Source organism: Diabrotica undecimpunctata, chromosome 7, assembly GCF_040954645.1.
Source record: "Diabrotica undecimpunctata isolate CICGRU chromosome 7, icDiaUnde3, whole genome shotgun sequence".
Lineage (NCBI taxonomy): Eukaryota > Metazoa > Arthropoda > Insecta > Coleoptera > Chrysomelidae > Diabrotica > Diabrotica undecimpunctata.
In genome coordinates, this window is record NC_092809.1 from 64,386,870 (window position 1) to 64,458,958 (window position 72,089).

General features: G+C 33.7%; 1 protein-coding gene across 1 annotated transcript; it reads left to right on the top strand.

The window, feature by feature from the left end:
- The first annotated feature begins 28,641 nt into the window (after window positions 1–28,641).
- LOC140446410 (uncharacterized) lies at window positions 28,642–29,466 on the top strand. Its single transcript, XM_072538957.1, has one exon. The coding sequence runs from the start codon at window positions 28,642–28,644 to the stop codon at window positions 29,464–29,466; it is 825 nt and encodes a 274-aa protein (XP_072395058.1).
- The last annotated feature ends 42,623 nt before the right edge of the window (window positions 29,467–72,089 follow it).

Sequence of the window (72,089 nt, forward strand, 5' to 3'; positions counted from 1 at the left end):
TCTACAAAATAATTTATTATAATTTATTGATACCGTAAAGATGTTCCCTCACAAAAAATTATGAAGCATTTCGTAAAAGTTTGTTAAATTTATTATTGTGGGGATAAACGGAATTTTCGATCTTTAGAACTTTAAATATAAAGTTCATCTTACATTTCAGAACATATATAGCTTTACAAAATCTGAGTATATATTCGTAAACTTTTCCAACTATAATGAATTATGAATTGACTTATTAATATCTCTCATACTGGCTCGTTAAGTTGCTCATTGAAAACAGACACGGTTATACAAAATACATTTAGAGTTTAAATTGTGGAATGAGCTTTAGTTTCATCTGAGTTCAGCCAACCAACAAATCTAACAAACTACTAGTATATACTGGTCATTTAGACAGGGTTCATAAACGATAGGGATTACGGCCTGTTTGAATGAAGAGGGTGCGACAGGCGGTATTAGAATTGTTATTTAAGTCAGCTCAGGAATTTTAAACAAGGCCTGCTAATGGAGTCATATGCATATCAAGCGGATTGTCTTAAACGCGTAATGTATTAAAAAATCAATCTCTTTTTTTCATTTGTAAAAATAATTTGTGGAACATAATCTGATACGGTAATGTACGGTAGACCAGAGACTGTCGATATAGCACATATTTTGGATTTTTTATTTTCGTGTTTTGTTAAATTGTCCTTTTCTAACAAAACGACATTTGGGGGGTATATAAGCAAAACCAGCAATCTCCGTATTTTCCCCAAATTGAGTTATTGTTGTCATATATATCTTTGTGTTCTTCTCTACAACTCCACAAAATATTGTGTATCAAAACCCTTAATATCTTGTGCATATTTAACATCAAAAATAGGGTTAGTAGCAAAAACAGCAATCTCCATCAGTCCGCGAATGGCAACACCGGCATTCTTCGTTTTGACCGATCACAGTGTATTACATGCTTCAGCCTTTCACGAAATTGCAACGGATTTGAGTGTTATTCAGATTTTGTTGAATAATTAGTATGTATTTATTAAATTTATCGCTTAAGAGTTAAATAGTTTTGGGTTTGTTATCTTGTGTGGCTGTGATACACAGCTATACATGGACTCAGGAAACACGAAACATAAAATCAATAATCGATTATATTGTAACAAAACAAAAACCCGACTAAGAGTACAAAATGTAAGAGTTCAGAGAAGCACAACATGCGGTAGCGATCACTATTTATTACGTTCAAAAATACACTTCCCAATCTGAAGACAACAGAGAGAAACACGCATAACATAAACACAACAGAAAAGATACAAGAACGAAGATACAACATCAGAAGCCTAGATGAAGAAAGTACCCAAGACTTATTTAAAAATGGATTGGATAAGAAGCTACGAATTCCCGCCCCCAAGAATATCGAACAGCTATATAAACATATAAAAAACTGTTTACACGAAGCAGCATTTGAAGCAGTGGGATACTACATAAAACCCAAGGTAAACAAACCATACTGGTGGGATAATGAAATAGAAGAAGAAATAAAATGTAAAAGACAACTGACTATACCAACAATATTTAAGTTCTTAATCATTACAAGAGAAAATAAAATATAAGGAGAAACAAGCAGAAGTACGAAGGAAAATCTCTAAGAAGAAGAACGAGTCTTGGGAAAGAAACTACCAACGAATAAATACTTATCTAGGAGGAAACAGAAGCACAGAAAATTGGAAAGTGATAAAAAAATTGACAAAAGAAAAGAATAAAGAAGTAATACAGAGCATAAAACCTGAAGACTGGGAAGGGTCTTTTAAAGGACTTTTGGTAGAGAATAGAGTCGAATTTTAGGAACATAGAAATCAAAACCAAGATAGAATTTCAATAGTTGGCTCGCCAATAAGATTAACAACAGAGGAAATTAAAAATGTATGTAAACAGCTGAAGAGTAACAAAGCACCCTGACCAGGAGATATACTCGGAGAATTGTTTAAGTACGGAACGAACAAATTGTCCGAATGTCTTCGACAACTTTTTCAAGAATGCATAAACACAAGCGAAATCCCTACGGAATGGAAGATATCATACCTAAGCACTATACATAAAAAGGGTGATAAAATAATTGTGAAAATTGCCGAGAAATAGCTGTAACTGGATCTATGAGTCGAATATATGGAAAGGTGTTAAAGAACCGAATCGAGAGAGAATACTTAGATTATGCAGATTATGATATAAGCAGAAGAACAAGCAGAATTTCGTACAGGTCGATCCACTATTGACCGCATTTTCTCCTTAACCCAGATAATAGAAAAAAAGATGGCAAGGAATCGAGAGATTCATATGTTGTTCATCGACCTAGGGAAAGCCTACGACAGCGTTTCACTGAAGAAGCTGTGGCAATCAATGGAAAGCACGAATATTAATATAGAATTATTAAAAGCCATCAAAGTGCTATACAACCAACCAATAACAAAGATAAAAGCAGGGACACAAATAAAAACAGGATTTATAACATCAAAAGGAGTAAGCAAGGATGTTGCTTGTCTCCCACTTTATTTAAAATATACCTCGAAAGTGCTTTAAAAAGATGGAAACAAAAATGCACGACAATGGGGATACCGCTCACCAATACTATGGTATATACGCTTAACTTTGCAGACGATCAAGTAATAATGGCTCAAGATTATGACGATTTAAACTATATGGCACGAAAATTAATTGAAGAGTATGATATATGGGGTCTAGAAATAAATAAAAAGAAAACCGATACCTGTGCATTGGAGCAGAACAAAAAGATCTTATATTAGACGATAACACTACGATAAAGCACTGCTGTGACTACAAATACCTAGGTATCACTATTTCACAAGATGGAAGATTAGACAAAGCCATAAGAGAAAGAGAAATACGTCAGGGAGAAAAGCCATCACAATGTTAAACACAATTTTATGGGACCAATCCATCAGCAAAGAAAATAAAAAGAGGATATATGAGACTATAGTTAAAAGTATCACTTTATACAGCTGTGAGGTATGGCCACTGAAAGAAAGAACGCTGTCAACGCTGAAAGCGACGGAAATGGATTTTTGGAGAAGAGCCGCAGGAAGATCTAGAAGAGAAAGGATTACCAATGAACGAATTAGAGAAATAATGGGAATCAAACGAACAATCACAGATGACCTAACAACAAAACAACTTATCTGGTTCGGACACATACAAAGAATGGACGAACAACGAATGCCAAAAGAAATACTAAAGTGGCAACCAGAAGGAAAGAGAAAACGAGGTCGACCGAGAAAAAGTTGGAGCGAAGGAATAAATAAAGAACTGAGAGAGAGGGCCATAGAAGAAAATCTATGGAACAACCGGTCTAAGTGGCGATTGGAAGTCGGAAAACGGCGGAGAATGTTATAAACCGACAAGTAGTATCTTGTGTGGTATTAAATTTAAAAAGGAGACTGAAGCTATTCCAGTGACACCAACAAGAGCTCGTAAGAGAATTCAACAAAAACGAAAATGGAAAAGGAATACTGCTAAAGAACTGCGGTAAGCCATTTTTTAACTGTTTTTGGTAGGTTATTTATTGTGGCGCGTTTATCTAATACAGTAAGTAGGAAATAAGTTTATGAAATAAATTCGATAAAAGTAGAAACAATATTTTTGCAGGCTTGTTATTATTAATTTATTATTATCTGTTTCGGGACAGAAAAAAGTGTGTTCAACCCATTAGGTTTAGATACGTTTAGTAAAGTTTCTGTTTAATATAAAAATAATTAAGAATATTATACTTGGTAACCATAGTAATCTTTGCTTTATTAGATTTGTTACTTTTTTATGTAATATTTAACTGAAAACAATAAAAAATAGTTACCGCTATATTTTTGTTTATTACAGATATGCACCGATGGGACTTCCAGATTCCCCTAAATGCAACAATAATACGAAATCTTATCGATGTGCTAGCTTAAAAATGGCAAATGTTGCTGATTATCAAAAGAATTGTTATGCCTTACAAACTAATCTAATCCAGGATGCATTTATTACTAGATTTTGTAAACTTACACCTTAATGACGGTCATTCCAAAGAATGAAAGAAACTATTCATGTTATAACTTCAGGAGAAAAAATTCCTTAGTAAAAAGGGCCAAGATAAATCGCTGGAAATAACTTTCAAGTTTCTGGATTAACTGTTAGGGGGCGTAACCTGTGAAGAAAAATTTGAAAACCAGTTTTTTGTGAAATATGCAAAATTATACCAAGTGTTAAATAAGTAAACTAGAAAGAGGCCTAAATTCTGCACAAAGTTGTTCAAGTACTTTTTTTATTTTTTCAAATAAAGGGTGGGGGAGGGTGGGAAAGTATTTGTGGATTAATACCTATAACTTTGGTTTGGATCTACCGATTTTAACGAAATAAGTGTCATTAGAAAGAGTGTGGATGATTTAATTTACATCTACTATAAAACATATGCATTTAGTTTTATTTGTCATGGGTAGATGGTACTTTCGAATAGAAAAAATTAAAATTTGTTTTTCTTTAAAATGTTTAATAGAAACACCTATTTATTGTAAATAATAATGCAACTAGATTAAATTAGTAAAAAAATGGCGCAAACCGCATGTTGATAGCATTTGTCGAACTCGAGATATGAATATAAACGCATAAACATAAGTAAGTATAGTATTGACTCACCATTTATTATAACTAAAAATTAAATATGTGAAAGATCATACAAATATCTCGATCATTAAAACTTAATGTTTAATTAAATGTTCAATTGTGTTCCATCGTTGTTCACACAAAGATGTTATCTTTCGCGCGTAGACATAACAGCTGCTTCAATCTCAGCTGTTGATATACTATTTATTGCGTTTATAATTCACTGTCTCATGTTGTCTCACTTGGTTGATCGAGTTTGGTACACTAAGTGCTTTAATCTTCCCCACAGATAAAAGTCCAGACATGTTAAGTCTGGAGATCTAGCTCCCATGAAAATATACTTTCCCTTCGAATCCATTTATTTGGATAACTTGCATACAAATAATCTCGAACTCGTCTGGAAAAGTGCGCAGGACACCCGTCATGTTGTAATATCATATCTCTTCTTGTTTGTAAGGAAATATCTTCCAATAAAACAGGCAACTGATTTTCCAGAAAATTCAAATATGTTTCGCCATTTAAAGTTCTATCAAAGAAATATGGATCTACGATCTTTCCATCAACTATACCACACCAAACATTAAGACTCCATCTACCTTAAACCTGCACCTCATGTGTTTAGGAGGATTCTCTTCAGCACAATAATGCATATGTAGATTACGAATTTAATCCAGTTCTATTATAATTAACATCAAATAGGTGTTTATATTAAACAATTTGAAGAAAAACAAATTTTAATTTTTACTACCTATAACAATTAAAACTAAATGCAATTATTTTATAATAGATCTAAATTATTTCATCCACACTCTTTCTAATGACACTAATTTTGTTAAAATCGGTTGATCCAAACCAAATTTATAGGTATTTATCCACAAATACTTTTCCAGTCCCCCCACCCTTAATTTGAAAAAATAAAAAAAAAAGTACTTGAACAGCTTTGTACAGAATTTAGGCCTCTTTCTAGTTTACTTATTTAACACTTGGTATAATTGGGCATATTTCCCAAAAAACTAGTTTTCAAAGTTTTCTTCACAGGTTACGCCCCCTAGCGGTTAACCCAGAAACTTGAAAGATATTGGTGTTAATCAAACTACTGTTTCCAAGGTTGTGACGCAAGTTGCTGACCAAATACTAGAAAAATGCGCACGTTTTTATAACATGCAATAACATTTCCTCACACTTCGGCGGATATAATAGAAGCTAAAGAAAGATGGTAAATAAATTACACTTTTCCGTGTGCTGTGGGTGTAATCGTTTGCACCAACATAAAAATGAAATGAGCACCTCTTCTTGGTGATGAATATATCAATCGCAAAGGATATCACAGTACTAACGTTCATGTAGATGAGTAGTTTACAAGCGTAGACGCATCATGGCCAGGATCTGTCGATGACTCACGGATATGGAGCAACTCACAAATTTTTAACAATGTTAAAAATGAGTTCAGGAGGTCAAATGTAATAATTTTATGAGATGAAGGTTATGGCGTAGCACCGTGCTTAATGGTGCCCTTTAGAAATTCAAATACTCCTGCAAGCAGAGCTTGCTTATAACAAGTTATTTACAAAGGAGCGTGTAATATTTAACAGCTATTTTATACAACTAAAACAATGATTTCCGATGATTCAATATAAATTTCGGGTGTCGATAGAAAATTTTCCAAAACTTGTTGTATGTTGTTTTATGTTACACAATGTAGCTAAATATTTAGATGAGCCCTCAATATAAGTTATTTCGGATTATCTGAATTAGCAGAGATTGTTCTTTCTCTAACTTGAGGTAAGTAAAAGTCGAAATATAAAACAAAACATTTATAATTTTATTATGCAGCAGTTAAAAAAATATATATAAATATTACATATTAGCGTATATTTTTCCGTTTTTACTGTCAACAATAATATCATTATTATTTGAAGTAAATTGTTCACTTAAATCAGGATTTAGCTTCCTTTTTTAGTATTTGCTCCTTCATTTCCAAAACTACCGGTTGTTTCAGTAAAACTATTCTTTGCAGTTCAGTATTTAAAAGTCGTTTGGTATCATTTTTGTCTCGTATTTTTTAAGAGGACTAATTTTAATAGGTTCCTTTTTTTAGGTAGATATACTTCAATAATAGTATCATTTGTTTAGGATTTTAGCTTTATGACTATGTCTTGTCTCGGGTCTGTTTATTCTATACTGACACGCAATGCCGTTAAAATGAAATTGTAACATGAAGTAACATTGACTTTAACAGAAATATATTTTTTGGTTCTAAATACCATTGTAGATTAAATATAGTTTTACTAACGTATTTATATCATTAATTATTTATATTATGTGTTTATTAAAAAAACCTTTAGTTACTTTAAAAACAATTGTTTGTTTTTATGTATGTTTTAACATGTTTCATAAAATCTTCCCCGAGGTGTTAATTTCCGACAGCTGAATCCTTGGTCGATCATATACATTATACATGGCCATCGAGTTAGAATCTATGGAGAGGGCATCACGTGACTAAAAACGACCTCACTTCGGCCATATTGTTTTGCCACTTTTGACAGATCGTATATGTTTATTTACTTTTGTTATTTTTCGAATATTTTTAGTTTTATAATACTTTTATAGAAACTGTAATAATATATTGTGATAGTGTATAATAATGGTTTCTTGTTCTCAACGTAGTTGCAGTGGCAGAAGCAATATTAATAAAAAATCTTCAGGAATAACGTTCTACAGGTTAGTATACAAATATGTAAACAAAGGAATGGCCCGTACTTCAGAGAATAAATTAGGAGTATTTGACTGTATTAATTTATCTTTATGTATAATATATCGTGTTTTTTGTGTTTACCGCGGGATAAATAAATCATAGTTTATTAAAAATGTATTGCACTTTGTAGATTATGATTAAATCTCCTGAATAACTACTCATATTTTTATAGTAGTTTTAATATTATTGAGTCCGGCCATGATCCCACCGCCATATTGGTTTCACAGTTAGCCACGCCTACCTACGCCGTTTTTAATACACACGTTAATATGCTCATAGCTTCTCCATAGATTCTAACTCGATGTACATGGCCGATGATTATACACATAACCTTGCTTTAGTATAAGTAAGAATACATATACCTTGTTGGTTGTGTCCTTTTTATGACAAAATTTCAAAGGTAACTAGAGGGTAATGAACATACGATAGTTTTATTTATAATTATTACATTACCAAGTATCTTTGTAAGTACTGGATTTGTAACGCCTTCCATGCTTTCCAACAAAATTTTCTCCCAATCCTTTAGAACAATTTTCTTATTTCCAGTTCTATTAATATCAGTCTTTTTCTTGAGTTTCGATTTCATGTTATTAATTTTTTTTGTAGATTTGACTTTTTTAGATTTGACTGTCGTTATTTATGAACCGAAATTAAGCTGCCATTGTTTTTACATGGCTTCAAGTGCTTTTGATTTTGATGGTCGGACAGCTGGTGTTTGTGACTTGGACAAAAGTATACAAAAATCACGTAACATGCACAAATCCCATTTGGAATTCGCAACCTTTATTACTTTCGTCTTCACTGCTTTCCCTCATTGTAGCAACACGACGACACGATGATTAATTCCTTAAATAAAAAGCAATGCAAGATTATGCCGAACGCTATCAAATACGCTCTGACAAGTTTAAAAAATAAATAGAGTGTAACTACTCTTATGTACCGTGAGCAGAAGCTCATTACATCAAAATATTTTGAGTCAAATGAAATCGAGTACAAAGGTATACTTTATGCTCATACTTATGAAAACATACTCAGAGTTTATACTTTATTTTTATTCATACCACCCAATGACTTAACATTAAGTAAAATTTTAGGTTTATCGGAAAAATGTAATTAACCTTCTTCTTCCCACGTCGGTAAAATTACGTGGAGTCCCATGTGGGTTCCATTTGTACCCCAGAGAAAAAAATGCGTATATTTAATTTTTATTATAAGAAAATGAAATAAAATCTTAAATTAACACATTTTTATTACATCAAAGGGTATATCGAACAAAAAAACTAATTTTGATCATTTAATTAAATTAACTGTAGGAATAAAAAATAAATCTTAGGACCGAAAACTAGTCTGAAGTTTCTTGGCATCGGGTGCAAATTACTTCCTTGATATGATGTTCTGCACATACAAAATTTTTACAATGCTTACAAAATTGCCTTGATTTACGATCTTTATTTCGACTACATAAGTAGCAACGTCCACTTGAAGATCGTTCACAGGCTGCTTCCATTTGCATCTTCACCAGCGCCACCTCTGGAACGACATCTTGCATGTACTGCTTCAACGTCTTACTCAATCGTACTCCCTCATTATATCGCCTGGTAATATTTTCTTTTACTGAAGCTTCTCCTAGATTTAGTAAAAAATTATGTCTATTATCTTTTTCTCTAGATGAATCCGGGTACTTGATACACCATAAGATGTAAGCGTTCAGGCGAGAAATATCCAATATATGGCCAAACACTGCCATTGACCATCGGTTGCATATCCTACGAGCAGAGTATTGCTTTACCATCTTATCTGTGGTATCTATTTCGTTCGATGTTCTGTTCTTAGAGTTGCGACATGCGCGTAGTAATTTGCAAAGCCACCGATAATACAGATGACACAGATTCCCACGCGGGGTACGAATGTACCCCAAGCCGATCATAATTTATTTGTTTTTAATTTGAAACATCGTTACTGATTTTATGAATAGGATATTATTTGCAATACCCTAATGGACACAAAATAAAATTAGCCAAACGAAACAGGCGCTAATTTCAAAAATATTACAAAAAATGTGTATCTGGGATACAGCTGTACCCCACCCGGGAAGACGAAGGTTAAAAAAATACGGTAAAAGAAGTAGTACTGTGCAGCAGAAAAATAGAACATTTTTTAAAATCTTAACTAACCAAAACTGCAATACATTTTTTTAAGTCAAATCACAGCTAAAGACGGTATTATTAAATGGACCCACTGTAAATAAATGTTATTATACATAATACGTAATTAAAATAACCAAACAATACCAAAACAAAAATGAACATAATATTTACCTTCTGTTCTTTTATAATATCGTTCAATGTTAAATATTAGAAGAAATATCATCATTAACTTGTTTACTTCCACTGCTGGTCACAGGTCTCTCTCAGTTTTTGCTAACTATATATACGATGTAGTCTGCACTATATTCCTTTTGTAAACAGCAATATTTCGATATAGCCCTAGATAAGTCATTATTTGCGATTTGTAAAATGTTAATCTTTTAGGGCGTGGCATATTATCGTGCAGGTTGCGTTTCCAGCACATAGCGTTTAGTTTCCGAAAAATATAATTTAAATAATGGTTTTAAATATGAACGACGCACACTGTCCAAAACATAGCGTTTCAGACACTTAACGTTTCCGTTCAGTATATTTGAAAACAATATTTTACTGTTGGTAACCGGTTGGTAAGGATAATGTGAATTAGATGTCCGTCGTTTTTCCCTTGTTTATTTAGGTATTTGTTTGATTTTGATACAGAGTATTTAAAAAAATAATTTTCGAGGCTATTTTGTCATTTATGCATCTGTATTTATTGCTTTGTGACAATTAATCACGGAAGTGATAAACAATTGGGACTTTTGTACGGAAGTGATACCTCTTCTTTTTAAAAATACTTTTTGGTTTGGCTTCGTTAAATGTAGTATTTTGTTTTTTAACTGAAGGTGAAATTAAATTTAAATTTTCTATTCATTATTTTCATATTCATCATTTCTATTCATTCTATTCATTCTAAAATAATTGTGAAACCTATTAATTATTATTAAATTCCTAATTGTTTATCACTTCCTTGATTAATTGTCACAAAGCAATAAAAACACATGCATAAATGACAAAATAGCCTCGAAAATTATTTTTTTAAATACTCTGTATCAAAATCAAACAAAGACCTAAATAAACAACTAGGGGAAAACGACGGACATCTAATTGACATTATCCTTACAAACCGGTTACGACTCGTTACGTAGCCATCGGCATCAGTAAAATATTGTTTTCGAATATACTGAACGAAAACGTTAAGTGTCTGAAACGCAATGTTTCGGACAGTGTGCGTTGTTCATATTTAAAACCATTTAAATTATATTTTTCGGAAACGCTATGTGCTGGAAACGCAACGTGCACGATAATATGCCACGACCTTAGTCCAACCTCCAAGGAAGCGTGATATAATTGTTCCGACATAATTATTATATTATCCATAAGATCGGCTATAAGGAAGATGTCATCTGTGAATCTCAAATGACTGAGCTTTTCTTTATGTTGATTCCATACTCGCTCAGATTTGCCTTATTACAAGTATGTTCTAAAAGCGTCGTAAATAATTTTCGAGAGAGGTTGTGTCCTTGCCATACTCCTTGCAGTACATGAAATTATATTTGGTTCTTGTTCAGATAGTCTTACGCTAGCTGTGGTATTTTTGTACATATATATATATATATATATATATATATATATATATATATATATATATATATATATATATATATATATATATATATATATATAGTATATCTTCATATAGGTCGTTCTTTTCTGGAAAATCCATTTATTTTTTCGTGTTTTTAGGATCATCTTGGTTCTCTCCAATTTGATGTTTGACCGTATCTTTGCTCGGGTTAATCTGTGGATGCTTACTTTTAAAAATTTGTTGAGTACTTCGATGTCTTTGATTATTTATTTTAGCTCGCTCGGATACAGGATATATCGTAACCAAAACAGAGGGAAAGAAGACAAATCCACCTTAACATAGAATAATATTCGAAAGCTATAATCCAAAGAGATTAAATCACGACAATGATAATGATCGTGGAAATATATCACCATGTTATTTAATAAAGAATTTGTATTCACTGTTTTTGACTATTAGACCTTAAATCATGTCCACTACAATTTGATTATCAAATGTTTGATAATTTATTTTTTTGTCCTATGAACACATAGCTTAATAATTGCAAAATAGTGAACTCTGACGTTCAGTAAGTGGTTAACTAGTTTTTTGTTTAGTGGAAAACACATAACTGTTGTGAAAGCACCAAAATAATAATAAAGCTAGCTTAGCGGAAAATATCGAAAATTAAATTTTAAAAAATACACTTTTTAATATATTATATTTCAATATAACTATATTATAATGATATCATCTTTTACTTAAATTCCTACATTTCTGTAAATATCTCTTAGCGAATCACTCATATCTGATTATATAGAATAACCGTGGGGGCCTTAACCAGTCCTCTGGATTAGAACCCTACTATTTAAACATGATTTCTGCTTCCAACTAGAGTAACATAATTCGTACGTCAGTGATTAATTTACATTTTCCACAATGCTGGGAATTCACTTAGAAACTATTTGCGAGAGGCAGTTTGGGTCAGTTAGACCACTAACTTTTCCGGAAATGTGATTTGGAATTGCGCCACTATAAACAATAACAGAGGTTTGTCCCGGTTATTTGTTGCCAGATTTATGGTCGGTAGACATACTTGCGCCTTTTAACCAGAGCAATTATTACACAACGTTTGGGTTTTCCACTTGTCTTGTTTAATTTTAATATCTACTAAAACTAAAATACTGCCAAATATTTGCTAAAATAAATAGTGTTGAATAAAAGAGCTGTAGGTCAGGTCAATTACTTTTATTATTTATTTGGCCAATGTGTATATTATAGTGATACATCTTTCAAAATGTTGTTTTGAAGATATGCTCTCGTGGTATCTTAACACAATATAACACTATTATTACGAGAAATTAGCCACAATTTTACTTTAAATCTTAACAGAACGACAAAAAAGAAGATTTTTTTTCTTCCACTTAATACAATATTAAACAGCTATGTTTGTAAATAGATAAAAAGAAATGAGAATAAGACTTACCCACAATCAATTTATTTTACCAGAAATGACTGGTTTCGCATACTATAATTAGCTGTGCATGTTCAGGTCATGGTAAACTAAATGCTAAAAAAAATAATTCGTATAAGGGTACTGTCTGGTACAAAGTATATAGCAATTATGCCAATAATATACATGTACGATTATTAATTTTAAATTAAAATTGATTAAATAAAAAATTAAGTGAAAAATGATTTAGTAAAATTGAAATTAAATAAATAAATATTACTTATATGCCGATACGAGGATTATTATTAACATGGTTATGGTACCCGTTATGGTAAACGGGTGACAGGTGATAATCGGTTTTACTGCAACTATTTAAGGAATAAAAGGATAGTTCTAGAGGAGAAAAGCTATTAAAACTAAACTAGGAATGAAGGTATTGTTAAACATTAAATGTGATGTTACAATATTCAAAAGTTATTTATATTTGTTGAAGAGGTATATTTTGAAAATGTGTGTTATTTATTGAAATTATTTGTTTAGAAACACATTACTCTCTGTTCTAAAAATCATTAAATATATATACTTACGATAGATTTATGATTAGACAAAAAATTATGCGTATAAAAATTTTATTCTGTATAAGAATCTCTAAAAAAATACTATGAATATATTTTTAAGCAAATGTAAATAAACAAGAAATATGAGTTGACACGTTAATTGCAGTAATAATTTCTGATCTACTTTTCTTAAAGAATAATGTATAAATTAAAATTAAATTATTTAAATTTTTCTTTATCTACCAGCATCTAAAGAATAATTTTTAAATACTTTCATATATATATATATATATATATATATATATATATATATATATATATATATATATATTGTGATGTGGGTATTAGTTAAAATAGTTAGGTAATGACTGTGAATATTGATTTACACGATTTTATTAAAAGGAAAAACATGTATTACAATTTAACCTACATCTTACAACAACAAAACATATATATGTCTCTTGTCACCGTTCACTCTCGGTGGACACTGTTATGGTAACTTCGGTGGTATTCAGCCATGGAGCGGTGTGGCTGTTACATCCTCCCCCTTTGCACCACCCTGGCGACTCGCGGGTGGGGCAACAGATTCTAAGCAGAAATAGAGCTCTACAGGACAGCAATGACAACGTTTTGGTCGGGGTTGTCTACGTCTGGCAATAGGGTCAGGTTCAGGTTCAGCTTCAATTTGAGTAAGGTCATCTCCAACAGGGGGGCCCATTTCGCTATCGTTTAACCCAAGGGTCAAAGACTCTGGGCAGGAGACCAGTGGAGCAGGAGGGTCGGCTTCTGAGGATTTCACTGGACGACCTCTTCTACGGAGAGGTTGAACTGGAGCAGGGCACGAATCTTCTGGATCGGCATGGAAAGGCGTCAAGGCTGAGACATGATATTTTCCAGCAGGATCATCCGGAGTGTCGATGTGTGAAACTTCATAGGTTGTAGGGGACAGCATTTTGGTCACCTTGTAGGGTCCGTCACGACGCGGCGCGAACTTCGAAGTTATGGACTTAGACGCGTCACTTAGTGTATGCGAATCGACTAGCACAATATCACCTACTTCGAACGAAACCGAGCGGCGGTGGTAGTCTTTATACTTCTTACGTCTATCTTGAGATTGTTCATGTGTCTCGCGGGCTTCACTAAGAGCTTTACTCAAAGTTATTAGATAGGGCGTGATTTGTGGCACGAAGTTGTCCTTGGCTATGATGCTTCGAAGATCACGATTTGCATCATCAGGAGTTCGTAACTCGCGACCGAACGTGAGGTACGCGGGAGTGAAACCGGTTGAGTCGCACTTCACAGTGTTCATCGCGAACCGTATAGCGGGTAACTTTTCAGACCAAGACGAATGGTCATTATTTGTTAGAATAGCTAACTGAGTTTTAATGTCTCTATTTTTTCGTTCGACGGGGTTAGCTTCCGGGTGGTATACAGGTATAAGGTTCTGTTGGTACCCAAAGCAATGCACCACTTGCTGCATTACCGCACTCATGAACTGAGTACCGTTGTCACTGACGACTCGACGAGGGATTCCGTATCGTAAGATTATGTTGTCTATGAAACACTTGGCGCAGGCAGCGGCAGTAGCAGATTCTAACGGGAATAATTCTACCCAACGACTAGCAGTGTCTTCCACTATTAGAATCCATGTATAACCTTGAGGAGAGAGGGGCAAAGGCCCAAATAAATCAATAGATAGCACTTCAAACCTCTGGGACTGAACAGGGGTTTGTAGGAGACCAGCGGGTTTGAGGTTAGAGACTTTATAGCGTTGGCACTCAAGAGATTTACTTACATGGTCAGAGATAATTTTCTTCATTCCAGGCCAATAGTAGCGTTTTATTATTCTTTGATATGTCTTCTCCACTCCATAATGACCAGCAGTAGCGGAATCATGGTACTCATGCAGTATGTGAGGAATACGTGTACTAGCCGCTACCAATTGGGGCTCTTCTTCATCTACTTCAGGAGTACAACGGTATAATATCCCATTGTTCATGATATATCCTCTTTCTGTCCACCTCTTGAAATCTACGCTTGTGTCAGAAGAGGGATCTTCTAAACATCTAATAATCTTGGCAACATCTGGATCATTAAGCTGCTCTTCTCGAACATCAGCAACACTAAGAGTTGGAAAATCTACTCTTACCAGATGAACTTCAGCTATGATGGGAACTTCTGTCATTTGAGGCCTTGATAGAGTATCTGCGATTACATTTTTTCTTCCTGTGATATATTCTATTTTTAGGTCATATGGCATGAGCTCTAAAGCCCATCGAGCTAACCGTCCAGTAGGGGACTTTAAGGTCATTAGCCATTTTAAGGCTTGGTGATCACTTTGCACTATTGTAGTAGCGCCTTCTAAGTATCCTCGAAATTTCTTCACTGCCCAAACCACAGCGAGAGCTTCTCGTTCTGTAGTGCTATAGTTTTGTTCAGCAGGAGTCAGAAGTCTCGAAGCATACTCTACAGGTCGTTCGTTCTCTTTCTCCCCCTGGAGAAGACATGCCCCCAAAGCATAATTGCTAGCATCTGTACGAAGTATGTAAGGTAAATTGCAGTCAGCTTGTCGTAGGATTGGAACGGAACACAATAATTGTTTCAGACATTCAAAGGCCTCTTGTTGTTCTGCTCCCCAGGTCCATTTCACATTTTTCTTGGTTAAATTCGACAAAGGTTTAGCAACATGGGAGAAATTTTCGATGAATCTACGGAACCATGAGCATGTTTGCAGGAATTTTAGCAGTTGAGTAACATTTAGGGGTGGTGTCATGTTTAATATGGCAGATACTTTATTTTCACTTGGCCGGATACCCAAAGGTGAAAGGATGTGTCCGAGATATAGGACTTCCTCACAGGCGAATGAACATTTTGCTCTATTTAGACATAATTTAAATAGGCGCATCCGGTTGAATACTTGTTTCAAATCGTCTATGTGATCAGAGAAGGATGGGGATAATATTATCAGATCATCTAAATAAGCTAGGATATTCAGATTTTGAAGACCAGCACGAAATTTATCAATCATCCTTTGGAAACTAGCGGGACTGTTACACATACCAAAGGGCATGCGTGTGTAACGAAAGGTGCCAAATGGACACACGAAGGCTGTTTTGTCACGATCAGCTGTTCGTACAGAGATTTGATGATAACCATATTTTAAGTCGAGGGTAGTCATAAATCGGGTTTCCTTTGCTGCATGCAAAATATCTTCAATACGTGGCAGAGGGTACTTATCTGCACGTGTTATTGCGTTTAAGGGTCGATAGTCTACTGTTAATCTGATACCTCCATCTCTCTTAGGCACAAGTACCACGGGTGAAGCATATGGGGACTCACACTCTTCGATTATGCCTTGAGCCAAAAGTTTATCTAATTCCTGACGCAGTAATTGCCTTTTGGGCTCTGACATACGGTAAGGTGGAACAGATATTGGTACATCATCAACCAATACAATGGAGTGTTCAGCATATGGAGTAGGGTCTATATTATATACGAATAAATCAGAATTTTCCTTAACAATGTTGTTAAGATTGGATCTTTCTTCTAAGGATAGAGAAATTCCTTCATCTACTCGTAGTTCTAAATGAGCAAGAGTAACGCTATTGACCTGGCAAGGAGAGCTGACCTGAGCTGGATCTGGAGCAAATGAGTAGGGGATATTAGGGACATCACCATAAAACCATGAGTCATTAGGAATGTCTAGAATGATGTTAGCTTTTCTTAAGAAGTCTGCCCCCAGTAAGGTACGACTATTTGTGTGTGTGGGCACAGAAATTAAGGAAATGCTATGAGAGCGGTTTTGTAAGATAACAACTAAATCAAAGACCAAAACAGTAGTAGAAGTAGTCCTACCATCCGCTAGGGTCATGTCTACACTTTTTGTGGAAAAGGGTACCTCATCCTTCAAGAGGATATCTCTTAGCTGAGAGCCAGCAATACTGCACTGTGCTCCCGAATCAAGATAACAATGACCTACATGACCTTCAATAGTGACCTGAACAATGGGTTTAGTTGATAGGTTTGTGGCAAAATGTTGGTCGACATTAACTGTTTCAGCAAGCATAAATTCAGATACTGCTGAGGATTTACTGGATGATTTGCATTTTGGACAATTACTCTTAATGAATCCAGGAGTCTTACATCCATAACACGAAATCTGATTCGAAGTGGAAAAGGTTGGTTTAGTGCTAGTACGAGAAGTTACTAAAGGAGTATTAGGTTTGGGCTCAACCGAAGATTTTCGAGAATCTGCTTCCCTGGTTCTGGCTGCGGCCAATTTTCGACATTCATCCTTCACGTGACCTGGATTTTTGCAAAAGCTACACCGTACCCGTTTTGATTCGTTTTCGTTTTTAATGTTTATTTTCGGATTTTCATACGATTCTTCAGTTTGCCTCGATTCTTTTAAGAGTTCGCTAAATGTAATGATCTTATCACGTGCTACTTTTTCACGTATTCTCCTATGCAACAAACCGTATACCATATCTAATTGAGTGGCTTCGGTTAATGTATCTGCCGGTAACTGAGCTATTATCGCGCGCGCTTTGCATACAAAAATGTCACACGGAGTTTTAGCATCTTGTTCCGTCGAAAACAGTTCCCGATACACTCTGTAGGCTGGTTTTTGAGGTCCAAAAGTCGATCATAATAAATTAATGGCGCTGGCCCACGTGTTTACCGTATTTTTAACACCTTGAAACCACGTGGCGGCGAAACCGTCTAGCAGCATGGGTATACCCTTTAATGCGTTCGCGTCAGATACGTGGGTGCACTCTTTATATATCTCGACCGCATCTATAAAAGCTTTTACATCAGCCCCCTTTGATCCATCGAAGCGAGAAGCGCATTTTGCTAAACTACCTGAGTCCGAAATAGGCCTTGCTATTGTATTTAATAAGGCTTGAAACTGTTCGCTTGTTAAATTTACCGAAGACATTTCTGCTGATATTGATTCGCTTGAACTAAAAACCGTCGTCGACCTAAGCGAATAACTGTGTTTATCGTTTGTTGCCGTGATTGCAAGTTTAACACAAAAATAGTAATAAAAATTAAAGGCTTACAGTTTCTGTTGCTTATTTCTTGTAAATACCCTTGAATGGAAGCTTGATATTCCCACAGGATGTTTCTGAATGGCCTAGTGGAAGATTGATATTCCCACAGGATGTTTTGAATGGTCTGTAGTGGAAGATTGATATTCCCACAGGATGTTTTTGGATGGTCTGTGCGGAGTTTCCACAGCAGTCACATACACAGTAGATTTATTGTTGTGAAACACTAAACTAAGTGAAAATGTCCACTAATCACCTTACAATGGCGGGAGCAAAAACACTTTTTTTCTGTTCACAATGAAACTTAAGTTAAAGGTATTAGTTAAAATAGTTAGGTAATGACTGTGAATATTGATTTACACGATTTTATTAAAAGGAAAAACATGTATTACAATTTAACCTACATCTTACAACAACAGAACATATATATGTCTCTTGTCACCGTTCACTCTCGGTGGACACTGTTATGGTAACTTCGGTGGTATTCAGCCATGGAGCGGTGTGACTGTTACAATATATATATATATATATATATATATATATATATATATATATATATGTGTATATAATATATATATATATATATATATGTGTGTATATAATATATATATATATATATATATATATATATATATATATATATATATATATACCGGTATTTAGGCGCCACGTCCTTCTGGTAGAGATCTATGAAGAAGTATCACCAAGACGCAAGCCCTTATCTCTTGCCGTACTGCTCCACAATAGGCCGATCAGACAGCAGCATATTCTAGTCTAGGCCGCAGATTCATCTAGAATTTTAAACTGCCGCGTTAGCCTTTTTTATTTTTCTATACACCGAGCTGGGGCTCGTACCCACATCCACTTAACTATTCAACAGTGAAGCGAATGAGAATCGGCCGCCTAGCCCGCTTGGCTATATGACCGATTCATACTTTCGTAAAGTACTTAATACTTTCATAAAGTACTTAAAAAAAGATTGACATTTCAAATTTATTTAACCTTTGAGTTAAATTATTATTTTCACATACGTAAAAAAAAGGAAATTAATAAATAATGGTGTCTGGTGGTTTCTCTCAGTGTACAAATTTTGGTTATCGTCGCTGTTCTCATTAAGTTGATACTCTTGTAAATTGTCTACTTGACCATCTTCTAAAAATGTTGTTGGTTGATTCAAGAGTACCTTCAATATAAAACAATAATTACAAAAGAGCACGATTAACAGTTACACTATCTTTACCTTATCAGCATTTTTTATCTCTGTACCAAAATGATTCTAAATTTTGATATATGATAGTATTACTATTTTATTTTGGACTGTAATACGTCTTTGTAGACTACTGTATGAAGCACAAAGTGAGCTACAATTACTTGGAATATTCCATATTGCTGTGACTGCTGTCTGATTCATTAAGGACGAACAACCGTGGTCATGATTTTGTAAAACAGGATTTTTCGAAGACTGTGTACAGTTTAATATTGTTTCTTCTACCTATAAACTTTTTTACCTACACTATTTTACACACAACTATTTTAAAACTAAGTCTACCGACCTCCTATCTTCACACTCGTTTTGAAATTTTCGTTGGTCATTGCAATGTTAGCAATTCGTTTTCCCCTACTAGATTGAATTTTCAATTTGTTTATTAGCACTCACTAAACAATTCGTAAAAAATAATTTTCAAAAAATTTTTTACTGCTAAAAAACAACCATTACAATCTAAACAAATCAACTACCAACACGTGCTTACACTAACTGATATTAGTATTTGTCGCATCGTAATCAGGCAAACATCATTACGTCCAGTTAGTGACTTCTGCTTGTCAACAAAGTGGTAATTTTTGATACTGTGGATCGATCAGTACACTTAAGTCAATTTTGACAAAAGTAGACTTAGTGAGTGATTAATTTGGTTAACCGTTTCATTATCAGGAAATTTACAAGATCCCCTATGTACGTCTTTGTGGGAAAATTGTGTTTCAGCTTTGTTTTAACATTACTTAATGTATTTTGCATTAAAAATTATATTAATTTTTAAAAGTCAATATTTTTATTTATATCCTCAAACATGTTAAATACTTTAACTTCAATTGTTTGATGAAATTTATTTTATTAATTTTGTAAGTACCTATTTTTTTTAAATATACTTGAAATTGCTAAATTATTTAATTGCAGTAAGAAAATGTGACATTTAAAAAGCAGTTCCAAATATAATATACGCGACCACATTTTTACTCTCTGCATTCTTTTTCTTACGTAGGTGGCCTGCGTCCATGTATATGCAAGTTTTTTTAGACGGGGACCAGCTATTATAATGAAATACGACCGATGTGACTGACGGATGTTGACTACTTCTTTGTTATTTGATATATTTGATGGGATTACAAAACATTTCAGTTCAATTATTTCAGTTTTGGTTTATGGCAAGTCCGAATCTTTTAATGACCGACATAAATATAAGCTTTGCAGTCGTAATATTGATATACCTTTGTTAATGGTATAGGGTTACTTTTAAATACCTACTTGAAGAAGACGATAAAAATTAATAAAAAAGTTAAAACAACAAAAATATGTATAAAGGATTGGAAGAAATTAGATAACAAATTTTTGTCAAATTATCGTTTTATTTCTGTTAGACATGCGACAGGAGTTTTCTTAAACAGGTGAAGAACAGGTCAGTACAAGGGGAGGGAAGGATTAAGGAAAAAAACTACTAAAAGTCTTAATATAAAATAACTCTTATACCTATAAGAAAAATATTAAAGATTTAAAAATATAGAAAAAAAGCTCCTGGAAGGAATTGGAGGAGTCCATTTTCGAGCACTGGGACAATATAGGCTAAATACGTTATGTTATAAAATCAAAATATGCTTTATTGTCACTGAAAATTGTACAATTTTATGAAAAAAGCTTACCAAAAGAAAAATAATAATACCTATTTTAAATTTACTGAAATTACATAAATCGTCAATATCACAAAATAAAAAATAATAAAATAAAATTCACTATCCATTGCAAAATTTAAATAAATTGCAAATTGCGTAATAAAGCCTTACGAACTAATTTAAAAGTTGCTGCATGTGATACCCAAATATATATAAAAATACTTTAGTCGCTTGTATATAACTACCCATTTGTACCTTTCGGTGTTGGGCCATGCTTGTACATAAACGTACTGTACTTTCTTAGCTATTCGTTAAGAAATCCTTTCACTGAATAATAATGGTCTTTCAGATAGATAGGCTTTTGTCAGTTTACGGAACTTAAGAAAGAAGTTGCAGATTTAAGTTGCAAGAGAGATGGTTATATAATTTTTGTGCCGAATATAATATAGATTTCTTTGCTAACTCAGTGGACGGGAGCGGTAAATACACATCAAAGGTTGAATTTCTGGTTGAGTAGTCAAGATTAGGTCTTGCTGGAAAAACATGTAGGTGATTACGAATTAAGAAAACAGTTTCTAAAATATATCAAGAAGGAAGAGATAAAATCCCGTGATTTTTGAAGTAGCTTCTGTAATGTTTTATTCTACTGAGGCCAAAAAGATATCGTATTTTGTAGTTTAAAAATTAGATTAGATTGGGCAGCAGTACTGGAACCCCAAAAAGGAAGACCATATCGAAGATGAGACTCGAACAAAGAAAAATATGTTATTTTGAAAGATGCTAGATTATTTTCTTAGAAACAGATTGTATTGCATAGCAGACCAAGACTCAATTAACAAATCGATATGAAGGGACTATTTAAGGTTGCTGTCTATAAAAATGCCAAGACATTTTACAAAATTAACGATACTGATCGGGCTGTTATTAAGAAGCAAGGGTTGAAGAGCATCTTTATAGGATAATGCTACTATCATAACCACGTTAAAGTAGAGTAAATAAGAGTCGCACCAGGTTTTTATGTTAAGTAGATCAGAAGTTATACTTGCACGAAGAGTTGCAATATTAGAGTTCCTCCAGGTGATACTGGTATCATCAGCAAAAAGAAAAAAATTTTCCATCAATTTTTAAGTTAGTGATGTCATTTATAGAGATAAGGAAGAGTAGAGAACCGAATACTAAATCTTGTGGTACTCCATATACAATGTTTTTGTGACTAGAGTCAGTATCATTTGCTTTAACTGCTGTTTTCTATTCCTCAATTATGATTGGAAACAATTCAAAGAAATACCTTGAATTCCGTAAAAATTCAGTTTTTTTATTAAAATGTCGTGATTTACATAATCAAAAGCTTTAGCAAAGTCACAAAAAACAGTGGCAGTGTCAAGATTATTGTTTAGTGCTTAATAGACCTCATATAATACAGAAAACATAGCATTACTAATAAATTTATTAGATGAAAAGCCCAACTGACTTTGTGATAAAATGTTGTTTTCAACGAAAAAAGACATAAGTCCGGCTTTTATAGGTCTCTCAATAATTTTGGATAGGACCGGTAGTAAGGCAATAGGTCTATAGTTGCAGACATTCTATTTTTCATCACTCTTATGAAAAGGAATAATAATGGCTGTCTTTGGCACTCTGAAAATATTCCTTTTTCAAAGTTATCAATAATTAGTGAGACCAGGACTTCTAGATTTTGGGAGATTTAAGAAAATTTATATGTATAGACCATCAGTACTACAGGAAGATTTGCTTTTGATGCTACTGATTGTTTGGATTAGTTCAGATTTATCAACTGGTCTTATAAAGAATGAACTCGAGACCTTTTTTGGTTAGATAGGAAATAGGATCTTGTTGTAAAAATATACTTGATGTAATATTTTTACTAACATTAACAAAGTAATCATTTAGATATTTAGGGTTTGGAAGAGAAAATGTTTAAACGATGTTAGTTTTATTTCAAAGATCGTTTATTAGGGACCAAGTTTATTTTGCAACATTTTTAGAACTTCCCAGACGATTTTGGTATTACATTTTTTTATCTGTATTGATAAGTTTTAGTTAGGTTTTTCTGTACTTGGAGACATATTCAGCTACAAAGACGTTGGTAATAAATTTCTTGATGTAGAGTAGTGACGCATATTCTTGGCTGATATGCGGATATTTTTGGTAATCCAGGATTTGTGATATTTTGACTTAATTGTAATTAAAGCAACCGCCTTGTTGAAAATATAAATAAGTTCATCTAAAAACTACTGAAATTATAGTGCACGTTCACAGAGGAAAAGCGCCACCCAGAAGTCAAGCACAAATTTTGGAATTGACGAAAGTTATGAGCGGAAAAAATCCTGCCCAAACGTTGAGTTTTTGAATATTGCTTCAAGATCGGGTAGTCCTGCATTAATAATTATAGAGCGTACATCAAGGGATGAGAAATCTAAAACAATATAATCAATTATGATAGATGTTGTTTTAGTAATTCTTGTACGAGAATTAACGTGTATCGTGAAACCAAAATATTATATTATATACCGGGTTATAGTAAGTTATATAACGGGTGTGCCAAAACAAGCGGGACGGTCGAATATTTCGCAAAATTTACATTGGATCAAAAAAATTTAGATTACATTTTCAATAATTTTCAAATATCACCACTCTATCAAATGACACAAAAAATTACCCATAGACCCAGCCCCAAGGATTGGGGCGAGGTGTAACTTTAAAATCTTAAATATAAAATATTAAATATTTAATAAACTTAAATATTTAAAACATTTTTGTAGAATTGTTATAGTTGGCGCTATAGGCTTTTATTATTATTTTTTTAATTTCTGGAATGACACCAATGACACTCCTCACGTCTGCCACATGGAGGCGGGGCACAAGGCAAATTTAAAATCTTTCAGAAACCCCCATTGTTTCTTGCGATTAGAAATATTCAGATGAATAAATAAAAAATGGGGCTTTTCATTTAACTTGCTTTAAAGGGTTGCAGGTAAACAGTTGTGTTTGGTGTCAACCGATATATTATTGAAAAATATTAGACACCTGTTGTTTGATTTTCATTTACAAGTGTATTTCTCGAGATATTAGGCCGCTTCCCTAATTTTCCTAGGTTTTCAGGATAAATCGGTTTTTCCGACTATAGTGATATCTATCAGTAATTCGACAAACAATTTTTTAATGGTTTTAATAATTTAAGTTACAATTTTTTTCATCGGGAATCCAAATCTACAATAAAAATGGGGTTTCCATTTAAGATTTTAAAACTGCCCGAAGTACATTTTACGAAATACTTGACTTTTTTCCCGCTTTTTTTACACACCCACATACCGAATATAGATGCTCATTAATCATCAAGTTAATTATCAAATTAATCTTCAAGTTTTTTTTTAATATACAGAGTGGCTCAAAAGTCTGGAAATTTACAATTATCTCGTAAATTGCTAGTCATAATTGTACAAAATTTGAAATACACCGATTTTGGGATACGGAGATTTAATATTTGATATTTGCAGTGTTGCCAGATTTGCCGTTTCTCTTGTATTATTAATAACTTTGCTTTTTCAAATTCATCATTCTGTATATTTTTAGTCTTTATTGAAATCTTCTATTCAATACGAGTTCAACCATAGGTAACACTTATGATTTTATGTAGTCTGTAAGGTCTTAAATACATAAAACAGTGCAAAATATGTAGATTTTATTAAATTTAAATATAGAATGCTGTGATTTTGACATTTGTTCACCATTTACATTATTAACTAAAACTGACAGTTTGTGTTAATAATTGTGTTTGTGTGTTTCGAAAAGTTCTGCAAGATAAATTGCTTCTCTAAAATGGCTCTTAACGAAAAAGGACGAATTACTATTCTAATGATGAGAGGGTACGGTGACACAAAAATATCTTATTGTGAAGTAGCCAACTTGTACAATGATACTTTCCCAAACCGTTCTCCTATTCATAAGGCGACGGTACAAAAAACTGTAAAGCGATTTGAGTAGACCGAAAAGAGTTATGAATGACAACAAAACTTTAGATATAATGCAAAGTTGTGTTGAAGATCCACATACACACATACATCACGCAGGATTGCACAAGTACATGATGTAGGTCGTTCTTTAGTCTTACGTGTATTACGTAAGAATAAATTTAAACCAAACAAAATTAACTTATTATAAGAATTAAATGAAGATGACTTCGATCGTAAATTAGAGTTTACTAAGGTAATGATAAATAAAATTAAAAATGAAAAAAAATGAAAATTTTGTTAACAGAATATGTTTTACCGATGAAGCAACCTTTACATTGTGTGGAAGTGTAAATCGACACAATTTTAGGTACTGGAGTGACATAAATCCACACCTGAATGCATAAAAACCATACTCAAAGACCACAAAAATTAAATGTATGGTCAGGTATAGTAGGTACTCAGTTAATTGGACCATTTTTTATCGAAGGAAATTTAACATCAGATAGTTACGAAATGTTACTTAGAAATGAAATTGTACCTGCACTGAAAAACTAGTTTGGGGCCAATTTTAATCAGATATGGTTTCAGCAAGATGGAGCTCCAACTCATTTTGGTGTAAATGTTCGGCGTTATTTAGATGAGATATTTCCCGGGCGATAGATTGGTAGACGAGGTAGAATTGAATGACCTCCACGTTCACCTGATTTTAATCCTACAGATTATTTTTATTGGAGATACTAAAAAAATTCAGTTTACAAAACAAAACCAATAAGTCTTGCAGAGCTAAGGCAACGAATTATGTATGAATCTCGAATAATTTCTAGACAATCATGGAGAAATGTGGTCGACGCATTCTACCATTAATTAGGGTACTGTCAACTTACAAATGGAGCACATTTTGAACACTTGATAAAGTAACCATTATGTTAAAAAATGTTGTAATTTATCAATTGTTACGTTTTAATGTAGTTGAAAATAGTTAGTATTAAAAAATTTATTGAGACAATGAGGCGTTGCCAGACTTCTGTAATTGGCCGTTTCCAGCCTTCTGGGACACTCTGTATATTCACTACATAATTCCAATTCATTCGCACTACTTATTTTCACTCGTTGTATTAAACAGGTAGTTTTAAGTCTTCTTAGGCTTGAAAAAGTACTTTCTGGGGTAGTAGTGGAAATAGGTATGTTAGTCAATTTTTGCGTCAATGCGTAAATATTTAAATATAATTGTATGTCGCACTTATCTAAGCATTCCAAAGCTAATTTTGAAATAAGGGAGTTGAGTCATAGCCGCTTTCCATACTTTGACGACAGATAGATTTTTTTCGGGTAGCACTGCCAAAACATAAAATACCTTATTTAGTTTCAAAACATTCTTTGGTGGTACATTTTTTTTCACTTAGTAGATTTATTTTGCCAATAAAAATGCTTCTGTGATAACATATGCTTTCAGTTCAATATTCGCAATATATTGTTCGGTCTCTGAATTATGACTTCTTTCTTCCACATAAACTTCGTCTTCGTGATCATCATCATCAAAGAAAGGTTCTTCTTACTCATCATATAATAATGATTCTTCCATTAACATTTAAAGGCGGTTCTGCTCTGCTTCTTAAGACGCCATCTGGAAAAAATAAACTTAGTCAAAAATTGCGTTACCTTCCAATTATTGACAGATTATTTGGTTATAAAAAAAATTAATTTTGATTGTAAGATTGTGCAGAAAAAAGATTGATTTACACATGAATATTACAGGAATACATGTTCATACACTAACTTGGAAAATATAATAATAGTCTCCCGTGTTATACCGCTGTCGCGGCTTTGGGAGTATAGCAGGGTAGTCTGCTATATCTAGGGCCTACGGTATACAAGGAAGGTAACATGGCCAGTGCTACGCTTCAACCGTCTATTATTACCCCTGGTTTTACCCAAGGTACTCATTTTTATTCAGGCTGAGTCGACCTGGGGCCTATAGACATTTTTAAAATGTCTAGATGTTCTTGCCGGCGGTAGGATTCGAACTCCGGACCACCGGCTTGCGAGGCAAGTATCCTACCGCTTGCGCTACGCAGGCGCTAACTTGGAAAATACCTTAAAAAAATCATGATCTTTCCTTTTGTTAATTAAATACTCCAATAAATATAAAACCTATATCAGTTGCACCAGTACACGCGCGTGGACTCTCAATAGGCATTTGCTTATAACTTGGAAACAAGTTAACGTACTAACTTCTCAGTCGATACTAACATAAAGCAGCTAAGTGGATAAACATATCCAAAGCGGCTACAAAAAATATTGAGAGGTATGCGAGAAATTCTATATTTTAATTAAACGTAGACTGTCAGTCCGCGCGCGTGTATTGGAATGTTAATAAAGATTTATGATTTTATTTTATCCCTTTTTTGGACTAGACATTGTTGAAAAATGCATTCTGAGTACTCAGAATAGAATAAATAATAGCAGATATCCTTGATATATTCTAAGGTTAATAGATAGGGTAAATGCACCAGTTGTTGGCCATGTGCTAGTTATTGGCCTACTAATATGTTTTGATTAGAATTAGGAAAATGTTGGTATTTTGTTAATTATAGGTACTTTTTTTTAAGTTTGGCAACATGTCTCCTAGAGTATGACACATCTAGTTTCAAGGTAACCATTACATTTTAGTCAGTATTCGATGTTGAATGAGACACTCGCGTTCTGTGCCGCTAGTTTGCAACCGAAATTTTGTTATTTACCTATAGAAACTTGTGTTGGTCGGTAAGTACTATATACTGCAATTTACTTTCTACTTTATATTTTATGTTTTTGTGAGAATATAGTCTATGTCCTGTTCCAAACTGCATAACGAATATAACGTTATTTATACAAATAACGTAAATTTTAAGGTGGCCAACTACTTATGCATGAAATTATCAATGTATCGGTTATTGGCCTAGATGTCCAATAACTGAAACATTAGATTTTGTAAGAATCTAGTGATTGACATATGTTAATAACTAGTGTTTTATATGTGGCCAATAATTAATTATTATAAATTGTTTTAGAAAATATGCCAAAACGATCTAAAACTGAAAACAATTATAAAAAAATCCGTCCGAAGACGATGTTAAAAAAGCGTTAGAGTTAATTAAAAATGAGTGAGCGAGAAGCCTCAAGAATTTTTAATATTCCCAGAGCCACTATAAGTTACCGGAAAAGTGAAAAATTTCATTACAAAATAACCCATGGACCAGATCTATTTCTTTCGAAGGATGAAGAGGAACAACTGAAACTCTGGATTTTTCATTGTCAAAATCGAGGATTTCCTGTTCGTGTTGACGACATTAAGGACTCCGTTAAATCATTTTTAGAGATTAACCCTAGAGTTAATCCATTTGTTGAAAATAGACCAGGTAGAACATGGCTATCAGCATTTCTAAAGCGCAATCCCAACATTTCGCTAAGGACTTAAGAGGGAGTGACATCAGCAAGTTCAAACATTAACCAAAGGGACATTACCAAATGGTTTGACAACATATAATCTTATCTAAATAAGAAAGGACTTTCAGACGTTCTTCAAGACCCAACAAGAATCTTCAATGGTGACGAGACATGTTTTTATCTATGTCCCAAAAATAAAAAGGTTTTGGCTATGAAGGGATCCAGAAACGTCTATGAAATTGAACATAACCCAAAGGTTAACTTAACAGTTATATTCACATTTTCTGCAATAGGCAATATTTTACCTCCTATGATAATTTATCCCCATAAAAGATTGCCAAATGATATACTAAGTGCTGTGCCGAATTCGTGGGGTATTGGTTTAACTGAAAATGGTTGGATGGACAACAAAAACTTTTATGAATATATTGGAAATATATTTAACCCTTATTTAGATCGAAATAATATTACACGTCCGGCGATACTTTTTGTTGATGGGCATAAAACCCATTTAACTGTACAAACAAGTCAACTTTGTACAGATTTAAAAATTATTTTAGTAGCGTTATATCCTAATGCCAGGAGATTATTGCAACCAGCGGATGTGGCTGCATTTAAGCCTCTAAAAACTTTTTGGAACAAAGCTGTGCTTCAGTTTAGGAGAGACAACCCCCAAAAAGTGTTAACGAAAGTACAGTTTGCCCCTGTTTTAAAATCTGCTATAGATAGGTTAAATTCAGATGTTATCAGAAGTGGGTTTAGGGCATGCGGTATATTTCCTTGGAATTCTTCTGCTCTTGACTATTCAAAATATCTTGGTGAAGAATTTGAAACTGAAAATAATCTGGATGAGCACAATGATTTACCAACACTTATTGATCCAAATACAACAATTTCTTATAAACAATTTTGTGAAATAGTTGGCAATGACAAAATTAAAGAGCTATGTCCAAATAATTGTAAAACTCAATCTGATGATTACCAAATATTGAAACAAATCTTTTCAGCATTTACCTTTGTTATCTATGTGTACTAAAAACATTAGATGTCAAATGTGTCTTGGAACATATCATGTAACTTGCATAACAAGATTCTATGGCGACACAGATCAAGTATATGTTTGCGAATCTTGCCAAAATAAAAAATAAAAGTTTACTTTGACACGTGTATTTTTGTGTCCACACTCATCACAAAATCCTTGCTTACCCAAACACCTACCTATCTATCTATTTTAACTTACGAATTACCTATTTGGTAAAGTATCTCTTTAAAAAATGATGGCCAATCACTAACACATATGGTGTCAATAACTGGAACAGGGTGGCCAATAACTGGTTCATTTGCACGTTTACAAAAGAACACATTTTCAAGAAAATATTTTCACACATGAAATATTAACGTAATAAAATTTTGCAATATGTAGAAATAATAATAAAATTCCATGGTGTTAAAAATAGTTATAATAGGCCACAGTGACAAAACATTTCATAGATATATCGACATGCTCTCCTTAAGAGGCCAATAACTGGTGCTCTTACCCTATTAATAGGTTAATGTCTATTTTTTAGGTCTATAATTTGTATTAAGCCTAATTTATTAAGAAAATATATTCTTTCTTCTTCTGACATTTGCATTTTTGCAGGAGGACCAACAGATGAAACAACGATGCGATGCTAAAGCCGAGTCTAAAATTAAATTCTAGATAGTCAATTTGCTGTCGTATTTTCGGCATATTCTGTAAAATATAATTTTTTTTATATAGTTTTAAGATTTGGCTTATTAAATAATTAGACAGAAAAGTTCAAATTTGCTGAGTTTTTAAAATCGACTTTAGCTAATCAAGTAGTCTTCCGTTTGCAATATTTTATTTAGAATCTGAAAGTATATCTTAATTATCTGTATTTATAAATTTTAAAATGTGACAGTATATTTCGTCTGGGGCTGCCGCTTTGTCAGTTTTAATTTCTTTTAGGTGTTTAACAATTTTACGTTCCCTTGCTTTTAGCAGAATTATGTTATTGGCTCGTATTTTATCCGGCCCAATGGTATCTATATCATTTTTTTATATGGTTTAGTACTTTTTTAATTTTCCCTTCGGTAATTATTAAAGGTCCATTTATTTCTTTTTGTACTCTTCATTCTTTATTCGTCTTTAAATAGCTCTTTTATTATTATTTATTATTAATAATTAGTAATAGTAAATCTAAAATCATCTAATACTAAAATTAGTTAAGTCTTTACAACTTTTTAGTTTTTATTAGGAATATAAAAAATTTCTATACCATACATAATATTTAAGAAGTGTGAGATTTGTAAAGATTCGTAAAATTTTCTGATCGCCGTTTTGTGACCATCTCGTGCAGCCGTTTCAACTTTTTGCTAATTAAAATTACAGCAAAATAAATACCAATTAACTTTTGCTTTAACATCTACCCACACTGGTTGGATGTAAAGATTTTAACTTCGCATCTTGATAGGAATATACAAGTTGCATTCTTCGTATTATACCAACTAAACGTAATTTAGGAAGTTTCGAAATAATAGGATCGATGTTTTCTCGTTTATTGATAATGCCAATAAGATTTGCATTCTGGTGGGTTCTGTGTGGTTCATTAGAGTGTAATTGTGATTTCAGACAAATGGTAAATGCTTGTTAACATTTCAGGTTAATATAAATCATTTTGTGGTTCGTTTTACTTTGTTATAACAGTATTGTCCCTTAAGTTTACGTTAATATTACAATGTTTAGTATTGAAGTTATGCAATATTATTTTTTAATGTTTTTTCTGCTTTTCTCGTTTAATACAACATAGTCCATTTTATTAAAATCATGAATGTATTTCTTGTGTCAGTCCACTTCAAATTGGTAAAAGAAATAAAATAGGACTTACATTTAATTTAATTTTACTACCAAAACGACCGGTTTCGTTTTCTACACTTTGCAAAGCATCTTCAGGTCAAACGGTACAAAGTAAATTAAATGTTAAAATTATAAAAAAGCCCATAGTAGGGTGCTGTCTTATAAAGATAAAGATCGAAAAGGTTATAGTAATTATACCAATATTACCTGTCTGTGTTTATTAATATGCATAAAATTCATTTAGCAGACAATGTGAAAACACACAAATTGGTAAGAGATAAACTATTAAATTGTAATAAATTAGTAACAAACAAAATACGACTTACATTCCGGTACAAGAAGTTTTAGTTATTGATTCGTGATACATAGTTCAAACTATCCTGTATTGCTGGTGTTGGGTGATCTTCGGTTAATGTTGTAAGTGTCTGACAATTAACGAGGAAGTTTCTTAAGGGGAGAGATGGTAACACATGAAATAGGTGTAAGGTATATGTGATTGTTTGTTAAATAAAAGTGATGTTTTATATTATTTAAATTATTAAAAGTTATTTATATTTATTCAAGAGATATATTTTAGAAATCTGTGTTAATTTACAGTAAGAGGACAGTTGTGTGACAATGAATTAAATTTGATGTAAACAGAACAGAAATCAAACGCTTTTTTATCAAAATCTGATAATTACAAGCCAAAAAAATTGCACACCTACAAAATTAGTACATTCTTGTCAATCGATTGATTGATGTGATACTGATGTTCACAATATATTCTTAATGTAGCTCCAGGCGAAGTACTATTCTCGATTGAAAACAAAGTATCTGACCTCTGGCGGAATAAATTTAAACTACTAAACGTGGTATAAACAAACCAGACAGCTGTTGATTTGAATAGAATTATTAAATTTTTTTAGTAAATTTCAGCATTATGACTACGATTATTATAAATCAAATCGATATCGTTCTGTTCCTCAATGCAATTCAAGGTCGACAAAAGATATTTCCTTACTTCTCTTTTTTAAATTGGAAAACTTGAGGAAAAAGAGGAAATCAATAAAAAGAAAATACCACTATCATTAAGTGAAGAGCTTTTTTACAAAACTGCATAAATCCATTTCCGGCTAAAATACATTTTTTGTTGAATTTCGAGAGTTTGATCTGCCTTAGATCTTGTGTATAAGTCTCATGTGTTAAAAGTTAATATTTCCCATTTAAAAGGAGCCTCAAAATCACGTTTCTTCCACAAAACTTAATTAATCCACTCAAAAACCTTTACCCCATGTTCACTCTTTTTTTATACAAAACTTAACATCTCCTTCTTTAGCCAACCATTAAAATTAATTTTTATTTTACAAAACTGCATAAATCCTCCGGCCTGCAGATCTATCCCTCTACTATTTTTGTTTGGATTTAAAAGCATCCTCTAGAATTAGATGTTGATTCGTGAAACAAAATATAATATTCGTTAGTTCTAAAACTACCCACGGGTCGCACTGACAGTGTGTAGCGTAGCCAGGCCATGCCACGCGTGGCCACGCTGTATGAGATTATCAGTACTTTTCCGTTCGATGAGACGGGATGTTGTGAATTCGTTGTATGTCAACGTTGTTTTCTGTGTTTTGCGTGTTATTTTGAGATGGATACTGTTACTAATTTATCGCTGGGATCTAAAAAAAGACGATCCATCAAAACAAGTGAGAGAGGGCGTTCAAAAATTATGAAGTACAACGATAGTGATCCTCATTTAGTGTTTCTAAAACAGAAGACCAGACCATGTGCCCATAATTCGAAAAATCTTCGTTGTGCTACGGTATCCTACGATGATATAAAACTTAATCGACAAGCAGTCTACATGGCAGAGGGTAAAGAGAAACAAGATCTTGTTTTGATGAAATATATCTCTGCTTTCGAGCCCCAAAGAAGAAGGGGAAGTGGTACGCCTGTCTCTGCAACTCACACAAGAACGGTTTCTGTGAAATTTTTTCTCAATAGTCAGAAACAGAAACGCATGATTCCTGTGTGTAAAAAGTTTTTTGCTTTTTCAATGAGTGTACCTGCCTCTCGACTACTGCGGATTGGAAAGGTCGTCAATCAAGGTCTGCTGCCCAAAGAAAATAGAGGTGGTTATCGACGAGAAGCTTTTTTCAGAGCCAAAAAGGAAGCAGTCCATCAATTTCTTGGTAAACTAAATTGTGTCGAATCTCATTATGGAAGAGGAAAAAGTAAAAGAGTTTACCTTTCAGCAGAGTTAAGTGTAAATAAGTTATATAAAATGTTTAAGGATGCTTACACTGCCGATTTTCACGTGAGTTATTCATGTTTTCACCGTATTTTTGTAACCGATTTTAACATTGGATTTTCCTCTCCAGCTACAGACGCATGCGCTACGTGCACTCGTCTTAAATTTCTTATTCAACAAAACGCTCGCGGTTCAGTTGAAAGAATTAGTCCAATGACTGAACTTCGTATTCACAAGCTGAGAGCGGATGCGTTTTACAAACTAATGAAGGAAGTTCCCAGTGATACTTATAGTTTTGTTTTTGATTTGCAACAAGTGCATCCACTCCCTAAAACTCCAATCGGCGATGCCTTTTATCGCCGACAAATTGCATTCTATGCATTTTGCTGTGTGCCTATTGACTCAAAGGCACCAACATTTTATACGTGGAATGAAACGCAGGGAAGCAGAGGAGCAAATGAAATCGGATCTGCACTCATCCATCACTTAAGAAGGCAAGATCTTTCGTCTTTTTCTGCAGTATCGTTGTTTTGTGATGGTTGCGCTGGCCAAAATAAAAATGCGCATATTGTTCATCTTTTGTGCCATTGGCTTAAAAATGAGGCTCCAGAGAATGTACAGAAAATTCATGTCACCTTTCCGACTCGTGGCCACAGTTTTCTTCCAGCTGATCGAGCTTTTGGCCGTGTGGAGAAGCGCTTGAAAAAAACTGATACCATTATCTCGAGCGAAGAGTATGCTTCTATTTACGAGGAGTTTGGTTCTGTATAGAAACTGGGACAAGACTGGGTGATATACGATATCAAAAGCCTTGAAATGATTTATCAAAAAATAAAAGGAATCAGCCAAACCAAACGCCTCATTATTAAGAAACTCAAAACAAGGGACCGGCATACTTTAACCAAAATAAAATGCTGCGCCAACTATAGGTTCGATAGTGGAACAGAACCTTTTAGAAGCATTGTAAAAAAAAATAAAAATGATTTTCTTCAGGCTCTTCCCCAAATCCCACTATCTCATTCCGTGACTGAAGAGAAAAAAAAAGATGTCCTTCACTTATTGCAAACCCACTTTGGACAAAATTGGAAAGAGATCCCTGATCTTCATTGGTATATTAATGCTCTTCAACACAAAGTTACTAGTGATCCAAATCCAGAAACCCACAACTACCATGATGGCGAGTGTGATTGCTTGGAAGATGAGCCAAAAAATGTTCACATCTAAATTGTTTGTACTCCTCATTTTTTTTTGTTTTAGTGGGTGCCGTTTAATATTTTGTATTTCTAAGATATTGTTAATTTGACAAAAGTTAATATCTCCCATCTTTTTTTACAAAACGCGATATCTCCAACAGACACATGGCTATATTTTGTTAATGCAAATCAATAAAAATAATGTTAATTAACGTTTTATTTCTCTAAGTCTAACCTCAATTTGATTATGTTCTCTGAAATTTCGAAAATTTTAGTACAACAGCTGCAGCACGTTTTTACGTCTCCTGAAAATTTTTGAAAAGTGGATTTATGCAGTTTTGTAAAAAAGCTCCTCAAGTCAATAACATATTAAGAATACATAATTTATTTTCAGATATCAATAAAGAAATAATAAAAATACAAATACTTACCATGTTGAGATAGTATCAGGAAGTTTTTTTGCTCATGATTTATTATGGAATCTTTTAAGGACAAATCTTGTGTTATGATCTTTTCTGACAGGTGATCTCAAGTTAAGGTTGATTTCAAGTAATCAAATAAACAATACAATAAAGTACTTACATATGTGAAAAAATAGTATAAAATAAAAATTAACACGTTAAAAACATAAGGCATAATATAAAATAATGCATATATTAGTAAGACAAACATTACACAGAACATTATACTCTGTGCTCCCATGTATACACAAAATAGGATTCATCAATTAATACTCAAGCCAGTTCCAAACATTAAAGTTAAAATTTAAGAATTCATGCTATGTTTGTTTATACCATTTATATCGGCCATGACACTGAAATTGACCTGCCCTCTACATTCAGTTTCAATCGCGAATTTTGTTAACAAATGCAATAGGTGTCAATACAATATTAGCGAAGGACATGAAAACACAACACTTTTTGTATACTATATTTATTATAAATTTTCTTGAGCATATTGCTGTTTAAACTATAATTCAATTTTTGATATCTTGATTTTTAATTATTGATTACATAATTGGCATTTTCTTTTAAATCAAATTAATTGGCATTATCTTTATTTAAAACTGTTTTAAATAAATTTTTTGGTTTTCGTTTTCCTTTCTTTTTCTTCCATCATTCTTTCCTTTTTTCCTTCCTTAATCTTCTATAAATTTATTTTATAATTTATAATAAGTAAAAGTTCCTTTCTAGTGGAATTTAAAAAACGACTTTCTTTTGATATAGGCATAATTAAAAACAATTAACCACTTTACACAATAACATACAACAATGAGTAAGGATATGTCAACAAAAACAAAGCAAAATTGATAGAAACACAATTACCAACCTACTAATTTAGATCTTTAAGTTTACTTTTAATAATAAAAACAGCTATAGATATTATGAAAATGGGTGTGACACTTGTGCACTTTAGTCTAAATAGACTAGTTAAGGTTTAGTTAAGGTCTATATACTTCTTGTTTTAAAATAATTTCAAATTTAGAAAAAATTGTTCAAAAACATATTTTTTGTAATTCTATTTTCCACATCAATTACGCACAGACCTGTCTCGAATGACAATGCAAACCACAGTAAAGGTAAATTTGAATAGAAATGTTTAGTGCTAGTTATCTTAGTACATCAAAGACCCACTGCAAACATTTGTGTTTTCCCCGGTATATTGGATTCGCCGACCGAATGTATGCATGCTGAATGGGACCACCCAACCGGTAAATGAGCCCTTTTAGTTGTACTCTCAGTATTGTCTAGTACGAAATCACCCTTCAGTGCCTTTAATAAGATTGTTTGCCAGATAACATTTAGACATTTAGGTGTAGGTACAGATCAGAAGTTGAAAAGGGTCCAAAGAAAGGTTTAAAATAAGACGTTTAAAAGGATGACTTGTTCTTTGATGGAGTGATATGAAACACGATTAGAGCGTGTGAAGTCATACGTTTCTTACTCAAAAATTATATTTGGTTAGTCGAGCATAGTGTGCATACACAAAACAAGTATGCAGATGGGATTTTATTCACATCTTAAATTATTAGAGTTTAAGATTATCAAAATAAACGAAGGATAATTTAAATTATACAGTCAAACTATATTTCGATAGAATTTATAAGACAAAGAAGTGCTTTATTAATAAATGGAGAAGTTCAGAATAACACTAAATTTACAGGTTACTAACAAAATTTAGTTTATGATCATTGAAATTAAAACATCATGTAGTATAAAGCTATAAGACCTAACAGAAATTAGAATGACACAGTTCATAATAATAATTATAAATATCGTGACTCGCGCGTCAATGAAAACAATCACCAACATAGGCCATTGTTTTTATATACATTTTCACAAGGATAAGAGAAATAGAAATTGAAATTATATGTCAATCATTTATAAAAAATATTAGGGGGAAGAAATAGTAGGGGGTTGTTATTATTTATTTATTAGTTTTATAGATTTTATTAAAATTGAAAAAGTTTACATGTTGTCTAACGGACACTCCTCGTCGTGTATATGGACTCTTCCAACTGTTTAGTGTGACTATTCTTTCATAAAAAGCCATAGTATATAAATAAATATATTTACTTGTTGGTTCATCTTGGCCAATTGTAACAATTCTGGTTTTAAGCTTAAAATTAAGATTGTATTTCTTTAACCAATTTACAGTGTGTGGTTTTAACCATTTAGCGGAAAGTTATTTATTTATGATTTCACTAGGGTAGGGTGTACTGTTCATGACAATCAAAGATGGGTGTTTTAAATTAGGAAACAATTGTGTATTTATATATTTAGTAAATATTGTACGATTCATTTCACTGTGATAATCTGTATTCAACTATTTGGAGTAAAATAACAAACTGGCGACTGAAATAAAACCCTATGCTAAACTGGCATGGAACACAATAAATAATTTTCTATTATAACCACCTGGTCTACGCACGTACACTTCTGCTGTTGTCATCCTGCCACGACATCATTTCATTTCTGCTAGAAAAAATCCACGTTTGTTCTAAAAATACAGCTCCTCGTGTATATATACTAAGAAACACGCTCGTTGTGCTGCGATATGAGTTCTTTTCTATTTCTATCTAAAAAACCATTTATTTCCTAACCTAACCCAACCTAATCACCTGGTTTGCGTACACTTCTGCTGTTGTCATCCTGCCACAACATCTTTTTTTTTTCGTTGAAAAAAATCCACGTTTTGTCTAAAAATACAGCTTCTCGTGGATATGTACTATCTGTATTTTTTATGTATTTATGTAAGAAACATGCTCGTTTTGCTGTGGTATGAGTTTGTTTAACAAAAACTCTTCGATGATCATTTTTTTTTAATATAAAGCCCAAATCTTTTAATATTCTACTCAAGGATGTTTTACTTGTAGAAACAATTTCTTTACTCTGCAGCTCATTGGTTAACGCTTTACGGGTTACATGTTTCTCTAAAAAGTTATTTATTGTAATATATTACTATAACATGTTAAGTCCTACTCGTAATTCTCAACAGAAGGTTAGTTTACTTACTATCTTGGTACATATTATATATTGTATTTCGAATTTCCATTTTATTGCCCTTAGAGAAATCAGTAGTTTTCGTTTTTAAACGAGGTCTACTTTTTCACCTAATTTTTGTTGTTATTACTATTTTGTTCAAAAATTTACTAATAACTCACAAATTAAAGCAGTTATAGGCAATGCCTTATAAATAATAAAGTATTATAAAATAGTTTTTGATTATAATACAAAAATACACTGTGTTCCATTTAAGCAAACTCAGAAAATGCTCATTCCGAGTTTCGACCCACCCTGTATATCAAAATTTAATATTTCGCTATGTTAATAATTTTAGACAATAGTGGATTATATTAAATTTTTTTTTTGAACATAAATATAATTTTTGATATCAAATTTTTACAGTTCTACAGCGTGTTCTTTGTTACCAAATTAATAAAAAAATGGAGTTATCTTTTAAATTACCTCGTATAAGACTTGCCATACCTTTTATTGAAAAAAGAGAACATTGGAAAGAGTCCACAAATATCAGAAGATAAAGGGTGTTTCTTAAAAAAAAAAGATTTTCCACCCCGTCAAAGAAAAGTTTGTTCAACCCAGTCAATATGGGTGGATCTGTATTTGGGGCAAGGATTGGCACTCCACGCGCTGTTAGATCTAGGCTTTAAATTGATTTAAATTCGTACTAGATTTTTTTCCTGAGACAGATTATTGAACTAAGATAGTTCTTAATTAAACAAACTATTCATAGAGCCAATTTTTCTATTCGTTGAAACCTAAAAGTTGCTAACATATGCCGCTCTAGTACTGTGCGAATGAATCTTTTTTTTACTACCGAAATAAGCTCTGTACAGGTTAGATACTCCAGTAATAAATGATTTACTATCTTAAAAATAAAACTTATTGCTTTAATATAATGTTGACTGTTCAATCAGTTTAATGTATTTACAATTACAGTGGAACCTCGTTTATCCGTCAGGGCACCGGACCAAGGGTATGGCGGATAATCGAAAAGACGGTTAACAGAACATTAAAAAAAAATTTATAGTGTAACTCTCAAATTTTATTTAACAGTATAAGAGGGATTTATGTTAGTACAGTCATCAATTTGATTTAAAATATTCCGAAATCTTTGTTTGTTTTATTGTTACTTCACATTTTGCTTCGGCTGAATTTCTTGATCGACGTAAAATCATCTAATCTACCTAATTTGCTTACCACTCGATGAATTATTGTATGTGCGATGCAGCTTCTCTATCTTCTTTACATAAATCTTCGTGAGTTGCAATAGCACCATCAACATCGCCACCGTCAAAGTCTGTGTCAGCTTCTGAATCAGTTTCGTCGCCTCTGTTGCCATTTCAAAGATTTCATCATATGTCAGCTGCCGATAACCGTTTGCGTCCGCATCATAAATTAACCATTCATTTATGTCATCTTTAGGCAACGAAAACAAAACAGTTGATTCAGCCATAACTTCATTTGTTACCGCATCACGCTCGGCTGTCACGGAGGCATTTTCGTCTTGAGTTGATTCAGGCCATAATTTATTCCACACTCTTTTCAGCGTTACTTCCGAAACATCAGTCCAAGCATCCACAGCATTGTCGAGTGCGTGTTTTAAATTGTATTCTTTCCAGTATTCTGGCAAAGAATATTCCTCTTCCAACCAGGTTTCAAATAAATTTTTTTCTGTATCTTCTTTTGAATGTTTCAATGACTGATTGATCCATTGGCTGTATCAATTATGTATTCTCAGGCAGAAAAGAGCACGTGATATTTCCATCGTCACGTCACAGCACACCGGCTTCAGGATGGGCAGGTGCATTGTCCAAAATGGGAATCGCCTTTGGTGGCAAATTTTTTGCTTGCAAGTATTGTCGAATGTACGGTATAAAAACCTAAAAAACAAGACGTTAAAAAAAACTAAATAAACAAATTTTGGTTTGCAGTACATACCTTTTTGAACCAGTCAGCGAATATTTCCTGGGACATCCATGCATTATGTTGTGCGTAGTAGTTAACGGAAAGCTCGTTCATATTTATGCCCTTGAAACAACGTGTTTTTTTTTGCTGTACCAATCAATAAGGATTCGCCATTCAATTTCATGTTGAAAAACAACGCTTTTTCGGAAACAATTGATCCAGACAAAGGAACTCCTTCGCTTCTTTTTGAATGAACCACAAATACAGACCGTGTCGAGTGATTAATTTGTGGGTTTTTCATTGTCTTATGACTTTTCACCCGGCCATCCAACGATTCCATTCGCGAAGCATACTTTTCAATTCCTTCAGCATTTTTCTTTAAATCATTGATTGTTGTTGTCGGAACATCATATTTTTTGCTCAATGCGACAGCAGAAACACCTTTCTTTAGTTCTGCAATAATTTCTATTTTTTTTTTCAATTGACAAAACAACACGTTTTCTTTTTGATACTTCAGATGTGGAAGGCTTCATTTTTCAAAACTTAATTGATCAAACGACTAAGTGACACAATCAATGTTCGAATTTGAATCAAATTGAATTATGGTGACACACAGATAATGACTGTAATAATTAGACTTCGGCAAATATGCAAATAAAAATGTAGAAAATATGCGCATAAATATGCACGTGTTTACCCGAAAATATGCAAATATTTTACAAAATATGCATACAAATAAATAAAAAAATCGTAAAATAGTAACAATTTTATTTAAAAAAAAAGTGTACATAACTAAATATTTCCTACTATTCATTAAGATTTACATTTATTTTAAGTAACTACATCATTTTTAAGTATGAATAAACTTATTTAGAATTATGGTAACAATAAATGACCAAGTGGTGTTCAAAATTTTCTAACAAAAACTTGTGGCTTCTGTCTGAGTACATATATTTATATATGGAAAAACTTCGTTCAACATCAACTGATGTAACGGGAGCATTTTTCAAACTAACCAAAACATTTGGTTCTAAATTAATTGTTTCCGAAATATTTCCAGCTAGAACACTGACTACTTCAGAAAGAATATGGTAACCTTTATTTTTTTCCATAGTAGCTTCAAATTTTTTTAAAATATCTTTTCCAATATTACCTCTAACGTTCCGACAACATGACGCAAATTCTTTTATTAATGCTGTACTTTCGAACAATGACAGTTTTGGTGATTCTAACTGAGTAATTGTTTTTTGAACAAAACTAAAATTTGATTTTATAAATGAAAGTTCTTGTTGAAGCAAGTTACTCTGAAAAGTTTGTTTAGAATCCAAAAGAGATTGGGAACTTTCATCTGTTAACGTATCAATTATGTTCTTTATTTTAACAAAATGATCTGCATAAAAATTAGCTGCTTCTAACTATGTTCCCCATCGCGTTAAAATAAGTTGTGGTGGAAGAGGAATGTTAGGTAGCATTTCTTTATAAAGTTGAATTCTTATAGGAGATTTAAGAAATACTTTTTTGACACTGGATATCATGGTATTTACAAGAGGAAACTTTTTTCGTATTTCCTCTGCAACTCTGTTTAATCCATGCGCTACACAAGTAACATGTATTAAATCTGGGAAAAATATTTTTAAATTTTGTCCTGCTTTCACCATATAAGGAGCAGCATCCGATAAAATAAGCAGTAATTTATTAGAAGGAATAGTTGTCGGAAGAAAAAAGTTGCTAATGTTTCTTGTATAAAACGCGAAATTGTTAAAGCATTTGTTTTCTCAAGTTGCTGGCATGAAATAAGATGAGATTTTGGTAAGGTATCTTCTTTAAGAACAGCAATCAATAAATGAGCAATATACTTTCCTGAGGAATCAGTGGTTTCGTCTATAGATATGTAAAAATAATTATCTGCAATTTCTTCCTTAATATTAATTAACACCGACGAGTATAGCCCATTCACATTATTTCTTCTTAGAGACCGATTACTTGGAACATTAAGTTTGCAATATTTTTTTAGAAACGAACTAAAATTTACATTTGCTAATTTTGAAAGCGGTATGTTTGCAGACACTAATGCGCGACACAAGTCTTCATTAAAAGTTTCTTGCTCATCTAATTTTTTTTAAGTAGATTGGAAACATTTAGCCATTGAAGTTTGATGTTTTCCTCCTATTTTTCCTTTTTTTGCAATGTGTGAAGCAGTTCTCACATGTTGGTCTATCTGAAATTTCTTCTCACATGCTATCTATAAATAAAAATAAAAACCTTTATTTTAACCCAACCTTTAAAATATAAAAATATACAAGGTGTTTTTGGATAATCAAATAACTGGTTTGGAAAAAAAACACTCGCTAAGTGTTTTAAATGCAGTATTAATCCACAAATTGGTTTTTGTTACTAACCATTAGTACATCATATAACTTATTTTAAAATTCAACAAAAGTTATTTTTTTGTTAATTCAATTACAATAAAAATAATTGTGTTTTAGAATAGCTGACTTCATAAAAAAAAGTAAAGGTGAAAAATTTTTCTAAATACACACCATTGTATTGTACCATGGACAATTTTTTCTCACTAAAGGAAGCTATTTTTCATTTAAAAACAACCTACGAGTACTAAATTTCAAGTAAATACGTTTATTGTTTTTAAAGTTATTGTTGTTATTAACTAAAAGAATTTAATTTTTTTTAATTTTAACACCCTGTATCTCGAAAAGTAAATAAGTTTGACCCCTCATTAACTATATCGTTTTGTTCAATTTTTCGAGAAGTATCTACAGTCAAACGTTGTAAGTGTCATTTGGAAACACCCTGTATGTATGAAATATTAGATATTTAATAGAAAATATTACACAATATTCCTTTTTGTTACGCACAACGAGTGTTTACGCTTTGAATATCAAAACAAAAATGATTTACAAATCTGAGCATCAAATTAGAAATGTTTAGGTACCTAATTCAATAAACTGGGAGATTTTGGAAAATCCCTAAATTAGGAACAAAACTATTAGCCGTTTACCTGCTGTTAAGATACAATAAATTGTAGATAGATTTGGGGATTAGATCATAAAATGCAAATGAGCGAACCCTTAGCGATTATCCAATAACTGAATGCCTCAGTGACCGAGACTTTCTAAGAATGTTGAGGGCTACTTAAATTGATCTTCTTTGAAATTGTAAATGTTTTGTACCTGTAAATGACTACAAAATTTTATACAAGAATTGAAATAAATTGGTATGTTTAAAAATTTTCAAATACAGTATAAAAATCAGAACTTTTATGCACTTTATGCAAACTTTTATACAAATATGCCAAAATATGAAATATTTGCATAAAATATGCACAATATGCAAAATATGCAATATGCATATTTGCCGAAGTCTAGTAATAATTATTGTGCTGAGGGTTTTATTTTCGGCTTGCGATTCTAAAAATAGAACTCTAAAACATGGTATCTTTTATCATTACCTATTTAAATTAAAAATTAATCCAGAGTCCTAAATAAGAACAAAAATTATTTACATAAAAAAATGGGGTGGTGGTATAACTGCACGTGTACATTTCAACGAATTTCGTTGGGCTTATCGCTATCACAATGCTCAAACAAAATGAATTGATGACTAAATTTTTACTTATGCATTCAATATAACTTATCTATGGACCCTGACGGTTAACAGCGGTGACTGTTAATAGAGAGACAGATAATCGAGGTTTCACTGTAGATGAAAATACTGGTGTGTATGTTACATTCCAAAATTACTCTCTTTGCCTTATTTGGCATAAGTTGTAATCTATCAAAACTATGACTTGAATATTTCACGCAAATAAGCGAGCAACAGTAATCAATACATAAATTAAGAAAACTGATGGAAATAAAAATTAGTGTTTTACATCAGCTATATAAATCTCGACAATCATTTTATACATATTTTTAGTCAAAATTACTTTTAATTTTATAAAGACCGTTCCTATATGATAATATGATAATCTTTCTTCCTTATATGTCATATAATTGAAGTGTTTATTTAATATAACAAAAAAATCTATTGGGATTTATAAAGGAGAAGATCAGGAACAATATTTTTTTCCCCGAGCACAAACTAAATCATCAAGGAATATTGTTGAGATAAACTCATCTTCACTGATGTATTCATACGACGAAGTCGTGATTCTTCGTCTTGCCTGCGGCTGCAAATTCGCGTTGCAGCATTGGTGTCACCATGATATTTTTAAAGGGTTGTGATTGTCAAAGTAAAGTTATATTTTTAGTATTCTTTTTTAAGTCCGCGCTCAAAGTATTTCATGGTTAATTGTTTTAAGTTAACTTCTGTAGCATTTACTATATAGACAAAAAATCTGAACAAACACCGATTCTTGTTCTGCTCCGAGCAATTATCCAACCAAATTGCTATGCATTTTTTTCCCTGTTTTTTTGGGAAGAATGCGTAGAAAGTAAACACTATATTTTCTTTTTTCTTTATGATATTTCTTCGTGCCACAGAATTCCTAAAGGACAAACATTTCTACCTTTTCCAAAAGCAACAAAACTTTCAATAAAACCAATTATGCGCTCAGTAAAAATAACTTCTTTAAACATATCTGCTCTTGAAAGTATTATCACTTTTTGAACATCTGCTAAAAATATGAGATCTGATGATTTTAGTTGCGATTCTGCATCTCTTTCATACTTTTTCCTGGCAGTAATAATATATTTATTTCTGTGAGATACATAGTTTTCACACACTACAAAATTGTGTTGGATTAATATGATTTGATACGGTCTTATGTAGATTATATGATGCACACTGGAAGCAATCTTGAGAGCCTAGTTGTGCAAACGATATGTTGAGTTTTGCAATTTTCTGACGATAGAACTCATAACTACCCTGACAATCAGGATTCTTTATTTTATAGTCATTGTATATCATTGTAATTAAAATATCCGATGGAAGTATAGACGATTGGGAGCATGCTTTCGACGATAATGAGATACTGTAGGTCGAAAAGACGTATGTGTTTAACTATTGGTTGTTTGTCAATAAAATTCAGAGCTGGTCGGTACCCTCGTTGGTCTTATTTGGGAACAATGGCATTATTGTTATCAGTTTCTCTAATGGTTTTCAGGTAATATTTGTACGAATATTTGCGATGCGAATCAGTTCCAACAATATTTTTTTTTAGTTTAGTTGTGTTACGATAATTATCCTGGCCTAAAATAACCGTATTATATTATGACTAATGCTGTTCTGTTTTAGAATATACGAGACCTTTCGAATAGCTGGCATAAACTCCAAGTAATAAAAAAACTGGTTCCATTCGAATCTTCCGGAATTAGGCCTGTCCATTCGAGGCGAAACCAGGTCAATTGAGGTCAAAATCCATGGGATTCTAGAGCAGCTGTTTTCGTATAAATATGAGGGAACTTTTATTTTGAAAACAGTTGGTTAATTCTCAAGATCCGCGCACGCGAATTTGTCACGTACGGATATAATAAATTATTGTCAGATAAGTTAAAATAAATAAAGAAATAAATTAAATCCGTAAGTGTTATAAATATTGAACCTTTTAATAAATTCACAACAAATGGTGTCAGAGTGAGATCGAACATAAATTAGACTTATAATAATAATACAAGTGAATACGTAAAATAAATTGTGAAAATGGCTACGATTTATGAGCTCACAGTGACGAATTTAAGAAGACATCTCGAAGACAGAGAATTAGCTTCTACCGGAAAAAAGGCTGAGTTAGTCCAACGACTAAAGAACGCTTTGCTAGAAGAAGGACTAGATCCAGAAACTTATATATTTGAAGACAAGCATGATGCTGTCCTCTCGTCGATTTCGAAAGTTTCTTCTGATGTAGCCAAAGTTTCTGGTGATGTAGCCAAAGTTTCTGGTGATGTAGCCAAAGTTTCCGGCGACATCGCATCATTGGAGAACAAAGTATCCGGCGACATCGCTTCTTTAGAAAGCAAAGTTTCTAACGAGATTTCTTCTCTGGAAAGCAAAGTTTCTGCTAACATCTCTAAAGTCACTTCAGAGATATCTGCTCTTGACGATAGAGTGTCTTCGTTAAAAAACCAAGTTGCTGCCGATATGTTGGCCTTCGAAGAAAAGATATGGAAAGAGATGGAAAGGAAGATGGAGGAAACAGGGACAGCAGAGAGAGGTAACAATCCGATTACAGTGGAGATAAAAGAAGACGAGACGAAATTTAAGTTGGAGACACGGCCGAAATTTGAAGGAAGTGGAGGTTCTATTCATGTTAAAGTCCCAACTTTCGACGGAAAATCATCATGGAACAACTACATGAAACAGTTCGAATCAGCCGCAAGAGCAAATGGATGGTCTGAAAAAGAAAAGGCTGTAAACCTGACTATCGCCCTTCGAGGAGATGCCTTAGATGTGCTTCAGACCATAGCCGTAGAGGAGACCGATGATTTCGAACAACTGAAGAAGAGGTTAAATATGCGATATGGCCACGAACATTTGGAGCATGTATATCAGTCACAGCTTAAAAATCGTAGACAGAAGAAAGATGAGGCTCTTCAAGAATATGAGGTAGATATTGCCAGATTAGTACGATATGCTTATCCAACAGCTCCCGAAGACATGATGGAAAAATTGGCCGTTCAAACGTTTATTGATGGTCTTCGTGATCATGAAATGCAGAGAACACTGCGATTAGCTCGTCACAAGACGCTGGTTGATGTCCTATCCGCCGCCCTCGAATACGAGTCAGCTACGCAGGCCTCTGGCGGGTACAGTAAAGTTAGGACTGTAAAAGAGGAAGGAGATGAAGATAAACTTGACCAGCTCGTTAATATGATGAAAAGCATGACATACAAGAAAACGAAGACCATCAGATGCTGGAATTGTGGCGAAATAGGACACGTACGAAGCTCCTGTAAGCACCCTAGGTACGACGCAAATCAAGAAACTCACCATCAGGAAAACTAGAACGGGTCAGCCTTAGGGGGGCAGCTTCGACCCAGAACTTTTCCAAAGACCCTCTCATACTAATAGCTTCTTTGAAATGTCGTGAAGATAGTGTATATGTAGATGGAGACATAAATGGTAAAAAGCATACGTTGTTGGTGGATACCGGAGCGACCAGAACCATTATACGCCCGACAGTTATAAACAGCCGTAAGAAACTGTTACCAACGAGGTTGCGACTTCGGACCGCTACAGGTGAAAATGCCAACATTCATGGAGAAATCCAGGTACAATTGGGAATTGGAGCAGAAAAGTTCGTCCATACTGTTATAGTTGCTGACATCGAAGAGGATGTTATATTAGGAATGGACGTAATGAATATGCATGGATTCCAATTGGATTTTAAGAATAAGGTAATCAAAGTTGGCAACGAGGAGGTATTTCTCCATCCACATAATGACAACACTGTGCAAGCAGCCATTACAGAAGATACAGTCGTGCCTGCGAGAAGCGAAACGATCATAGTAGCGCGGCTACAGGGAATTGTGGACGAAGGGAGACCTGTTATGATGGAGCCTTGGAACCACGACGATGAGGTTGGCCGTGGAATCATAATTGGAAAGGAATTGGTGACTTCGGCTAAAGAAATTCCTGTGAGACTTATCAATGTCAACGACTACCCAGTGACCATAAAGAAAGAGACAAAAGTAGGAACTTGTGTACCTGTGACATCCATAATCCGTCAGGCGACAACATCTGATAATTCCAACGACAAATTCGACCAAATGGTTGCAGTTGCAGGACAGTCTCTAAATCAGATGGAAAAAAGGAAATTAAGGGAATTTCTTCGGCAGTATCGTGATATTTTCGTACCGAAAGGAGGAAAGACGGGAAGAACTACCGTTGTTAAGCATAAAATTGATACTGGTAATGCTAAGCCAATTCGTCAAACAGCTCGACGATTACCACAGGCGAAAAGAGAGGAAGCTGAAACGATTGTTCAGGAAATGAAGAAAGACGGGGTGATAGAACCTTCTACGAGCCCATGGGTCTCTCCGGTGGTCCTGGTTAAGAAGAAAGACGGAACGACGAGGTTCTGTGTGGATTACCGTTTGCTGAACAACGTTACCAAGAAAGATAGTTATCCTCTGCCTCGGATCGATGACACATTGGACACATTGGCTGGAAGTAAATTGTTTTCCACTTTGGATTTGAAGTCTGGATACTGGCAGGTAGAAATGGACCCAGTAGATAAAGAAAAGACAGCCTTCACCACAGGATCTGGATTGTGGCAATTCAACGTTATGCCATTTGGACTTTGTAATGCTCCTGCGACATTTGAGAGGCTTATGGAAAATGTGTTGAGAGGGTTATCTTGGAAAACATGCCTGGTTTATTTAGATGACATAATCGTCTTGGGGGAGACATTCGAAGATCATTTGAGGAATTTAGAAAACGTTTTTAATCGACTTAAAGCGGCCCAATTGATGCTAAACCCCAAGAAGTGCCAGCTATTTCAAGGTAAAGTCAATTATCTGGGTCATATAGTCAGTAAAGAAGGAGTGGCCGTGGATAAGGGAAAAATCGATTCCATTAAGGAATGGCCAAAACCAACTGACAAACATCAAGTGAGAAGTTTTCTTGGACTATGTACTTACTACCGGAGGTTTATTAAGAAGTTTGCAGATATCGCTAAGCCATTAACGCGACTTACAGAGGAAGCAAGAGAATACCGCTGGGATATAGACTGCCAAAATGCCTTTGAAACGTTGAAAAAGCATTTAATAACAGCACCAATTTTGGGGTATCCACTGCCAGAAGGAGAGTTCATCTTAGATACGGATGCAAGTAACGTGGGAATTGGAGGAGTGCTGTCTCAGATTCAAGGAGGACAGGAACGAGTCCTCGGATATTTTAGTAAAGTTCTTTCAAAACCAGAACGGAATTATTGCGTCACGAGAAGAGAACTTCTGGCAGTAGTGAAATCAGTAGAGCACTTCTATCAATATCTCTATGGCAGAAAGTTTCTAATCCGAACCGACCATGCCGCCCTTAAGTGGTTGATGCAGTTTAAGAATCCAGAGGGTCAGATAGCCAGGTGGATCGAACGACTCCAAGAATACGATTTTAAGATTGAGCACCGGGCCGGAGTTAGCCACAGAAACGCTGATTCTCTTTCCAGAAGGCCATGCCCAGCAGAGTGTTCCCACTGCAACAAAACGGAATCCAAGGAAGCAGCTGTGCTAAGAACGACGATTGTCAACGACGACTGGACGCCTACTAAGATAAGGGAAGAACAAGAGAGAGATCCAGTTATACAGAAAATCCGAAAATGGAAAGAGGAAAGCCGTCGACCACCTTGGCAGGAAATATCAAACCTATGCTCAGTAGTTAAGACGTATTGGGCCCAGTGGGACTCATTTATCATCGAAGATGGCTTGCTTAAACGAGTCCTGGAAAATGATGACGGTTCAGAGAAGAGAAGACAGTTGGTGATCCCAAAGAGCAGAATAGCCGAAGTACTTCGTCAGTTACACGACAGTCCATCGGGAGGGCATTTTGGTGTAAGGAAAACCCTTCAGCGAATTCGGGAACGGTTTTATTGGATGAACAGTTCCGACGACGTAAAAGACTGGTGTAAGAAATGTACTATTTGTGCTACGAGTAACGGGCCTCACCGAAAAAGGAGAGCTCCTATGAGACAATATAATGTTGGAAGCCCGTTTGAAAGAATAGCTTTGGACATCGCTGGGCCATTTCCAGAAAGTGAAAATGGAGGCAAGTACATGTTGGTAGTAATGGATTACTTTACTAAGTGGGTCGAGATTTACGCACTTCCCGACCAGAAGGCCGCCACCGTTGCAGATAAGTTGATCCAAGAATATATCAGCCGATTTGGAGTGCCTTTGGAGATACATAGTGACCAAGGCAGGAACTTCGAAAGCGATCTATTCCAAGGAATATGTGATAGACTAGGCATGAAGAAAACAAGAACTACAGCATATCATCCGCAATCTGATGGTATGGTAGAGCGGATGAATAGGACAGTCGGCAAGTATTTGACAAAGATGGTGTCCGATCATCAGCGAGACTGGGACCAATATCTTCCGTTCTTCACAATGGCCTACAGATCTGCTGTGAACGAATCAACAGGCCAGACACCAGCCAAAGTCCTATTCGGACGCGAAATGCGACTACCTTGTGATCTCGAGTTTGGATGTCGACCTGGAGAAGATGTAGCAGGTGAAGATTATGTGATCGAATTACGAAGAAGAATGGACGATGTACATGAGTTGGTCCGTTCCCACCTTCAGATCGCTAGCGACCGAATGAAGAAACGGTACGATACACAAGCCGAAAAGGGTTGCTTTAAGAAGAACGACAAAGTATGGCTCTATAATCCCAAGAAGCGAAAAGGTTGTGCTCCCAAATTGCAGCAGTTTTGGGAAGGCCCATACCTAATTATGGAGAAGATCAACGATGTCATCTACCGAATAAGCAAGATTCCGAGGGGAAAGCCGATGATAGTACACCATAACCGGTTGGCGTCTTTCGAAGGTGACCACGACGTAGATGAAGAAGTGGAAGTAAACCAAGTCCACGATGTGTCTGACCTCACGTTTGAGGAATTCATGGGTGCCTATGGAGGTACCGGTAAAGCGAGACATGGTGTTACCACTGAAGAAAAGCAAGATCTACTCGCGCTCCCCGATGACTACTCGCTGGCCCTTACCATCCCGGCCAGTATCAAAGACGCACCAGGGTTGGCATCCGTCTTTCGAAGGAAGTTTGGTCGAGTTGCAGAACTTCAATGCCAGGTGCCAGCTCCCGGTAAGACCTTGAAACTCCAAGATGCATCACGTTACCTTTTCTACCTGGTAACAAAAGACACTGCCCGTGACCAACCTACCTACCGAGATGTGTGGGAAGCCTTACTTCAATTGAGAGAGCACGTACTAGAGTCCGACGTGCAAAAGTTAGCCATGCCAAAGTTGGAGTGCCGCCAATTAGATTGGAGGGTCATCCGAAGTATGGTGGAGGAGATCTTTAAAGACACCGAAGTCCAGGTGTTAGTCTGTTGCAATCCGCATAGTTACTGGTGCGGAGAGAAAACCGTCCCTTGTCATTTTTATACAACTGGAAGTTGTAAAAGAGGGTCCAGTTGCCGATACCAGCATACAGTTCCGGTTCCAGTCCCGACAAGGTTCCAGGAGGAACCATCTTTTAAGAGGGGGGCAATGTTACGATAATTATCCTGGCCTAAAATAACCGTATTATATTATGACTAATGCTGTTCTGTTTTAGAATATACGAGACCTTTCGAATAGCTGGCATAAACTCCAAGTAATAAAAAAACTGGTTCCATTCGAATCTTCCGGAATTAGGCCTGTCCATTCGAGGCGAAACCAGGTCAATTGAGGTCAAAATCCATGGGATTCTAGAGCAGCTGTTTTCGTATAAATATGAGGGAACTTTTATTTTGAAAACAGTTGGTTAATTCTCAAGATCCGCGCACGCGAATTTGTCACGTACGGATATAATAAATTATTGTCAGATAAGTTAAAATAAATAAAGAAATAAATTAAATCCGTAAGTGTTATAAATATTGAACCTTTTAATAAATTCACAACAGTTGTTTAACATTACCGCGCACAAACAAACGTTAGGCTTAGTTGTTAAGTTCCCAATACTGCTTGTTAATATTTTATAGTTTTCTCGTTTCGCTTCCAGATGTAGCTGAAGTGTGGGACTGGCTGTCGCAATTTTCATCACTGATACAGCCTTCTTCTGCAGGCGCTGCCGACGAGGACTCGCTACAAAAATTGTCTTGCTTTGTAACGGAATCGGGATCATTGTTTAAATTTTTGGCATTGACAAGCTTTTCATTTGCATGTAGGCGTTCTCTTACTTCTCTATTTAGGGCAAGATTAACAATTTCACGGCCCGGCTGGTGAAAGCGTTAGTGGCCACACGAAAATAAAACAAAGCAATACTTTATACACTTTTAATAGGTTACTAAATAACTATTAACCAACCTACCTACTGCAATCATAGGACAATTTCATAAACACTAAAGAGTGCTAAAAAAGGAGTACATAATAATACGTAGCTTGTTCGTAAATAAATCAGCAATAGAGTCATTTACAATTTATATAATTAAAGTGTTTAAGCGAGTTTTATATGTTTGAGATTTTACTGAAAATAAAAACGGAACTAAATATAAGACGCGCTTAAAACAGTCATGAAAGTACTATTATCTGGCACAATAAATAATAATAATTAATTAGGTACTTACTCTGAGGTATAAATCAAATTCTCTACATATTTGAAAGAAGACTTCTAACTCTAATGCCAAAAATTGCTCGCATCGCTCCTATAGTCATACTTTCCCAAGTTAACATGCTGCTTTTCTAACGTGGCTGCACCGTACTGAAGACAACCAATAGTCAGAAATACGTATATTCGGTTGCCTTCAATCGATATATCTCTTTTGTTTTTTGTTTTCCTATTTTGTGAGACATGTCATTACATTTTAGTTCTATACTTTTTACTTTTATACTTTAGTTATATATATATATATATATATATATATATATATATATATATATATATATATATATATATATATATATATATATATATATTTAATATTTTAATTATTATGCTCATGAAAATAAAAATGGATTCAGTAGAGCATTGATTCGATAAGATACAAAAGAAAAATAAAAATATTTACTAAAACATACACCACACATACACACAATAGTAATCATCGACCTGAATGAGACTTACATACTCGTAGGAACATTTGGGCATACAATCCACTGGGGTGAGGAGGATTGATAAGGATCAAGTAGATCAAGTAGATCAAGGACGAATTATCTGAAACCGAATACTCTTTAGGTATTCCTCGATAACCCCCCTCATAGCACGCTGAAGTGCTACGTGAGTCTACTCTCACAATAATGCTTGTCGCGTGAGAGTCTTGGGAAATGAGACTTTCACTTGACGTCATCACCCCGTGAAGTCCAGGGAGCGTGAGGCACTTTAGTTCTATGATCTTCTTTTCCTTTCCGTCTTTATGTGTTTTGTGTATCCGAGCATCAAGCTTTGAAAGTCTGCCAGAGCCTTTCAACTGAGCAGACTTCAGAGTCTCAACACTAGGATGGCAAAGTGAGACCCCCTGTGGCCAGGTTTTTTTAATGTTTTTTTAAGTATTTTTTTTTTATTAGTATGTGCTATTTTTTGTGTTATTTTTTTTTGTGTTTTTTGGGTCCAGGCCTTTTTTGTATTTCTTATGTTTTGTAATGAGAGTCGGCTAAGGGTGGAAGTTAGTCGAGCGTTGTAGAGCTACTTACATTCTGTTTGTTCTTACTCATAACCAAGCAGTTGATGTTTGGGTCTTCAGTGTTTTCATCGGTAGAAAACATATGATCGTTTGCATGATGTGGTTTGGATCGTTCAGTAGTTTGGTGAATTTTGTTATTGCTTTGTCGTTTAATTTAATATCGTTTAAGTCTAATACTCTGATCTGTTTGGTGTCTCTGAAAAGAAATTTTTTCGCTACATATTGAGTGACGTTCGCTGTTTCTTGTACTACTAGGTTGTGCATAGCTTGCGTCTTCTTTTTATTCGTCTTGCAAATCTATCCTCAAGAGAGAGACGCGTATTTCAGGATGGGCAGTGTGATGCTATTGACAAACATTGTCTTTGTACTAAATGTTAATTTGCTTCAAATTATGTGTTTGCTGCAAACTTGCTGTAAATTAGCTATGTTTAGGTGAGTAGATAGATTGTTAAACTACATTGGTTTAATTGGCCTGATCACTGTTGTTATGTCTCTGTTTTCGAGATAACTAACTAGTTTTTTTCCGTTTCTGTTGGTAGCTTTGTCATTCTAATTAAGAAATCTGATTAAGGTCAACAATTATGACTTGGTTTTTCTCTGTTAAAGAATGGATTCAGGCTTTTGTCGAATAGGAGATACACTGATGTAATTCTTATTGTGGTTAATTTTATTTGGACTGAGATCGTAGTTGCTTCCATGGTGTTGAGCCTAGCTGGTGTCGGCAGTTGTACTTGTTTTATACTGTTCTTTACCAGGATTGCTGTTTTCCTTGAGTTTTATTTGTAGTCATTTCTGTACATATAGCATCCAGGGAACTTTATGGTCATACTCTTGCTGACCCTTTTTTCTTGAATTGCGACTATGTCCGTTTCCGTCCTGTTTATTATTTCGTCTATATTTTTTATATTTATTGTCTATTCGCCTGGATTCTATGAGCCCATTTTTAGATATCTCCTAATATCGTTGGTGCTTTTTTTTACAAATATTCTAAATGCGTCTTCCATGAACGGTTGCATGAAGGTTAGGAATTCTGCCTATTTGGTTTTTGGGATGCCTGGGATCTTGGCCGGCTGTGAAATCTATGGAGCGAACGCATTATTAGTGTTTACATTACCTTGATGAGTGGTAGTGGTAGCGGTGGATTTCCTAAAGCCCTAGGTGTAAATTGGCTTGGCTGTTCTTTGTCTTCTCCAAGTTGGTACTCTAGCGCTTCCTCTGTAGCTGACTGGATGTTCTCCGGAACTTAACCGGACTACTGACAAATTCACTTCGGACATTGTAGATAGTAATCTGACGTCAGTTCCGTCGTTTATCAGCTACATAGAAATACATCAACATGTTCCATCTTTAGTATATTATATTGTTGGTTGTACTAGACACGTCTGTTTACTTTGAAAGATGACACTTCACGTGTTTAGTCGGTTGCCTATCCAAAGATGTGTGCTAACCTCTTCGAACGTCAGCACCATTCGACGATTGGATTGGTATTCGTACTTACTAAAAGTCTACTTTTTAAAATATAACTTAATCCTTCTTTATTAATCGGAAATGAACCCTTCTATCAACTTTTCGTTGAAGTGTATTTCACTATTTATGTAACTGTATTGACCAAAGGTTTGGTTTATTTTTGCAATAATGTATGGGTGATATAATATATAAGTATGATGGAATAATTGCGTAATATATGGGTGATACTTAAGAACCTTACAAATTTCTTACAATAATCTTTTTGTTCTACGTCACTGAGCGACATCACATCCCCCGAGAAAAATAGATTTAATCGAAGTGGGTATTGAGTGCCTCCATAATATGTCACGTCCTATATCCTTTGATCCTCGCGCAAGGACTCGAGAATATTTTACAACACGTTTTCCATTTGACACTTCGACTCTAAACGCTACGCAGAAATATGTTTAAAAAAGTCTTTTTGTATGTACGTCTGTATTCGATGACAACAAGAAAGGAAATGGTGGAGTATTTTTCTTGTAGATGTATCTTTATAGATGTAGTTCAGAAAATGAAACCCGTATTTTACAATCAATCCGCACTCGACAATTTGATACTTCGATTGCTACATATGTATATCGAAAAAAAACCTGGGATAAAATTGAAAAAATGTCTGCAATATAGCCAACGGATACAAATCGAAATTTTTACTGAAATGCTATGCATAGGTAACATGTTTTAATGTTAACAACTTTATGCCATTTTAAATTGTGTCCATTTTAGTAAAAGCACTATTAATTTTATATATATAATAAATAAATATAAATATAATAAAAATAATTGATATAAAGCAGCCGGTCACTTATAAAGTAGCAAACCTGAATGATATTAGCACGAAACAGATCAAAAATATTGTAAATGAATATGAGTAAATTTTTTGCAAAGAGTTACTGAAAGCCAAGAAAAGTGCTAACCGAAGCCAGAACCGAGGTTCTTAACAAGTTTTTTCACTGTTTACGTTTCAAAATGTTTAAACAAGTGATACTCGATCGAATTTTTGCCACTAGTGGTGATAACATAATACTTAAACTAGCAGGATTTAGAACTGCGAAATCTTGCTATGATAAAAAAATGTTAAACCTTATACAGTATTTCAATTCTGGGTTTAAACGAATGAAAATAACTGTTGCAATTTCGCAACTGATTGCATAATATTTACAATATTGGAAATATGAAGAATGAGAATAATTTTCTAATTTGTACTCAGACACCTCATCTAGCGTCTACTAGATGCCTGTAGTACAAATCGTGGGAGAAGGAAACATCACCATTTGCTTTAAAAGTTAAGCAACTGTAGCGCTAATAGTCGCCTTTATGCAACCATTCCAGAATGGTACCATACGGTACCATATACACGAGAGATAGGCGAGACCAATTGTAGTTTCTTTATGCCTGCTCTCAATGCTGTTACATTTAGGTCGTTCTGTAGCTCAAGACAGAGATAAGTGATAAACGACAGTTGCCTACTTGTGTCTCGTCAGTTCCCTTTAAGAGCAGTAGTGAAGAAAGCAGTAGATTTCTGTTTTAACACTAATTTGTAGATGGTTTCTTACTGAAATAATAACCTCTGAAATAAAATTTAATAGCGACTTAGACGAATTACTAATCGAGTTAGTAGCTAAGAACGCACCACTATCTGATTCTCATGTAGAATCCTGCAACGATGTTACCGTTCTAGAAAATATAAAATCCTGCTTAGCACCTCGTTTTAAATATACAATTTATAAACCTTTCTTTTTATATTTGAAACATATAATACGAGAAATATATCGCGATTTATTTTCTTTTTCCAGTAGCCTTCTAAAAAATAGTTCCGCTGCCGTTACACGACCTTTTTCTATATCTGATATACTGAGTCGGGTAAGACGAAAAAAGACCTAACCTTGGATGTTGAGCTGCCTCAAATTTTATTATTCTTATTTAAAGGGGGTCAATAGTAGTGTTAATTTAAAATTGCAACTGAATTCCTCCGTTACGTTGGCAGCCATCTTGATTTTAAAGCAAAACCGATTTTTCTCAATATCTCCGCCATTTTCAACTTTTAGACAAAAAGGGTAAGAAATAAAATAGTTGGAATTGCGATTTTCTACAATTTCTTTTTTTCAAATTCTTTCGTGCAGTACGACATGAATGTAATATGTATATAAACTAAAACGAAGACTATATTTTATAAAATTTTTATTTTTTTCACTTTTTTGCTGAAATCATTATTTGAGGCTGTATATATGCGGTAAGGACGCGAGGTTAAAACCTTGCGGAAATTGGTTTTATAAGAATTATTTTTATTCAATATATCAGAAATTTTCAACTTTTAGAAAAAATCATGGGAACTTTTGTAATTACGGTTTCCTACAATTTGTTTTCGTGAGGTGGATATTTTCTGAGTTTCGAATAACAAAAATAAATTAAAGAAAATATTACGGTAATCTATGCTGTTTCCGTTTCTATAATGGCTTCAACATCGCTTTGTATAGGAATAATTTATTTTAAGTTGTTAACTGGGATTGTTTTCCTATTAGCCACTATGTGTCACTCTTATTTTATAACCCAGTTGTTTTCTTTTGGGAAATATGTGTTTTTTCCATGTCAGTTTTCTATCCAGGTGAATCCAAAGGTAATTTACATTATCTTTCTGCTGAATTTCTTTCCAGTTAATACATATAGGTGGACATGCTCCTCCACGGGTTGTAAATGTTACATGTATCGACATTTACTCATTTGGTTTAATTCTCAATTTTTTTACCATTTTTTGACTTTATGTATGTTATATATTGCAGGAGTTATGATGCCATATTATGTGGATTCTTGTTGGAGCATAGAACGATGTTGGATACACAGCTCTTGTAATATTTATCCTCTCATGAGGTCGTATCTAGGCTTTTTTAGGATTTGTGTTGAATTTTATTGTGGTTTTATTTCACTTGAGGGCTCGGTTTATTGTTTCCTATCGGCTGGAGTCAGTTGTTTCATTGGAAATTAATTCAGTTCTTAGACAGTTTGCAAATGTCTCTGCTTTTTCTTTTGGTGTTTTTATTGTATCTAATTTTTTTATGTACTAACTAAACTGTAGATTGTTTTCCCTTTTAATCCTTTCTTTTTAGCTTCTTTACAGCATTGTTCAGCTGCGTTTTTGTTTGTGGTGATCTATTTGCTTGCCACTGTTTCCTTATTTTTTTTTAGATTTTTTTCTCTCCTATAGATATCGAAGTGTATTCATTTTTTATTTTATTGTTACTGGATGTTATTTAATCCCATGTATCTTGATATATGACTGAGTTAAAGCGTTATACAACATGTTCTATTTTTTCTTTGGTCGCAAGGAAATGTTTAGTTAAAGTTTCTTTTCCACTAGATGTTTAAAAATATTCCCATTTATTTTTCGATTGTCTAATACACATGGTTTTCAAATAATTTCAAAGTACTATCTTGGCAAAGACAAAAAAAAACAATGTGAAGTAAGATGTGTCCTACGCCTACTTGAAGAACTCGTGCAAGAAATATTGTTTGGAAGTTACCAAGACCAATAAGAGAAACTAGAAACGCAAAAACACAGTTTGAATGTTTCAAATGTATGCTAGATGATAATATCGTCAAATAAATTAGGCGTTGTACCAACATCTATATCGAGAAGATCGTACCAACATCTATATCTAATTTCCAACGCTACAGAGATGCTGAAATGACCGACGTCGAAGAAATTTGGGAACTTATTGGTATACTCTTTTTAGCAGGTGTTCTACATTCTGGAAGTCTAAATGTTTTGCAGATGTGGGATAATAAGAAAGGTACTGGTGTTGAAGCTATTTATTTGACAATGTCTTTAAATCGTTTCCGATTTCAACTGAGATGTTTGAGATTTGACGACTTTAATTTTAGACAACAAAGGAAAGAGCTGGATACACTTGCTCCTATACGAGACATTTTTGGACTTTTTATTGAAAATTTTTTAAAAAATTTTACACCTTTAGATTATTTAACAGTTGACGAGCAATTACTTGGTTTTTGGGGAAAATGTCAATTCCGTCAATAAATCCCCAGTAAACCATCCAAATATGGTATAAAAATATTAACGTTATTAGATAGATAAAATGCATGTTGCTATAATATGGAGATTTTCTGTGGAAGACAGCCAACTGGTCCTTTTGAAACTGATTGAAGTAGCGCAGAGGTTGTTAAAAGAATGGTTAAACCTCTAGAAGGAACGGGCAAAAATGTAACCATGTATAACTGGTTTACCAGTATACCTTTAGCCATGTACTTGCTTCAAAAGCGATTAACTATTGTTGGTACTATTCGTAAAAAGAAGAGGGAGCTACTACAAGAATTTATAACGTCTAAAAACAGAGACATACACTCTTCACTATCCGGAAAATGTACCTCGGTAACGTACGCCAAAAAAAAATAAGGTCGTATTAGCTGTTTTAACCATGCACCATGATGACAGTATTGATCCTGAAACAGAAAACAAGAACAAACCAGAAATAATAACTAATTACAACAAAACAAAATTTGGTGTGGATCTGGTTGACCAGTTGTGTGCACAATATGATGTTTCGCGAAATTCTCCGCATTGGACACTCACAGTGTTCTTTGATTTAATAAATATATCAGGAATTAATGCATTTTCCCTGTATAATGCTAATAATGTCACTTCGTCACTCCCAAGAAGCACTTTTCTTCAGGACATTTCATTGGAGTTAATAAAACCGCTAATGTTAAGGCGATTAGACAACACTCATACATCAACAGAAATAAAAGAAAAAATTAAGTTTCTTTTAAAAATAACTAAGGAAACTCCTAAAAAGTTCCAACTCGATCTTCGGTCCTTGAGCGTTGATCAGTGGACTTGCCCATGACATTTAAAGCAAATATGTGTACATTGTGCTAAGATAAAACAGAACATGCAGTCTGAATCAGATTAAGATGTTATATTTAGTATATACCTAGTTTGGTTTGTAACGTTTGGTTATAGGTAACTTTGATTTATAGTATTTGTTTTTTAATTTTCATTGTTTTTTTTTATTTTTTTTTTGTTTTAATTTAGTGTACATTTTACTTATAAAATAAAGCCAATTATAGATTGCAGTGGTATTAATAAAATATTATTAAAACAATAACACTATTTTCAAACAATATCGCTTTTCCACAGCTCCAGTACGTATGGATTACTAATGTAAGCTACGCGTATATCCACGTAAGAAAATAGAGCGCGTGTACTGGAGGGTTAAGACGTTGACCAGATAAGATTGGCTTTTCTACATGCCTTTAAAAAGGATTGTGTATTCTTTTTTTTTAAGCTTTACTACGCATTATTTAAAAATTCTTGTACCGGAATGTAAGTGGTATTTTGTTTGTTTCTAATTTATTAAAATTCAATAGATTATCTCTTACCAATTTGTTGGTTTTTACTTCTGCTAAATCAATTTAATGCATATTAATAAACACAGTGTTAATTGCGGATTCCGACTTAGGTCTACAACGACTCAGCGACAAGACCAACTCGACCTGTGAGCAATTTGGTATGAAAATAAACATTCAAAAAACCAAAGTGATGTCAATCCGAAAAAACCAAAACGTACCTCAACCTTGCACAATAAATAGGCACATTTTAGAACAGGTCAATAGATTTAAGTACCTGGGATGTGGGATCGATAGCAGCCTAAATCCTGATCTAGAAATAAGATCAAGAATAGAATGGAAAAGTGGACCCTTAAAACATCAACCGTAAATAAATTGGAGGCCTTTGAAATGTGGCTCTACCGGAGAATACTCAAAATTTCATGGACATCGCATACCTCAAACGAAGAAGTGCTGCATAGAATAGGCAAGGAAAGAGAACTTTTTAACACAGTAAAAGTTAGAAAAACATCATACCTAGGCCACATACTGAGAAATAATAAGTACCAATATGCCCAACTTATAATGAAAGTAAAAATCGAGGGGAAGAGAGGCCTAGGAAGGAAAAGACTATCGTGGCTCAGAAACATCCGACAATGGACAGGGCTAAATTTTGAACAGCTAATAAGAACAGCTGAAGATAGAGAAGAGTTTAAAATTGTAGTAGCCAACCTCCATTGAGAAGAGGGCACTTTAAGAAGAAGAATAAACACAGACAGGTAATATTGGCATAATTACTATATCCTTTTTTTTATTTTTATCTTTATAGGACAGCACCCTAATATGGGCTTTTTATAATTTCAGCGTTTAATTTACTTTGTACCGTTTGACTTGAAGATGCTTTGCAAAGTGTAGAAAGCGAAACCGGTCGTTTGGTAGTAAAATTAAATTGATTGTGAGTAAGTCTAATTTTATTTCTTTTACCAATTTTTTTTAATTAAAATTTTAATTTCTGACTTTTCTGTGCTACATTGTGATTCTAAATTTATTAAGGTTTTACCAGGATGTAAGATTTGATGGTAAAAAGTTACTGTTTATATATTGATTGATTATCTTGGTATCGATATTATTATTTCGATAATATTAATATCGACTCAAATGAAGTATGGCAAACTAAAGTGCAATGTGAAACCCACTACACACGCCCCGCCTTAAAATTATCTATCTGTCGTGACCGACAACGTTGGACCCGATAACGTTGTGCCCGACGTCCTCGCAGAGGGGTAAAAACGCAAAAAAATTAATTTACCAAGAATCTATACACCGTAGAGAAAAAATATTTTAAATAAAAAATGTAGCTAAGATAATTTTAAACAAAAATGTTTATAAGCATTTTTTATGTAGAATAAACCGTTCTCTTAGAAACAACTCTTGAAGCAACCGTCAATTTTGCATACCAGTTACGCGCACAAAATCAATGTTCAGCACAAATCAATAAAATTTGTATCAGATCGACGGTAAAAACTCGATATCTTTTGATTTAAGTTACCTATGGACAAAAATCACAATGCGTTTTAAAGGTAATGAGTTCAGCTTTCGTAAGCAGTTTTTTAATTATGCTGCAACTAAGTTCAGATTTAATACAGTTGTTGAGTAATTAAACGTGGCGCGAAATTTTGTCATTGTTTATGATTTTCACGAGACCAATACAATATATCCCTTTCATTGACTGGTCACTAGGAAGTTTCCATAACTGGAGCCTAACCTTTAAAACCTATAGCATGAAATTTTAGTTTTGAATTTTGGCATCAAATGTGAGGCATTTGATACTTAAACGCTATACTTAAACTTATATATAACAAACGATCTAAAACATTTTTAACTCTTTTTTCAGTTACACTAGTAAGGTTTTTAAAAGAACAAGACTCCTGCAATAAACTACACCCAAAACCGTCTTCTTAAATTCATTTCCCGTGACGTGTGATCGTTTGTAACGTAAAACATTAAATTCTGCGTTTTTTATTCATATTTCAAATGCCTCATCTTTGTTACCACAATTCAAAATTAAAATTTTATGTCATAGGTTTTAAATATTTATCTCTAAAAATGGAGACTCTACTACAACCGTTCAATGAAAGTGATCAATTTTATTGATCTCGCGAAAATCGTAAAAAATGACAAAAATCGCGCCACGTTAATTGTCGGCAAATTACAAAAACTGCATACAAAAACTGCACTATTTGCCTTTAAAACACATATTGATTTTTGTCGATAGGACATTTGGATTAAAAGATATTGAATTTTTACCGTCGAGCTAATACAAATTTTATTGACCATTGATTTCACGATCGTAACTGACATGCAAAATCGACGGTTGCTTCAAGTGTTATTTCTAAGAAAACGGTTTATTCTACACACAAAATGCTTAAAAATATTTTTGTTTAAAATTATCTCAGCTACATTTTTTATTTGAAACATTTTTTTCTACGGTGTACAGATTCTTGGTAAATCAATTTTGTTGCGTTTTTACCACCGTACGGGGGGTTTTAGGGGGAAGGTTGGGGTAAAAGTGGTAAATTTTTTGCATTTTTTTTTTGAGTCTTAAAATTAATATTCTCTACAAAATGTAGCTTGTTCGTATGATTTTCAGGGGTCAACTCTCTGACGACTGGACTATATTAGATAATGCAAAAATGGGAACATTGTATAAAAAAACACGTAAGTACACACGCAACACATTCATGATTTTAACACGTAAGTCTTAAAAATAAAATTCAGAAGTTGTAAATGCTTAATTTAATTAAAGCCCTAGAGAAAATCAGGTATATTTTGTTAAACTTTTCAATTAACTTTTTATTTGTTAAATATGTTTAGAAGTTAAAATAAGTTGTGCTAATGGGCCCGCAATTTCTAGACGCTGTTAAATTTTGTTCCAATTGCCCATTTATTCCACAACCTTCTACACACTCAAAAAGTTTATTAGAGAATTTTTTAAAGCTTTTTAACAAGAACAATTCTCCTGATTGGGAAAAAAGGCCGAGTCAGTCGTTTTTCGCAAGAATTTCGTGCGGTCGCGATTAAACTCCATTTTACGGCTCAATTATTGCTTGAACTGAATTCCTGGAAGTTAATAAACTTTTACAACTTTCCTACGTTAGTCCATGGAAGGTATTTTAATTGAATATATCTTCCCGCCGAATAAGCGCGAACGCTTATGAGGTAACTTACCAAGAAGGAGGCTTTTATAAAAAATTGCTTAAATTGCTCAAAGGGTTTGACACCTATTGAAAAATTCAATCAATCTCTTATAAATAATATAAGCTTGTTCTACAAGGAACAGAGAGGTATTTATTAAATTTGATTGATTTTATCATAGAAAAGTGTTTTAATTACTACAACGGAGTAATTAAAGACCACATAGCGTAAAAGCAGTATCTGTAGCAATAAGTAAAAAATAATAGATATGTCAAAGATTTTACCGCCATAAATAAAAAAATAATCTGTGTAGACATGACAATAAAAGAAAGAGATATAGGACTAATATGAGTATATGCCCCAACCGATGATATTAAACGGGAAGAAGATTTTAAAAAAATTATAAAAGAAACACGAGAAAACGAAAATTGTTGAAAAGGAATTATATTAACCCATTAGCACCTAGCGTGGTGATATAATCACTAAAGCTCGGATTATAGACAAAATGCCTTTTTTGCCTATTTTGCCTATTATAATTGTTTTTTGTACTTTTTGCCTTTTTTCGTAAATTCCGCCTATTTGTGCCTTTTTTAAAATTTCACGGTACTACCCATGATATTATTCTATTACTAAACCATTCTATAATAAAATTTTGGGTCAATAATAAAATATCAATGGTTTGTTTATATAACAGATTTCTAGGAAAATGCACCTGATCGAGACTTGAGGGTTAACTATTTGGAAATCCCTAAGCTTTATTAGTTTATTATCAGTTGTACAGTCGGTTACTGTATCAGAGTTTAGTCACAAATTGCTATATCCTAGTTTAGTTTTGTTGCGTATACCGAAAAGCAAAGAACACGTTTTAAAACGTTTTACACATTTGTGTGAAAAGATGACATCTAAATTAAAGCTATGGATCGCACCTTATTCGGAACTTTCTCTAGAAGGAGATGGAGCATTTTTTAAACCATGCGGCAAATCGGTAAGTTTGATTTTTTCTCTTTTTTTCTCGTCCCACAACATAACTAAATTCCAAAGCGGTTTTAGGATTCTAATTATTTTTTTTAAATTCTCTGATTTCAAGTAGAAAAAAGTACTTTATTGACCAGCATTGTGGAACCCCACTTCATAAACGTAATTTGGAAAAATTAAATTCCTCTAAGTTAGCCCAAATATCTCTGCGGGATAGTTTAAGCAGTTCAAAAAAAATAATAAAAATAAGTTAAACTTTATCTTAAAATGATTTACACTTTAGTGTAAATAGTGCAATAGTGCTTTAGTATTTCATAATTACACGTTTATTAGGGATGTGATCATAATGAACACGCTAGAAGTGAATGTGGGCAGTCGGTAATATTTTTTTTTTGTCTGGTAATCTTATAATATCAATCTATTTTTATTGTTTTAGTGGTATTACTTTAAAAGAAGCATTAGCTATGTTTGAAAACGACGACGAACAAGATTTAAATGAAATATTTAAAGAGCCTCCAGATCAAAATATACTAACTGACGATGACTCTGGTGATAAGGAAGGAGGACTAGTTGATAACCCAACTGGTAGACAGTCACGTGCAGCTGCGGAGGGTGTGATAAATTCATATAATGAGAGTCAGGATCAGTTAGAATATAATAAAGATTAACAGTAAATAAATGACTCAGTTCATGAAGTAGCTAAAACCATAGAGAATTCTGTCAAAAAATCTGCCAAGAAAGCTTATCTAGAGACTGAATGGATAGCAGGTGATATAGTATCATCCTTGTTCGACTTTTTTTCTCCTTTTATACAAAATACAAAGATTTAAGTCCGTATGATATATTTCGCTTGATTATAGATGACAACGTTTTGCGACTTTTATGTGAAGAAAGTAATCTCTGAAGAGATTCAAGTTTTCTTAGCCATACGAATTTTGTCTGGTTATAATACAGTACCTTCAAAGAGAAACTATTGGGTCTTACAAGGGGATCTGCGCAATAAATTTATTTAATAATTTTGACATTTACCAAGGTAAAAACCCTCATAGCAATAATGGCTACGAAAATAAATTTGGAAAGTGTGCAGCACCCTTGGTACAAATACTTGACACTTTTCCAAATCAATTTAAAAGTTTACCTATGCATATTTATTTCGATAATTTATTTACTGGTATGGTGTTGTTAAAACAACTTAAAACAACTTAGAGACACAGGATACCACGGAACGGTAACTATCCGTGAAAATAGGATTCCAAAACCTTGTAACACAAAAATCAATAAACTAATGTAAAAGGAAAACCGCGGAGAATATGCTTTTCAATTAGTCATCATCAGCGTTATTCTCCAGAACAGAAAAAAAATTTCAGTCATGCGTCCATCACTATTTACTTACTACAACAAACATATGGGCGGTACAGATAAAATGGACCAAAATATTTTATATTATCGAATATCTATTTATGGTAAAAAGTGGTGGCCAATATTTACATAGTTTTTGGATGCATCCATGGTTGTTAAAAAGAAAATCTGGTTGTGATATGCCTCAACTGAATTTTAGAAGAAGCATCTTTGAGGTTATTTTGCAGAAATATGATGTTGCTTCCAGAGGTGGTGGTCGTCCGCGTGATTTCAAATCTGAACTAAATAGCAAAGTTTGCAGAAAAGTAAGACTTGATGGAAGAAATCATTTGGTGAAGCCTTGTAAGAGAAGACGGTGCTGTGGATTGGACTGCAAAAAAAACTGTTCGGACACAATGTGGAAGGTGTAATGTCAAACTGTTCATAAAATGTAACCAAAATAAATTCTTATCAGAATGAGTATTTTTGTACCTCATATACGCCTAGCGTGATCATATAAATACTGGGTCCTTTAAGGACACCTTTCAAACAATAAAGAAATTTATACAAAATTTATATAAATATACATACTTATAACTTTAAAATAAAAAAAATATACAAATATTTAACAAAAAAAAAATAATTTAGGGCTAATGGGTTAATGGGAGAGCTAAACAGATTGACTGGATTACTGGTCCCCTGGGACCGTTGTTCTTTATTATTAAAGTGCGGTATGTGAAAACTGCAAACGTTTAAAAATTTAAAAATTTCGAAAGGCATATCTTCGTTAATATTCGTTTGTTTTAAATGCTTAGAACATCATTATACTTGTCTTAAGATTCGAAACATTTCTAAAACAAAAAAAATATACCGGGACCGGTAACGCATAGACATTAGAATTTGTTACTCGGGTGCGAAACCGGTCCTACGAGACCGGCGCATATGTATATATGCAGGCTTGCACAGTCAATCGACGTTTATTATCGTTTGTATTTCAATTTGTGTGTTTACGACCATATTTTACTAGTCTAAAAAAGTGTAACGAACTGAGTACTTCAGTTGAAAATAAAAAATATAACGAAGATAACCTAAGTATTGTAAATGCGCGCCAAACTTCAACTGATTCAAGATACCACATGCTTGCAGAGTTACCAAATCGTGAGTGAAAATAAACTGGATGGTCTTTTTGATTCGGACGATTTCTGTAGTCGATAAAAACTATGTTCTTTCTTTATATAAGTCGTATAGTAATGTAAGTGCGAGTAATTTATTCTATGATGATAATAAGACAGAGATTTAAAGCGGAAAAATGTCAGAATCTGAAAATGATGATGAAAACGAGTGGCATGATAAAGATGAGAGTGACAACAAAGCTGGTGAGTTAAAACAATATCAAGGTATGCCTATATCACATTTTAACGTTAGCGGCACAAAAAAACCCTATGGACACTAATTGACGCACTATGGACGCACTGGGGAAGTTATTTGAAGCGTGCATTTCGATAATGTAGTAAGTGCCAAATTAAAAATTTTTCAGGAGGAGTAGACAACAGTTTTTTATCGAACATGTTTATTTCTTATAATGTAACATACTGAAAAAGGATTAGTTTAAAGGTATTATATAATACAAACATACCGCAAAGAAACAATAAACAAAGCTTACTTAAAAAAAAAATTCAAAAATCTGTCTAAGGTCAAAACGTTGTAAGTGCCATCAGGTTTGCAAGTCAAAACGTTTTAAGTGCCAGATTTTTAACCGTTGTTTCCTACAGTAGAAACTTGCCCTGGTTGACCTAATTTTTCTTTAAAATACTTCTTGGCATCATCGTGAAGATAAGGGAGCATTTTTTCAATATCTGTTCTTTTTTTCTCTGAGATACCAAAGTGAGTTCTAGTTTTTTGAAGGTCTATGATTTTAAAGTCTTCTAATGTAACTCCAGATTTGAGTACATTGGTCTCACTCTATCCAGCGAGCTCACTATGTCCTTTAGCCACCATTACCGTACCAAATTTCTCTCTTGTAAGACGAAGCTGCGTAGCTGTTGAAATTCCTAACTTCTTTGTGTTCAGTTTATCACAGGCAACGGTTTTGAAATCATAAAAGTTCTTAACCACCATGCACGAGAATGGATTTTTCTGGGCCGCACTAGTAATGATGTTAACAACATTCATCAATGTATAAGCCTTACACACTTTTTTACGTTTTTCTATGATTGCGAAATCTCTGTCGCAATTAAGGAAAGTTTGTCCTTTTACAGGAAATTTATGAATAATTTCCTCAAAAACGTTATTTGCTAGTATGGTCAAATACATGGCGATCATGAACTGATTTTTATTTTGACCCCCACAATTATCCGACCACAAAATAAGCTTTTTCTTTCCGTGATTGCCAATTTCCTTAGTAAGGTAAGTATATAAACAGGAGCTAATTTCCAAGGCACCCCTTCACCCAAAGTCCTCAGTCCATAAACACATGAATCCCTTTCCTGTGATGGAATCGTGAATTCCTAAGTTACACACTGCAAGCTGTTGTGAATAGTACATTTCGGAGTGAGTTAATTGGGGAATATACATTTGCTGCTGCATATCGAAGGAAAGAACATAGCAATTATTTGTACATGCATTTTTGGTCTCAGTTGACATTTCTTTTGTAGCAGCCTCTGCTCTCCGATGGTGAAGCTCCTATTCTGTTACAGCAGCTTTATCTCCTGATTTTATTTGAACAGCCAAACTATCACATGTGGAGCATGTATCTACTTTAGGCCTTGCAAAAGATAAGTTAAATTTTGATATAAAAATTTCATTATACCATTGTCTAGTCACTGGTGGTTTGTTAGGCGGCTGATAATTCGCACAATCTTTCTCTAAAAATGCACGGTACATTCTACTTACGTTTAAATCCGGTGACAAGAAGAGCTTATCCGGGGTTTTTGCCCTTGCGTAGTGGCTCTCAATTTTTGGAAAACTTTTGATATGCTCTATAATCTTGTTAGTCCAGACAGTCTTGAAAATATTTTGTCGAGCCCCTCCTCGTTTTTCTGACATATCCATTTTACCATCAAGAATTTTTTCTCCCAAAAGTTGCACTCTTCTTGGAGTTACGGCAAACGTACTACAAAATGTTTTGAGGCAAACTCTTATTTCAGATCCACCAGGCAAAAGTAAATGGTAGGTGAAAGAGTGCTTTCTCCTACTTTCACTGGGATATTCATACTGACCATGATGTCTCGTTTTGATTAATTGGGGATGAATAAACCTTTGTAGGTAACTTTGCTGCTTACTATAATCAGCCATTTCATAGAAATGATTGTACAACTCAACAAGGTATTCCAGTCTTATGGATCTACATGCTAGTGGACACTTGCATTTTACCTAAAACACTTTTGGATTATTTAGATAGATTTAAACAAAAAAAAATTATTTATGTTTTAACCTCTATTTAGATAGGTATCTCTTTAAACCATACTTACATCAGCTGGTGGTATTTTCTTTGTAACGGTCTTTTTATTGACTAGAGAAACATATTCTTCGCCAGAGTTTCTCATTTTCTTGGTTTTATTTTTTTTTCAACTATCAACAACTCTTCTTTTCTTTTTGGACCGTTTTTTTGTAGTTTCATCCATATTCGTTCCAAATACTTATGTTTAAACCCAACCCAACACGTCCAAACAAAAATAATTTAGTAACTGATGCGCCACTCTACATTTAACAGAATTGCACTACGATACTTACAACGTTATGACTTGCACCGCTACTTTATCCCCACTTTTCACGCCGTCGCTAGCCATATCGACATGAAATAAATTTTAGGCGATGGAACATGGCCCTTGCAACTCATTTAACTTAAAAAAACCAAATGAGGCATATTGGCACTTACAACGTTATGGAAATGCACGCTTCATTTGTAACCGACGGTCTTTTACAGAACATTGTTAAATAAATTTGCTTGGGAAATATTGTAAAATATACATCGATCAAAATCACGTATACGTTTCTTGCTTGAAAGCGATATAGCCGACCTTTTGAGAGATCCCATGTTCAGGAATGACTTTATTACGAATATCATGAGACGAGACGGGTTCCTTTAACTGATGCGTTGCATTCATTTTTGTATTAATGAGCAGTGTAATAAAGATGATTATCTCTATAAGTTAGGTGAAGTTTTAAAAGTATGAAACAAAAATTTTCAAACTGTATTTACTCCAGGACTGATTTTGGTAGTCGATGAAAATATAGTTATAATACCTTATTAAGGAAGACTGCAAATAAAGCAATATCTGCAAAATAAAAAAACACTTCTATCGAATTAAATTATACAAGTTATGTACAGTGGATGGATATATTACCAACATAATTGTTTATCGTGGTAAAAATATGAAAATGAAAAAGGGAGAAATTTGAGGTACTCAGAACAACTCCTTACGAATTTTAAAATGAATGGACAAACGGCCAGTTCTGATGTTAAGTATTTACTTATCCAACCCATACAACTACGCTTGAGAGTTACGCTTGAGAGTATTTAGGGCAGTTTATCGCTTTCAATATATAAGACCATTTCTCCTCAAATTCCAACCATATCGTCCTCGTAGGAGATCTGTATTGACGAGCCAATCTCCTCTTTGACATTCCAACCCGTTTTTTTGCTCTTCTCACTGACCTCTTTGACCTTTGTTCAATAAATGCATGTGGTCTTTTACTTTTCGGGAGATTTAGACATATTCCCTGATTGCACTCCTATTGTACTATAAATGGTTCTGCGTGAAATGTTATTATTCTGTATTACTCGAAAGATTTCTGGTTTATGAATGCGCCCAACCAACTTATAGATATTTTTTCTTATATATAATTTATACATCTTAAAGTGAAAACTTAAAATTAATAAATTTCAACTGACAGTTAATAAAGTAAACAAACTTTTGTTTATAAAGCAATTTGATTTTTTTTGTTATTATTAAAGCCATTGCATTTTGTTCCAAAACTTTTAGGTCATACGTTAATGCAATACCAAGCAGAATAAGTTATTGAAGAATTGGATGTGTAAAATGAACACTTTATATAAACAATGTAAAAACTATATCAATTAAACTGTATATTTATACGAAAAAGATCAAATGTTGATGTTGTTGTAGTTGCTCTTAATCTTTCTATTTAGCATTTCACAATAGAACAATAGAACCGTTTTAAGGTGTCTTCGTCTACAGACTTATCAGGCCGACAATATCCAGAAAGACAAAATTTACCCCGATTAAACTCACACCTCCTCCACATAATGAAAGACGCATTCTGTAGCACGATCTCATATTGTCACGTCAAGTTTATCGCTGGTATTATAAATATTTTAGTCGTGATGCTGAAACAACTGAAACGGCAACAATAAGCTCGCATAATGAGACTGCACATGCATGTACGTAAAGTTAGTCCAAGGGCTATAATCTTTTGTGTAATTTTTTTGATATTATATGGTTCATGTTGAAGTGTATATATACAAAGGATGATAAAAACTGAAATGACCAAATGCTTCCAGCATGGTCGACATAGGCGATAATTAAAATTTTTTAAATTAAAAAACTAACTGATTTATGTGACTATGTAACTTACTGGGATTTTAAATCTTAAGGCCGGTTTTCACGCTACGTTTTCTTGTACGTTTTGTGGGTCATATAAAACGTAAGACAAAATGTACGTAAAATTTGTCCAGTGTATATACACTACGTTTTTCCTTTCGTTTTCTACCTCATTTCTAATTCAGAGTCTTGAGTTGTGTGAAGTTTGTTTAGTGATTTTTTTATTATGGAGGAAACACGGCTACTTTCTTTTATTTTTTCAACTATAACGATACTACGACTGAGGAAAAAGGGAATAAAGAGGAAAAAGACAAGACGGTCGAGAGAGTGGCTTCTAAAAAGAAGCCAGTATTCCCACGTCTCGTTACTAAAAGAACTGAAAGGCGAACCAGATAACTGGCACAATTATATTTGCCAATGGACACCTCAGCCTATTGTCAATTGCTAGAGTTGGTAACACCATACATATTGAAATAAGATTACTGCATAAAAAAGCCCCATAAACGACTCACAGCAACTTTCAGGTCTTGCCTCAGGACGCAGCCTCAAGGACTTGAAGTTAACAACCATAATATCCAAAGCAGCGTTAAGCCAAATAATTCCTGAAATCTGTAATGAAATCTGCTTGGTTTAAAACAGAACTAATACTAACTAAAGCTAAATTTGTTTATTAGTTATAAATAGGTAGAGGTTTAAAAAAATGTTTTTCTTTGATTTAAACACCAAAAAGAATCAAATAAA

Excerpts from the sequence above, each read along its gene's own strand:
- LOC140446410 (XM_072538957.1), top strand. The coding sequence starts at position 28,642 with ATGAAGGGATCCAGAAACGTCTATGAAATTGAACATAACCCAAAGGTT.